This window comes from Mus musculus, chromosome 17 (genome assembly GCF_000001635.26).
Source record: "Mus musculus strain C57BL/6J chromosome 17, GRCm38.p6 C57BL/6J".
Classification (NCBI taxonomy): domain Eukaryota; kingdom Metazoa; phylum Chordata; class Mammalia; order Rodentia; family Muridae; genus Mus; species Mus musculus.
The window spans coordinates 50,359,632-50,415,394 of record NC_000083.6 but is presented as its reverse complement, the minus strand read 5'-3'; the positions used below and the strand labels follow the sequence as shown (position 1 = coordinate 50,415,394).

The 55,763-nt window shown below is 43.6% G+C and overlaps 1 long non-coding RNA gene across 1 annotated transcript; it reads left to right on the top strand.

The window, feature by feature from the left end:
• The first annotated feature begins 32,246 nt into the window (after window positions 1-32,246).
• Gm30958 lies at window positions 32,247-37,798 on the top strand. The gene is made up of 3 exons (XR_001782284.2): window positions 32,247-32,475; window positions 33,125-33,905; window positions 36,010-37,798. It is a non-coding gene; the product is annotated as a predicted gene, 30958 (long non-coding RNA).
• Window positions 37,799-55,763: the final 17,965 nt, after the last annotated feature.

The following is a 55,763-nucleotide window of genomic DNA, read 5'->3' as shown; positions in this document are numbered from 1 at the left end:
TTTTTGAATGTATGCTCATAACAGTTGGGGGACAGACTACTGTCAGCAGGTTATGAGTAGAGGCAAGGGATATGGCTTGTTGTGATTTTAAGAAACTGACAGACCAAAGAAAAGTTCTCACCAAGTTCAGCTTGCTGAACCAGTTAGGTTATCAGAGTTACTCACAGAAGTGTGCATGAACCAAAGGCAGTGACACCACTGGGAAGTCTCTGAGGGAACTTCTGGGTATCTATACCCCGAGAAAAGTCTTATTTTGGTCACATGTTTACCAATGAGGAGTGAGGATTGGAATTATAGGGAGGAGAGGCAACTCCTGAGGATCTCACTGGAGACCCATGAACCCACCCCTCTCTGATCACATGAGGGTCTCTGTGAATTATGATAGTGAATCACGATGGCTATGATCACATCTGACACAGAGGAAGCAGTTAGGCAGTACTGTTAATTAGACTATAATGCACAGCACAGTCCACACAAGAATTTCCAGGTCTCAAATGCCAATCACACCTAAGAGTGGGAGATCCTGACTTAATGCACCTGGGGCTCATGCCTCATAACCTCAGCTCAACACATGGCCTTAGAAACCAGGCAAATGTCAATGTTGGAGAACAAGCTCACACATGTGATAGTCCAGACCACCTCAGTTTCCCCTCTGGTACAATAAAGCAGGGATCATTGTGGGGGTTTGGGGTGTCATGGTGAGCCAATCCTTAGCTATATGTGAGGGAAAAATTGGCAAGGGAAAGGGGGACAAAGTTGGCTTAGGATAGCATGGAGCATGATTGGTAATGCCGGCAGTATCATGGAGGTCCCAGTGGCAGGGCACCTGTTATGAAGTTTCTCACACACTCATGGTTAACCACTGAAGTACAACTAAATGTGTACATTAGAAAGCTGGAGAAAAAGCTCAATAAATAAAGTCCTTGCTTTGAGGACCTGAGGTGTATCTCTGAGACCCAGGCTAGTATAGTGATGCACATGGAGGTGTGGAGACAGGTATATCTTTAGGTATATCTTTAGGCCAGACAGCCTACCTAACCTAATTATTTAGCTCTAGGCTAAAAGCAAGCCCTGTCTCAAAGAAAGCACATCCCGAGAATGACACTTGAGGTAGTCATCTGACCCTTGTACAGATACAACACGTGCCAAAACAAATAAGGTAAGTAAAATTATGGTGTGGTTTATGGTCTTGGTTAGCTGTGATAACATACCCTGACTAAAGCCACTAAAGGAAGGACGGTCTCATTTTGGCTAATACTTCCCGAACAAGTCAGTGGTAAGGTAAGGGAGGGGTAGGAGCTTACTGTCTTACTGTCACCTTTCATCCACACTCAGGAAGCAGAGAAGGACAAAGAGCAAGTTGAACAAGGCTATAAAATCTCAAGGCTCACCTTCAGTGCGCCATTTTCTTCTTAAGGAGCTACCCCCAAAGAGTCAACAACCTTCCCAAAGAGGCTACCAGCTGGGGACCAACTGCAGTTCACTTAGGGTGGATATTTCATATTCAAATGATAATTGCGCTATTTTTAAAGCAGTCTATCTGTATTGGTTAGTTTTCTGTTGCTGTTATAAAATACAGTGACCTAAATATTGCTCTTCATCCTCTGCATCCAGAGCATGGACACAATGTGACCAGCCAACCTCCTGCTCCTACCCCCAGAAACAGTTGTTAATTACAATGCTGTGATGGTTAATTTTGATTTTCAGTTTGACAGGACTTAGGATCGTCTAGGAATCAAACTTCTGAGTGTGTCTGTAAAGACATTTGCAGGGATGCTTAATGGGCGGGGCCTGCACTGTGGGTGTGGGCTGGCCATGACTTCCCCACCATGGCGGACTATATCCTCAGACTACAGGCAAAATGAAAGACCCTTCCTTCTGTACATTACCTTGGTCAGGTATTTTATCATCATCACAGCAAGAAACGTAACTCATACAGAAATATTGTTCCTGCACAGTGGGCTGGCTCTGTTAACCTGACCCTGTAGATGGTAGGCTTGTAAAGCTGGAAGCTGTGAAGGATGTGAAGAGCTTAATGGGTCATCTGTGGCGGGTTTGGAAGACAAGAATGCCTGAGAAACCTTGGCAATGGAGGTCCAGCTCGTGAAGTTTCAGAGAAGAATGTGAAACTGGGCTATGTGACCTTTGTGTCACATGTGTGCCAAGGACATAGCTGAAAGTTCTTAAGAACGTGAGTGAAGCTGGCTTCAAAAGTAAGAGACTAATTTGTTTGGCAGAGGCACTTTCAAGACAGGAGAGCAATCAGGCTGTGGCATAGCTACTGCTCACTGTCCTTATCCAGGCCCACAGAGAACAAAACAGGGAGCAGAATGAGAAGAAAGCGTGAGGTTTAGCTAAGTTTCCAACATGGTGAGGGTACACAGAGCAGCTGCTGTTGCAACAGACATTGGCATAAGAGAAACTCAGCTCTGCACTAAAGCAACTAAAATGCAAATGAATTTGAAAGGAGAGTGCCTGAACTGAGAATCCCACTGAAGGTAAAACAACTGCCCTCAGAATGTTTTCTCAGACACAGCACCAAGGGCGCATAGAAGCTGCTTCGGTTCTGGACCAATGGACCTCATCTCAAGCTGCCAATGGAATTTAGCAATGCAACACACATAGCGCTGGTTTTGCAAGCATGCAAGAGACAAATGTTTAAGGAAGTCAAGGAGGCTTGAGCTGAGGTTCTAGAAATCCACTGAGTCAAGCAGCATCTGTCAAGGCCAAGCTGCCAAGTTGCCATGGAGATGTCCGAGATTGACAATCCTGGAGTCATAAGACATTGGCAAAGGAAAGGTTGGGACCACCCTCAGAGATTGGTTCTGTGTGCTGCATGTGGAAGAGCTGGAGGAATACTGCTGCTGAGGATGGTGGAGGCTGGGTGATTCCATCATGAGGCTAGATATGAAGCTGCGGGGTTTGGCGTCTGCTTTGCTGGGCTTTGGTCTCAATTTGGTTCAATCTGTGGCCCATTCCTCCCTTTTAGAATGGGAGCATTTACTCTGTGCCGCTGTATATTAGAAGTGCATCACTTTTATTTGTAAACAGTAGCTCATAGCTAAGAAATTGTTTCCGGAGACACCATACACTTACATTTCTGAGCAAGAAATGGAAGTTGGAAATGATAAGGACTTACAGAAATGGGCTAAACAGGAATAGCAGGATGGCTTGCCTGAGATGGGCACTTGCCGCCACGCCTGACAATCATGGGTTTGATTCCTGAGGCCCACATCATTGAAGAAGAAAGCTAACTGCCACAAGTTATCCTCTGACCTCTGTGTGCATGCTTGGTGCCCACACACTGAATAAATATATGAACAACTTGGGAGGCAGAGGCAGGTGGATTTCTGAGGTCGAGGCCAGCCTGGTCTACAGAGTGAGTTCCAGGACAGCCAGGGCGAGACAGAGAAACCCTGTCTCAAAAAACACAACAACAACAAAAAACCAAACCAAAACATATGAACAAGCAAATTGTTAGAAATGAGAAGGGTGGCTAAATGCATTCTCCATTATGTGATGAAGCTTCATGGCTTCAGGGCCAAGAATAAAATGCTATGCTTTGAAGAGAAGTGTCTTAGTGTAATGGTGACAGGAAGCAGACTTGTGATGGCTATTCTAGATCGTCAGTTTCACAGAACGCAGAAGCACGTGAAGATATATGTGGCATGATCTTACTGATGAAAAAGCCTGCCCTGCGCATGGATGCCATCATTCTATGGGCTGGGGCATCAGGCTGAATAAAAAAGAGAGGGTGGAACTCTGGCATTCACCTCTCTCTGATTCGAGACTGTGGACACAATATGACCAGCTGCTTCATGTTCTGACTGCCATGACTTCCCCAAAGGTGGCCTGTCCTCTCAAACCCTGAAGCAGAATAAATGCTCCTGTCCTTAAGTTGCCTTTCTCAAGTGTTTCGTCACAGCGAGGAGCAAAGTAATGAATACACAGTTTCATAATTAGTTGAAAGGCAATTATGGATTATATAATTAGCTGTAAGACTCTTCTTCTTACTCGTCCAGAAATGCCCCCCATGCGTTTTGATCTGCTTCCAGATACATTCTAGAACCAGCCTCTAATTGTGTGAAAACTCCTGCTGATGTTTTCCTTGAAAGGGTCTCGTTATATAGGTCAACTTGGGAGACTTTATTACCCCACCTCCCTTGCACACACAAACACTGAGTACCTACACCATTCTGTATCCAGGTATGAGTGAAGACAGCAAGTAAAATACTCAACTTACACCCATTTTCAGCTTCCTGTCTTTCTCTCAGGTTTCTGCTTGTCGTCCTTGAGACTCTGAGTCAATTCCAGAGTCAGCTTTCTCCTCCTTTTTTTTTTAAAAAATGAGTCTTCATTTTATTGTATGTGGATGAATACTTTGCCTGCACATGTGTACCTGCACTACATGTATGCCTCGTGCCTGAAGAGCTCAGAAGAGGGCATTGCACCCCCTTGAACTAAAGTTACAGATGGTTGCATAGCAACATGTGAGTGCTGGCAATGGAACCCTGGTCCTCAGCAAGAGCAGCAAGTGCTTTTAACCACCGAGCCATCTCTCCAGGACCTCCAACTTTATTTTTTAATCTGCTTAAATATACTTACTAATTTTATTTATATCTTTATATATTCCTATAGCAAGTATATATTATTATTGCAATCAAATGAATATATTAGTTTCTTTAATCCTTTGGCATTAGCTTCAGGATCACTATTCCATGTGTCTACCTCCTTCTTTAGCAAGTACACATGCACTCAATAGACACTGGAATCAGTTACATGCCTGGCCTGAGGCACCCCATCCTCAGACTCTTTCTGAATGCAGCACTATGGCAGCCACTCCTAATTCATGGTAATAGAAAAGCCCTTGAAGGAGAGAGTGACAATTCAGTCTCCCTTCTGGATCTGTAGTCTATGAGTAATTCGGAGGCAGTCAGTCCAAGATGCTGGAGGGAACACTGCACGTGGAGCGGTACCCAGTGTGCAAGTCTGTTGCAGCCACTCTCTAACCCAGTATTATGCACATTACACACACACACACACACACACACACACACACACACACTGCACATACTATACACACTGTACATACATACACACTACACACACTGTATATACTACACACACATACACACAAACTACACACACACACACCACACATATACAAACATACCACATAAACCCACACAACACACATATCCATACTACAAACACACACACACACACACACACACACACACACACACACACACGCTCCCCCTTCCATACTCTCTTGCGATAAGTACTTCCCTCATCTTTAAGCTTCTTTCGTGAAATGAGGAAGCTGGCCAAAGTGTGGTCTGAAGTCCTTACATGTTGTAGCACTGATGTGATTCTAAATTCCACATTCCCTACACTAGCGTGGCTAATCTTAATTTCAATCTGTCTGGCTTGAGAAATGCCCGGCGAGTTAGTAATGAACAAGTAAGTCGGCCTTTGAGGGTATTTCCAGGAACGATGAGATACATCTGAGGGACTCTGACCTACTCAGCGGCTTGGCCCCTTGAGAGAACTTGGTAACTGTCTTTGGACACTGTGTCTTGCCTTAGCCTCTCCTGGATCCCTTTTTTCCTCCTTCCTGGTGACCATTGATTGAACTTCTAGTCATTGCCTCTCACTGTGGACAGACGTCTCTGAAACTATAAGCACCTAAACAAATTACTCTCTTTATTTCTGTCTGGTATTTGGTCACAGCAAAGAGAAACTGGATGTGGTGGTGCCTGCCTTTGATCCCAGCACTTGAGAGGAGGCAGAAGCAGGTAGATCTCTGTGAGTTCAAGGACAGTCTGGTTTACATAGAGAGTCCCACTTGTGTGCCAGGGCTACACAACTGAGAAAATACGATAACGCCATATCTCTAAGGCTTCCTACATAGCCAGCATGGCGATTGCTAGCATTTGGCTGGGCTTGATGTTCATATATCTGGTGGTGTTGAGGCAGAGACTTACTTGTCTGAGGATGTGTGGTTAAGCACACAGAGGGGAACCCCAATCCAAAGCTTACTACAGTGAAAGCTGTCTGTGTTCTGCTCACACCCCTGTTTGGTTCAGATACAGCTGAGTGTGTGTGTGCTGAAATTTGGTCCCCACTGTGGCAGAGGTGAGATGGGAGCTGGTGAGGTAGCTCTCTTACCCGCAGAAGGCCCTCATCTCATGGACATAGTCTTGCTAGAATGAATTCTTCTAGTGTAAGGCCAGTCCATGTGCTTGGCCGTCTCTTTAGGCCGTGATTTCCTTTTCTGTTTCTCTCTCACATTGTTATGTAGCAGTGGGGGTCGGGGTGAGAGGAACAACTTGTCACAGGCCAAACAGACTGGACCACCTGATCTTGGGATTCAGCCTCTAAGAGTGAACTAGACAAACCTCTTTACTGAGCACCCCGTGTTGGGTATCATTATAGTGATACAAAGCAGACTAACATACTACTCAGCATCCTCTGGCCTCAGTAAGCATCAGCCGTTCTCCCCTGGAGGGCTTTCTCTTGTCCTGGAAGATCCAAAACTAGAAGGAAGCCAGTGTCCCTGGCAGCGGCTCCCATCTGGTGACAGATGGGCATGAGCGTTGGAGGAGACAAGCTAGCTCCCTCACTCTTGCTTGGGGTGACTCGGAGGTGTGAGTTTCCCATTCCTGTCTTGTTTCTTCTCTTCCCCCATTGTCACTTCCAGAGACACCCCCACCACTGCCCACATCACTACAGGATTTCGTGTCCTCACATTCTCGCCTTGGGATTATTTCCCTGGATCTTAAACCACCACAGCACGGCTCCGGGCCGTGCTGTCATGAAATTGGACACTTACAAGTATGGTAGAAAACACTAAATGAAATTTTGTTTTAAGGTCCTTCTGATTTTTCTTCTACTTTGTTGTGTATAAGCCTGGTATCTTGTAGTCTATACTTAAGAGGCAAGAGTTAGGGGCTCTGGGGGTGTGCAGAGCTGTGGTGGCTTCAAAGAGACCTATGGACTCTCAGGCCACCTCTGTACACTGCCCGTTAGTGATGGATTGCTAAAGACTGTCTGTTAATACAAAGCTCTGAGATTCCGGCCCCAGGATTTCAGATCTTACAGTCCAGATAATCCAGGCACTCGTTGAGTGGAGTGTGTTACTTTGTAGTAGATAACTAACTGAGTGACAGACAGCAAGTGTATATGTGTGTGTGTGTGTGTGGTGGTGGGGTTACTAAAGGGTCTGCAGCTGGCCGGAAAATGTCCTTAACAGGGAAACTTTTATAAACCTGATTTAGTTTTAAAAATGTCTTTCTCTCTGTCTCTCTATCCCCATCTCTCTCTGTCTCTGTCTGTCTGACTCTGTCTCTCTGTCTCCTTTCCTCCCTTCTTCTCTCCCTCCTTCTCTTCATCCCTCCTCCCTCCCTCTTTCTTCTTTTCTTTTGTGTGTGGACTTAGGCAATTTTTTTAATCACTCTCCACCATTTTTTTTTCTAAAACTAGGGTCTCTCAATCAACCTGAAGTTCATTAGTTCAGCAAGACTGGCTGGCCAACAGGTTTCAGATGTCAGCCAGTCTCTGCCCCTCGCCGTTACTTCAGCAGCGCATGAGTGAGTGCTGGCACTCTGACCCCAGTCCTTGAAGGCTTGTACAATGGACACTCGGCCATCCCCCCAACTCAAATCACTTCTGTTTATAATCACTGTGTTTTAGCAGCAGGGACATTACAAAAGGCTACTTCCTCCAGCCTGTATTGGTGGTAGGAACCATGCTTTGTCATTCATTTGAGAAATCTGCACAAAGGGAAAGGTCCCTCAAGCTCTTAAGACAACGCAAAGGAAGACAGCATTTTGCTCTCCTCCACCGATGTCCTCTGTGACTGTTGCCTGCCGTCAGGCCTGGCTTCCATGTTAATTTTTTCCATCTGCTTTGGCTGCAGGTAATTTGGAGACACTGACGTCATCGGACCATCTGTTCTGTAAAGCCACAGCAATGCTTTTCTCCTGAGCTGTTTATGCCTTGACAGCTACTTTGGGCTATTTTAATGTACTCCGGGCAGGGACCACATTGTGTTTCAACTAGCTCTTTAGCCTTACATCAGAGTCAGAACGGAAGTTAATTCTTTTTGAAATCATTTAAAAAATTAAGTTATAAATAGAAGTGCTAACACTCATGGTTAATCCCCAAACAAGAAAAAGCAGTGGAATGCACATATGTTTGAGTATCAGTGGCCACAGGAACATACAATGTGGGTTTTTTCTCTCTTCCAGATGACATCTGACAGACTCAGTTTCCCCATTTGATCACTCTGGCTGCTCCTGGCACAAGGAAGGTGCTGAGTAAATTAGGTAACATTGGAGTGATCAGGTTTTCCTTTTCCTAAGGTTTTCCTTTTCCTGAGGAGACCTTACAGCCTGTGGTGCCTGTTCTTGGTCGTCAGCTTAACACTGGAAAAGAACTAAGCCACGAATGGCTGGACAGACCTGTGAGGGAGTGTTTCCTTAATTAAGTCATCCGAAGTGGGAGGACCCACGTCTCTTTAATCCAGATCTTTGAGTTCGGAAGATCTATCGTTAATCTGGGCCATATCTTCTGCTGGAAGCCTATGTAAGGACGTGAAAAGAGGAAACTTTTGTGCCTAACCTGCTGGCCAGCGCATTCCTTAATGGCATTAGAGCTGACTTCAGGATTCCAGTGTATGCTGAAGACCAGCTGATATATGCAGTTCCATGGACTGAGCAACAACTGGATTCTTGGACCTACTGTTGGTAGACAGCTATGTGGATGAGATGGACCACAGCCTGTAAGCCAGTCTACTAAATCCCCCTTCTGTGTAGGCATAGACTCATTCTGTAAGTTATATTCCTCTAGAGAACACTGTCTAATATGTATATATGTATACTTTCCAGTCTGTCACCTTCCTGGACTCCAAAACAATAGGGAGATATGTTTACTTCTTCCTTAAGAGAGATTCCAGGGGACTGCACAGAGATGGAGTTTTCACCCCTTAAAATCCCATGGATATAGCACCCATCACATTTTCTAGATGGCTAGAGATATCTCCAGAATGGAGCAGATATTTGTTGTGTGATAAAGTTTTGGTTTTTTTTCTTGGAAGATGCAACACAAATGTCTATTTACCCTACGTAGGAAACCCACAATAGACACCACCAAAGTCCAACTTGGCGAAACAATGAGTCTTATTGGGGTTACTTACAGGTATATAGGTAAAGGATTACTTAGAGGAATAGAAATGACCCAAAGACAGCTGCACCACCAAGGCCCACCCCAGCACGGGTGACAGTTCACAGAGCTGGGAACCTGGAGCACATGCACAGCCTACAGGGAGCTCAACAGCTTGGAGAGTGACCTTTCCAGGTGGCTCTGGTCTAACCTTCTTCCAGCTAGCTCAGCTGGTTTCTGCTTCTTCCAGGCAGCTGGTCTGGTCTTGAGTCTTATTTGCAGGTCCCCTTAGTTGGTCTGAGAGGGAATCTCAGCGTCTAGTGCTCACTCTGGGCAGGGAGGAGCCTGGTGAATCCTGTCAGTTTCAGGGATTTCCTATATCTATTTTGAGTTGTTAACTTTCCTGTTTAAGAAGTCTCCTGTAGGATAGAATGTTCCGATAGTAGAGGAAGCTGCTGTGTAACAATTCTTCTGAATTCCAACACATGACACTGATAGAATATATTAAACCAAGAGCCCACAGTGTTTGCTTTCTGAAACAGTTCTTAAGACAGAACAAGTACAGTGGACCTGAGTGACTATCGGGTCGCTGCTTCGGTTAAGTGCTGTGTGCTAAAGCCCCACCTCCCTCCCTCTGCCTAGATGCTACTCTCAGTTTCCATATTATAAAGAACAGAGGACTTGATTGGCTTGAGCTTGCACTGGGCTTGTTCAAGCTGCCATAACCACTGTGGATGCTTAAGTCCAGCTGCCCTTTTGTGTCCCGAGGATACAGCTTCTTGCATTCATTTGCTGCCTCTGGCTCTTAGAATCTTTCTATCCATCTTCCATAATAATCTCTAAGCCTTAGGAAGAAGAGTAGAGTACAGCTATCCCAGCTAAGCCTGCAGGTGCTGAAGGCTCTAATTCACTACACATTGGTTAGTTGTGGACATTGGAGAGGGAGAGTAAGCTTTCTTTAAGAGCATTAACCATTGTGATGGTTTGTGTATGATTGGCCCAGGGTTTGGTATCCTTAAGAGGTGTGGCCTTGTTGGAGTAGGTGAGGCCTTCTTGAAGTAGGTGTGTCACTGTGGGTATGGGCTTTAAGACCCTGTTCTAGATGCCTAGACACCAGTCTTCTCATTTACCCTCAAAACAAGATGAAGAACGCTCAGCTCCTCCTCCACCATGCCTGTCTGGACACTGCCATGCTCCCACCTTGATGATAATGGATTGAACCTCTGAACCTGTAAGGCAGCCCTAATTAGTGTTGTCTTTATAAAAGTTGCCTTAGTCATGGTGTCTGCTCACAGCAGTAAAACCCTAACCAAGACAACCACTGATAGGTCAACTAAACTCCAGTGGAAGGCCATACATCCATGAATATATGGGCGCCACAAATAGAACCTGATGAGAGAGAGAGAGAGAGGAAGAAAGAGAGAGAGAGAGAGAGAGAGAGAGAGAGAGAGAGAGAGAGAGAGAGACTGGGTAGGTGGAGTTGGAAGTTGAGAGGGAAGGAGGATGGAGCTGGGAAGATCTAAGAGAACGAAACTCATTGTTGGATATTCTCAAAGAATATCCTGAAAGCACCCCACACATTTAAAAAGTTAACATTTACAAGGAAAACCTCTTCCTCCACGCATAGTCTTCTGAGACAAACCTTCACCTTAGCCCTGAGTTTGGCCTCTGTGATGAGGTTCAGACCCCTTCCTTCCGTTTTACTTCATTTTCTCCAGTGTTAATTTAGATCAAGCTACACTCATGCTGAACTCTTGGAGGCCACTGGTCTTTCTTATCTATGCTTGATCTTCTAATTTGTTGTGTATATGTTATAACATATATTTGGTGATAATTTTACAATGTCTGAGACCTTTGGTGGCGCAGCACTGTTTTCAGAGTGAAGCTTCCAATCTTTAATATTCTATGCAGAGCATGGCACAGTTGTCCCCTGCCTGTCTACTTAGATCATCATGTGTCACATGCCTTTCTTGTCAGTGCTCAGACATCAGAGTTTTTTAAAAGTCCTTCTAACCAGCTCCCTCCTTTCTGCTATTTCGTATGATGTTTCTTCCTTCTGGTTGCTTTTCCTTGGTTCATGCCTACCCATTTCTCACATATCTACTATGTTTTAAGTTTCTTCTTAACCTACCATTTCTTGTTGTCATTTGCTTTTTTTCCTTTTAAATTAGATATTTTCTTTATTTACATTTCCAATGTTATCTCTGTTCCTCATTTTCCCTCTGAAAACTACCCTATCCCATCCCCCCTCCCCTCCTCATTAACCCACCAACTCCCTCTTCCCTGCCCTGGCATTCTCCTACACTAGGGAATCAAGCCTTCACAGGACCAAGGACCTCACCTCTCTCATTAGTGTCCCACAAGGCCATCCTCTGCTACATATGTGGCTGGAGCCATGGGTCCCTTCATGTGTATTCTTTGGTTGGTGGTTTAGTCCCTGGGAGCTCTGGAAGTACTGGTTAGTTCAAATTGTCATTCCTCCTATTGGGCTGCAAACCCCTTCAGCTCCTTGGGTCCTTTCTCTAGCTCCTCCATTGGAGACCCTGTGCTCAGGCCAATGGATGGTTGTGAGCAACCACTTCTGTATTTGTCAGGCACTGGCACAGCCTCTCAGGAGACAACTGTATCAGGCTCCGGTCAGCAAACACTTGTTGGCATTCACAATAGTGTCTGCATTTAGTAACTGTATATGGAATGAATCCCCAGGTGGGACAATCTTTGGATGGCCTTTCTTTTAGTTTCTGCTCCACATGTTATCTCTGTATCTCCTCCCATGGGTATTTTGATCCCCCTTCTAAGAAGGACTGAAGTATCCAGTGGAAAAAAGACAGCAGTTTCAACAAATGGTGCTGGTTCAACTGGCACACAGCATGTAGAAGAGTGCAATCCATCCATTCTTATCTCTTTGTCCAAAGCTCAAGTCCAAGTGGATCAAGGAACTCCACATAAAACCAGAGACACTGAAACTAATAGAAAAGAAAGTGGGGAAGAGTCTTGAGCACATGGGCACAGGGGAAAAACTCCTGAACAGAACACCAATGGCTTATGTGCTAAGATCAACAATCAATGAATGGGACCTCATAAAATTGCAAAGCTTCTATAAGGCAAAGGACACTGTCAATAGGACAAAACGGCAACCAAAAGATTGGGAAACGATCTTTACCAATCCTAAATCCAATAGGGGGCTAATATCCAATATATATAAAGAACTCAAGAAAACCAAATAACCCTATTTAAAATGGACTACAGAGCTAAACAAAGAATTCTCAACTGAGGAATACCGAAGGGCTGAGAAGCACCTAAAGAAATGTTCAATATCCTTACACATCAGGGAAATGCAAATCAAAGAACCCCGAGATTCCACCTCACACCAGTCAGAATGGCTAAGATCAAAAACTCAGTGACAGCAGATGCTGGTGAGGATATGGAGAAAGAGAAACACTCCTCCATTGTTGGTGGGATTGCAAGCTGGTACAACCACTATCAAAATCAGTTTGGTGGTTCCTCAGAAAATTGGACATATTACTACCTGAGGACCCAGCTATGCCACTCCTGGGCATATACCCAGAAGATGCTCCAAAATGTAATAGGGACACATGCTCCACTATGTTCATAGCTGCTTTATTTATAATAGCCAGAGCTGGAAAGAACCCAGATGTCCCTCAACAGAGGAATGGATACAGAAAATATGGTACACTTACACAATGGAGTACAACTCAGGTATTAAAAACAATGACTTCATGAAATTCTTAGGCAAATGGAAGGAACTAGAAAATATCGTCCTGAGTGAGGTATTTTCACAAAAGAACACACATGGTATGCACTCACTGAGAAAAGGATATTAGCCCAGAAGTTTGGAATACCCAAGATACAATTCACAGGTCATATGAAGCTCAAGAAGAAGGAAGACCAAAGTGTGGATGCTTCTGTTGCTTTTTTTTTTTTTTTTTTTTTTTTTACAGCAAGCCTGGTCCCTCTTTCTACATGCCATCCACATATGTAAAATCTGAACACTTTCATTTGTTTGGCAAATACCATGCCTGGTACCCAGTCACTCATTCTCATCTTATTTGGCAACAGAATCCCCAGTGTTTAACAAGACGCATGACTTATGCGTGTCTCGTAACTAAACACAAGTGTGTGGTTAAATGATGGCCAAAGATGTGAACATGAGAGTATGTTCATTCACAAAAGTGTCCTCCTTTATGCCTTTCTCCTTCCCCTGGATAGAATAACAGATGCTATGGCTAGAGACCTAGCTGTCATTCTGGATCATAAAGTGGAAGCTGCACCCTGGAGACAATTTGTAAGATAGAAGATGAGTCCTTTGTGCTCTAAGTACTATCATTGTAGATTATCTACATTGACATCAGAATTAATTTCTATAAGGCATAAGCCATCTTCATTTTAGTTTATTTTAACTTGCATGTGAAACTAATTCAAACTGATTCTGTGTAATTAGTAGGTCTTCTCCATCAGACCAGGAACTGTAATAAGGGCAGGAAGCATCTGTTTGGATGGTCTCTATTTGTGTGTGTTTGTTTGTTTTTTAGACCAGAACTCACTATGTAACCTTGGCTGTCTCAACCTCTAGTATATCCACCAGCCATTGCCTTCTGAGATTAAAGGTATACACCATCACATCAGCCTGAATGGTTTTTATATTCTAAGGACTCGACAGGATGCCAAATATCAGGTGAACAGTCATGAATATTTCTCGAAAGAAACAGGAAAGGGCAAATGAAGCAGACAGCCACAGGGAATATTGTAGTAATGTAGTAGTCTCTTAATGACGCAATTGGCAGCCTTGCTCCATAATCTGCATATACTGTACACACATACACCCTCTCTGAACCTAGCAACATGGGACTCCTCCCTGCATCTTGCTGTACATATACCCCTCTCTAAACAATAGTATGTTATTGTTCTTCTAACAATAACTAAATCTAGATAATTCCCATCAAAATATTCAGTGTAGCCAGTATGTAGGATATGAAGGCTTGTCTGGTCTGAATTGGTTTGAGAAATATGCCCAGCAAGTCAAACTGTCGTTCGTGGGAATTTTTTAGAAAGTATCCTCTGTTTACCATCTGTCTTAGTCAGGGTTTCTATTACTGTGATAAAAGACTATGGTTGAAAGCAACCTGGGGAGGAAAGGGTTTATTTTAACTCACATATCCAGATTATGGTCCATGATAAATTGAAGTAAGGGCAGGAACTGCAGCAGAAGTTATAGAAAGGTGTTGTTTACTGGTTTGTCCTTTCTGGCTTTTTCAGTCCACTTTTTTATTAAAACCCAGGATGACTGCCAGGGGATGGCACCTCCCATTGTGGGTAGGGCCCTTTTCCAGCAATCATTAGTCAGAAAACTGTCCTACAGACTTGTCTACAAGTATTTTGGGTGCATTTTCTCAATTAAGATGTCCTCTTCCCAGATATGTCTAGGTTTGTGTCAGGCAGATATAAAACTAACCAGTACACCATGATTAAAGTCAGATGCATTATGCAAAATCAATTATACTAATTTAGGACATTTTTATTAAGTCCTATAATGAATATAGGACTTAATCTGTCAATCAAAATAGAGAACTGCCTTCTCTATTTTATGTCTCTTAATAATTAAACTCTTCTTGAACCCTATAAAATGTAGCCCTCAGCAATAATGAAGCCCTCGAGTATAATTGCATTCACGTGACCACTGTCAGTCTTGGTCATATATCTCTCTTTTCAGTTTGTACTGCTATTTTACTCCAAAGAAATCTTCCTTGCTACATTTTCAAGTCTGTGGTAGCCCTAATTTTCAGTTCCTTGAGTGAGAGGCCAAAAGCCTGGACACACCTGATTCTACTCCTGACCATGAGTAACAGAAAGATAGAAAGAAAAGCATAGAGGACTCCTTTGTGGTTTAGAATTTAAGAAAATTTAAAGTAAATCCCTATTAAATGACATAGCTAGTCCTCAGCTCGTTGGATTGAACTGACAATACTGATCAGATCTTCCTCCATGTATAGCAACATAGAACACAAGTAGAGCATGAGAAAACAATCTATCTCTTCCCTCTAGATACCTCACTGCAGAACATTTCAGCCTATCCTGACAGATACATCCATCAACATCCACTCTGGCACTGCCTTGGGCATTGGCTCAAGATAAATCCACAAATGAGATAGAATAAAGCACGTTGAGATCAATAAAATTTAAAGCAGACTAACATTTAGAAATGCCCCTTTCATTTCCTAAGTTATTAATCAAAACCACTCTAACTTTTGATAAATCGTAGATGCCAGCATCTAGAGATATTGTAACTCCTGTTTGATGTTGAGTCCATTCATTATAAACAAGTGGTCATGAGATGGTGTTCTTGAAAGCCATAGATTCCTTTCTATTTCCCAGAGGGACTCTGAGAATTCCCAACAAACTGATTCAAGTGGACTTACCTAATGATCTTGACACACCAGTCTGTGTGTGAGCATACAGTAGTGCCACACCAGTCTGTGTGTGAGCATACAGTAGTGCCACACCAGTCTGTGTGTGAGCATACAGTAGTGCCACACCAGTCTGTGTGTGAGCATACAGTAGTGCCACACCAGTCTGTGTGTGAGCATACAGTAGTGCCACCGAGACCATGCCTTTCATGTGTTCATGGTCAGGAGAGGAAGAAGATGATTAGTCAAAAACAAAACCCCCACCTCATTTCTTTACTAAAAAATTGTATATGTATGTGTATATGCATGTGTGTGTCTCTCTTTGTGTGTATGTGTGTGTGTATGTGTGTGTGTGTATGGCTATGTATGTATGTCTCCATACATACATGTATATATATACAGATATATGTATAAAACATGTATATATATACAGGTTTTCAAAGTGTATATATATATATATATGTGTGTGTGTGTGTGTATATGTGTGTCTATATATGTGTCTATATCTATATCTATATCTATATCTATATCTATATCTATATCTACATAGATAGATAGATAGATAGATAGATAGATAGATAGATAGATAGATAGATAGACAGACACACATACAGGTATATATGTATATGTCTCTCTCTTTCTCTCTCTATAAATACATGTATATATGTATGTGGCTGTGTGTGTTTGTTTGTGGGTGTGATAGCCAGAAGTACAACAGGGATATAGGAATCAAAAGTCAAGTCCACGTATTAGTCATGTAGGAATAGCTGAGTAGAGTCTGTCTACATTGACGTTAGCCTGAGTCAACAATATATCAAATTTTGGAAAAAATAAGCTCCTATTTGCTTAAGTAAATACAGATACTCCTAAATCAAATAGAACACTTGAGATATTTTCAAAAACTGCTAAGTTTAATTTTGTAGTAGCAAGAACTAATTGGAGTTATCACAAGATCAATAACACATTGGTTAATTATGACTAAGTTTTCAGAAGACACAAAGTTCTGTTTAATTTGCTATAGAAAGAAAGCACAGTAATTAACTGATTAGCTAATTAGGAAGAACTGTAGGTTGAATGACTGGCTATGTGTTCAATAATCCAGTTTGGATGTTAGAAACTGTTGATTTCAGAGAACACTCTCAGAAGATAGTCTTAGTGTCCACAGCACTCATCTGCATTTGGAATATGTGTCTTAGTTGCTTTCTTGTTGCTGCAATAAAATATGTTGATAATAGAGACTGAAGAGGGAAAACACTCATTTTATTTTGCAGTTCCACATGGATATCGCCCATAACTGCAGGGAAGAGGCAGCGAGCAGCAGTCAGAAAACCATAGTGAAAGGAGCAGGAGGCTAGCGGGTCACATCACACCTATGTTCTGAGAACAAAAAATAAACAGTAAGGGCTGGACTCTAATACCTGAAGGCGCACCCCAGTGACCCACTTGCTTGGGAGAAGCCCTACCTCCTAAAGAGTTCACAACTTTCCCATAGAGCGTCACCAGCTGGGGACCAAGTGTTCAAACACATGAGTCTGTGGGGAATTGTCACATCAAGATCACAACATACATGTTTATTCTGACTGCAGCATATATGCACACATAAAATACCTAGGAGAGGCAGGGACACATATAAAAGAAAGACTCATGCAGACTTTAAGTTTTCTTCATACTTACCTTTAGAGCTTCATACTTTCCTTTATACCTGTGGTATAAGTATCTCATAGTCTATTCGACTACTCTCCTACAGCAGAGGACTACATACTGATTGATCCTGAATCCTCTTAAAGCCACAGTCCCTGACACCTAAAGATGTCACTCTATTTGCTTTTACTGAGGTGGTCAAGTTCGTTGAGGCCATACTAGCAAGATCCAATCCAGTATATCTTGTGTCATTACAAGGGGAAAAGACCATGTGAGGACAGGAAGGTGAAATCAACCCTGCTGACATCCTGGGTTCCAGTCGCTAGAACAACTTGAGGATAAATGACCACCCTTCAGGCTACCTCATTACCGCTGTTTTGTTATGGCGTCCTGACAGGCTGGTGTCACCAAGATGGAGGTAGTTGCCAATATTTCGTGATTATAATTAGTGCTGTAATGAGGAGTCTTGTAAAAACATTGTTTCTGGTTTTTTTTGTTTTGTTTTTGTTTTTTTGGGGGGTTTTTTTATTCTTTTTTGTTTGGGGCTGGGGAGGCTAAATGGCCAACGTGGGATTGCTGGGCCAAAGGCTAAGTGCACAGTACAGCAGCTGTAGTAGACATTGACAGATGGTCCTCCACGGGGATCATCTGCCCTCTGTGGTCCTACAGTTCTGTATTCCAGAGCCCAGTGGCTTCCCACTCTAATCAATGAGTCGAGGTAAAAGTCCTGCCTGTTTGCTAATCTCATGGTGGAGTCTGTTTCAGCTCAAGTCCGGCTATGTATCCTGTCAGACAAGGAAAGGTTAACAGGTTTTTCAAAGTGTGAGGGCCATCAGTCACACATTAGTTAGTTTCCAACTTTTCAGTGGCATTTCTACTCAATGCCCCCTCTTGCTGCTCAGTTTCATTTTGGTCTTTGGAGACAGGGTCTCCTCATGTAGCCCAGGCTGGCCTGGAATTCCTAACCGTCACCCCACCCCCTACACCGCAAGTGCCAAGAGGGCATGTGCAGGTCACCACACTACTCTTTATTTTGTAAAAGCACGCTATGCACATGTACTTATACGGAGCAAGGGATCTTATATCAAATACCAGGTCCTCCTCTTTCTGCCCAGTCTGTAGGTGTTTTTTGTTTTTGTTGCTTTATTGCAAGGGTTTGACTTCAAAAAGACTTTAAAATTGCAGATGTGGCCAGAATAGTATAAATATTTGCTTCACAGTCTCAACCCAAATTTACCAACTCAGTTACCAACCTCAATTTCTCTTTCCTTTCCTTCTCCCTTTCTCCTCCTCCCCCTGCTCCTCCTTCTCTGCCCCGTTTTTTTTTTTTTTTCCTTCTTTGTCCCACTTACTTCCTCCCTTGCTGGACATCTCTGATTTGAAAGTGTTGAGTACTCTCCTTTATTAGCATACTTCAATACCGAATCCTCAAATTCATCAAATAACAACAAAATCTAAATTACTATACTACTAAAATGCCATGCATTCTGATGAGTGCCCGCTTCCGGGTGTGTCTCTCTTGGGGTAGACTCAAGCCAGCACAGTAAGACGACCACCGAGTAACTGATATTGACCCTTTATTGGTAATGTTGACTTTAATCATCGGATTCAAGTTAACTATAAGTTTTTAAAGCTATTTTTACATTGTCGAATTTATTCATTATTTGTAGCGTTGCTATAATAAAATATCCTGTCAAAAGCAACTTAAAGGAGAACTGTGGCTCACAGTTCCAGGGCACAGTCCATTGAGTCAGGGAAGGCCCAGCGGCAGAAACTTGAGGCTGAAGGGACCTTCCCACTGAAGCGTGATCTCCTCTGGACCCCCGATTAGGCCCAGACCACACTCAAACACCAGCTTCCAGCACAAAGAAATCCTTTATTAAGCAAGGCAACTGAGACAAGGTGGCTGACTCTGAATCGGGTGGAAACAGCAGCAAATAGCTTTGCAGGAGCCGTTTTAAGATGAAAAAAGGAACGGGGAGAGGGGAAAGCGGGAGGTCTGCGTTAGAATGAGCTAGGATGAGTTGCTAAATTCCGATTGGGCATGCTAGTTACAGTAGGCAAATGGTGATCTTTGATTGTCGAACTTAGATGTTTTGATAGTTGGACCTTGAGGATCAGCCTCTGGAACGAGTCCGGCAAAGAAAATGGCCAAATTCGGGAATAGACCTGGGTGACCAGCTTTAGGAATATAACCTAACGGTTTACCAAGGGAGAGGGCAGAGGGGGAGGGTAAATCCTGCTGGTACCATGTTTGCCATGCTTGGGCCCGTTAGCGCCTTCCAGAGGCAGCTGGTTGCATCGCACCCCCAGAGGGATGTGAGTGAGCGTGTTCAGCTTGCTTTCTTCTTTTTATCCAGTCTATGACTCTAGCGTGCGGAATGTACCACACAATGGCCAAGTCTTCCCTGCGTAGTTAACTCCATGAAGAGAATCAATTCCCCAAGGTCATATCCACAGGATTGTCTCTTTTGTGATTTTAGATCATACTAATTAGATAATATTAACTGTCACAGTCAATATTAGCTATCACAGTAGTTCATTAGTAATTTATTGGTGATACTTTGAGACCTATGTTGTTCTGTATCACATTTTTACAAACAGATTTTGCATCCTTAAATGACCCTTGCTTGAATTAATAGCAGGATGTCGTAAAGTAGAGTTTTTCTAATTCCATCATTCTGTCTGTAGCTATTAACTGTTTTTCTGTTATAGTCTGTCTGTCTGTCTGTCTGTCTGTCTGTCTCTCTCTCTCTCCCTTCCTCTCTGTCACTACATCTATCAATCTCCCAGCTGTTTGTTTAAAGTCTACACAAACTCATAAGATTTTATTTTATCCATAAATTCTATTCCATTGTTTACTTTGATGTCTACTCAATATTTTTTATTTCAAAGAACTCATTTTCATTTCCAGTTGCTTTTTCTTTTGCAAATGTCCCCTCAGTGATTTTTTTAAAAAAATGTTATTTTAAAATGTTAACTTCTTTCCTTTTCCTTGTATGTCTTTCTTGAGAACAGGGCTTTTTGCAAATACCTGGGAGCTGTAGCTTGTTGAGTCATCAGAACACATGAAGGGGTGAGCAGACTCATGCCATTGGTTGGGTATTTCCTCTCAGGCTGTGGGTGCTTTTCCATTGGCTGGCCATTTGCTCTTCAGCAGTGGATGCTTTTCCATTGGCTGGCCATTTGCTCTTCAGTCCTATGGGTGCTTTTCCATTGTTTGGCTGTTTCCTCTTCAGCTGTGGGTACTTTTCCATTGGCTGACCATTTGCTCTTCAGCAGTGGATGCTTTTCCATTGGCTGGCCGTTTGCTCTTCAGTCCTGTGGGTGCTTTTCCATTGGTTGGCTGTTTGCTCTTCAGGCTGTGGGTGCTTTTCCATTGGCTGGCCGTTTGCTTTTCAGCTGTTGGTGTTTTGAGGCCTTTTCCTGAACATGCCTGCATATAGCTGTTGTCAAATATGAGACGGGTACACTAGAGGCTGCTCTGCTTCCGGGTGCATTGCAGAGCCTCTAGATTGACACATTCCCTCCAGGAGGGACTTGGGAGTTTCATGTGACTCCAGAAGGTCTTGAAAATTCAAGTGTCCTTAGACCCTCCATGAGGTTATATAAACTGTGAACAATTGCTGGAGATGCGAGACTCTTGGGTAGAGCTGTCTGAAAGGTGGAACCGGAAGTGCGGGAATGCAGCTTGCCTTAATCTGGGATGGGCTTTTCTATTATACATTACTCTGACTTACCCGTGCTCCTAAAAGCGACCCCAGTGTATTCCCTGCTTCACTGGGCCAGACCTGGATGGAACCATTTCTTTGGTCTGTCACTGCTCTACCTGGAGTAAGTAAGCATTTATTCATGTCTCTGTAGAAAATGTCATACAAAAGGGTGTGAGACTGGGAGCCAGGCGTCCTCCCCACCCTTCTGAAGAACAGGAGTGGAAATACCACGGGGCTTCATTTCTTAACTGTGGAATCTCTCACTCTTTCCCCAGTCAGCCATCATGACATGATATCGTGGGAAGCTCTCAGCTTTTGGCCTAGAGCTGACCTCATGGCCGCCAGCTCCAGCAGTAAGGGGGGAAGTTCTGTGCACCAGAGGTGATTGGGAGTCAGCACAGCTTTGCAGAAGGTAGAATTCCATGGAGCGCTTGCTCTGCTCTACAGTTCACCATCCCCAGACACTAGCTCCCTCTGCCTAGGGACTGCAGGAGCTCAGGCTGAATGGCAGCCTTAACACTAGCCATGGCCGGCTCCCCTGTCTGTTTACTTGTTACTGTGTTTCCCTTGGCTGTCTGCCATCCGGACATTTATGAATAATTCTCAGGATGATAAGTTATCCCCTCTCTCCACACTGCCAGGATTCCTTCCTCTGCAGTCTTGTGCATTTTCAACAGAGTTTGAAGGCAGAGATGAGTGTGTAGACCTTGACTTTCACATAGATGCTGTGACTAGGAGCTTGTCTGGGAACCAGGGCTTAAGTCTATGTCCTCAAGCCATCTACTTCTTCTGCTTCTTGCCTTCCATGGCTTCTTAAAGTCCAACGTGCCTGTGATCTCCAGGAGCTGCTTTCCCAATAGCTGACTCGGTGGGCCTCGTCCCTGGCATTTCCCACCGGCCATTCCAACGCATGGCAAATGAACTCTAGTGCCACCGGTTCCCTTCTTGCAATGCAAGGGCTTTCAAAGATTTTTTTTTTAAGCAGAAGAAGAGTCAGAAGCAAAGTTCAGGAAGAAGTGAAAGCTGTGCACTTTCAAAAAAAACGATCCCAAACCAGTTACTCCCCTTTCTACTTTCCATTCTCCTGCTAAATACAGATGCTAACCTCTCCTAAGAACCATTCTCTCAAGAGACACAATGATCAGGCTTGCAAAGTAGCAGAAGGAAAGCCACCTAGGACAGCCACAGTGGTGAGTGCCAATCCATCTAAAGGGCCCAAGGACACTTAAGGCATAGCTCTGCTTGGCCCACAGGGAATGACACTGTTATGTCCTTGTTGGAATCGATGTGGCCTTGTTGGAGGAAAGTGTGTCACTGTGGGGGTGGGCTTTGAGGGCTCCTAGTGCTCAAGTTCTGCCCAGTGTGGAAGAGACAGCTTCTCCTGGCTGCTTTCTAATCGAGATGTAGAACTCTTAGTCTCTCTGGCACCATGTCTGCCTGCATGCTACCATGCTTCCTGCCATGATAATGGACTGAAACTCTGAAACTGCAAGCCAGCGCCAATGAAATGTTTTCCTTGTACGGGTGGCCTCGGTCATGGTGTTTCTGCCCAGCAATGGAACCCTAACTAAGACAGTATGCCAGGCTGGCATTCTTCCTTCTCCGTGGACTGTTAGCTCAGTGCTGTGTGCATCATGGGCTTCTTGATATCTGCATCTTGCCCTCCAGTCCTTGTCAGATTTTTGCACAGTGACAGGCCGCGCATGCCTAGGGCCATCGTCCCCACAGAGAGGACTCTCACACATCATCACATTTATCTATAGTGGTGAGCAGCTGACTGCTTCTTTCCAATTTGAAACAGGCGTTTTTGTAACCGGAAGGGATGGCTGTGTATTTTAAAGCGCACTCATCCTAACTGAGGTGTTAACTGCTGAAATACACTGGGAGGTAGTACTTTTAGATGGGTAAAAATCTTAGCCTTGACTCCTGATTTCTGTTTAGACTTTGATGACTAAATTTCTCTAGAAGACAAGTTATTTTGGGCAGAGTGTGGAATAAGACTGGCTTCATTTCAAATGCAAGCTTGCCATTTCATACATTTCGCCTCCACATTCTTTCATTTCGACTTCCAGAGCCAGGGATCCTGAACTTTCCTCTGCTTTAAAGGCAAGTGATGTGGGCACGGGACATGGCAGCAGGCGCCAGGACACGGCAGTGGGCACGGGACACGGCAGCAGGCGCCAGGACACGGCAGTGGGCTTGGGACATGGCAGTGGGCACCAGGACACAGCAGTGGGCATCAGGACAAGGTAGTGGGCACGGGACATGGCAGCAGGCGCCAGGACACGGCAGTGGGCTTGGGACATGGCAGTGGGCACCAGGACACAGCAGTGGGCACCAGGAGGAGGCAGAGAGCACAACAGGTAAATTGTACTTTAAAGCCTGGGAAGAAAATTTTCTATTTTGTAGGGGATTTTTATTTTAAAACAAAAAGGATTTAAAATACTAAAATTTAAAAGATACAAACAGGAATCATTAAGCTAAAATCTTGAACAAATGCCAAACGAGTCCTATGGTTTGACAAATGTAAAGGCTCCGGCTCCTCAGCCCATCAAAGCCTCGTATTATAGGAAAACTGAAAATCACAGCTTTCAAAACAACTTAAAACTCTCCATCTCTCCGTTCTGGAAGCTTCAGGGCCATCGCAGGAAGTATTCTAAAGGTCAGCTTTTTTTTCTGCCTGGCCTTCCTGCTTTGTGTTGATTCTGACCACTGACGTTTAAACACTGAGATAGCAAAAACTGATCCCCCTGCCTCGGCTATTTTTAAGACGTTGTTGAGTTCAGGTGTGACCTTCACTCATATCCCAATACATGACTAGCACTTATAAAAGAGTTACTTTTTTTTTTCCTTTCAAAGCAAGGATGAAAAATTATTCATAAAATAAACCCTCTGCCAATTCAGAAACAGAAGTGCCTGAAAAAAATTTTTTTTTGACATGCCACTTTAGGGGTAAAAACCAGGTTACTGCTGCACACGTTTGTTTGAAGCAGCTTTTGGAGCACAGCAGTACCCCAGAGTCCTGTCGCCTCCACGAGGTTCCTTCTTACTCTGCGTCTGTAGGCTGGGTCAGCACAGACTGACAGGTAGGGCATTGGCCTTCAGCCATGGTAAGACTCTGGCTCTCCAAGAAAGGGCACACACTCTGGGAGGATGCTGTCCTTACTAAGGCAGGAGACTAAACCAGGACATTTGAGGAGCACCTTCAATGTGAAGTGAAACCTTCATTCAATGACAGTTAATGCACTGAGAAAACTAGGATCTATACCATTCTATGAAATTGTTCTATTTGAAAGCTCATTAGTTGATTCCAAATTCCCCACATCCTGTCGGTTTCTTTTTTTTTTTTTTTAAACCTTAAATGTTGATATTGAGGGTTGAATGACAGGCAACGAGCAGATGAAGGAGCAGTGGAGAATGGTCTGAAACCTCCTGTGTGAGGTAGTGAGCTTCTGGATCTATTGCCGTGGTGCACAGAGGCTGGGGAAGGCCGGAGGAGATGCTGGATCAGCTACGGGAGACTTGAAGATTATTTCTACGCAGATCATTTCATTTTTACTTAATCAAATAAATAGCGAGTATTTCCATGGGGGTAGGGACAACTTAATACGAAACTAGTTAGTCTGATGCTGGAAACGCAGGCATGAAGAAAAACCAAGCCCCTGATTCGTAGGACTTACAGGCTTGAAGGTGGGGCAAAGTAAAGTGAACCAGAATGCAAATAACTCACACTTTCAATTGTGGTAACTGCTACAAAGCAGAAGTATTAGCAATATTAGATATTAGCTATGATAGATATTGATGGTGGCACAGCATATCCTCAAGGGTTCCTAAATCCGAGCAGGAAGCTTATGTGCAAAGGTGGGATGGAGTCCTCCTCTCTAGAGAAAAGGAAAAGATTATAAAAGTTAGAAGCAACATGAATTACCAATGAGGGAGCAGGAGAGCAAGCAAGCTATGACTGGTCAGTCAAGGCTTCGCTGACTGAACTGTGTTCCTGTGTTATCCAACCAACCTAAGCAACAGAACTCTCAAATTCCAGATAGGGACATGGCTGCCTCCAGTAAAAACTACATTTCCCAGAATCCTATCTGATGTGGTTCTGCTGGATGAGATATAAACAGAAGTACTAGAAGCAACTTGGGGGGAAGTATCTTTAAAGCAGAGGGTGTATTCTTCCATTTTCCAATTGGTAGGAATGCTGACAAGATGGTAGGATTTTGCCCCTGAACTGTGTTGTAAGAGCCACATTCTAAAGAGAGCAGCACTAGATGCCTGACACCATGGCAGGGGACACAGGAGTTCCAGGTAGAGACCTGGACTTCTTGATGGGAGAAAATTACACTTAGATTTAAATTATACTTATTTGAGCCTTATGTCTGTCTCTTCTAAGCCAATTCTAAACCAATAGTAACTCATTTTAAAACTTTTTAAAAAAACAGTTAAAGAACTGTGTTTTGACTGTTGAATGACTATTAAACCTTAAGGTCCCTGACTAGATACTAAGCATAAGAAACAAACTCCGGGAATATTTGTTTACATTCTGTTTGTTTATTCACTAGCGTAATAATTTGGTATAGTGTTCCTTGCAAAGTACATTTGATAGTATAGAAGACAAAAGTCACCAACAACTAATGCCTTCTTTAAAAGGCATCACTAGCAAACCACAGGTCACTAATGAAGGCTAATAAAACTCACTAGTGACTCCGAGAAAGTGGATGTAGCTACCGTAAGGCAAAAGCTTGCTCGCCAACTCCTCTCTGGTTCAGGGGCAGTGGAAAGCACTCAGGCTCAAAGCAGAAACTTTACAGAAAGCTTTTGTTTGTTCAATTCAATAATTAATAGATCTCTGCTGACCAGACGGAGCAAAGTAAACAGGCAAAGATCACTCCCTTGTTTGAAATCAGGAATTAGCTAGGAACACTCAGCTAGGCCCTGGGCTTCAGACACTTACTGATGAAAGCTGCCTTTTCTATGCTGTTGCTGAAGCTGGTCTCCGGGACTGCTGAGATCTTACAAATGAACGCCACCTCCTTGCAGGAAAGAAACCCAGAACTGTGCCAGCAAAGGGAGGTCGCAAAACCTTAGCAAGCCAACTCTTTGACCATTTGCAAGCACGGAGAAAGCAGGCTGAGGAGGACCAAGACAAATGGATGTCAGAAAAATCTCTGAGTCCATCCCCAGGACTCACACAGGAATAAGAAAGAACTGACTTCTGCACACATCAGAGCCAATGTGTGCATGCGAGGGTAATCACAGGCTTGCGTGTGCATATGTGCACACACAAACACATTGCGCAATAAATAGTCTCAGGTGACAACTGTAACAGGAAAGAGGGGTGTTTTGAGAATCTCTGATCCAGAGGGTGTGTGCCAGTGAATACAAAAGGAGCAGAGGAGTGAATGTGTTGTGATGTGAATGAAGAAAAGCCACTCACATGCATAAGCAAGTGACATGCCTTTAGAGTCACTGAGGGGACTGAGAGCAGTCACGAGGCTCTGCCGGAAGTGAAACAGAGATACTTGGGCATGTCAGCACTGTTCAGATTGTCATATGAGGACATCTGGTTTGTATGACTTGAAATTTTCTTTTCCTGAAAAGCAGGAAACTGATACAAGTGGCTAGAAAAATTAGATAACAGATTAGAAAAACACCGAGGAACTTGCTCTTGAGAGTCTGTAGCAGGTGACTTTGAAACACCCATTTCTTCTGTGAAGATCTCCATTTCTGAACCCAACTACCGTAGGTAGGGTTTTACTGCTGTGAACAGACACCATGACCAAGGCAACTCTTATAAGGACAATATTTAATTGGGGCTGGCTCAATTCAGAGATTCAGTCCATTATCATCAAGGCAGGAACATAGCAGCATCCAAGCAGACATGTGGCTGGAGGAGCTGAGAGTTCTACATCTTCATCTGAAGGATGCTAGAAGAAGGCTCACTTCCAGGCAGCTAGAATGAGGGTCTGAAAGCACACCCCCACAGTGGCTCACCTACTCCAACAAGGCCACACTTCCTAATTGTGCCACTCCCTGAGCCAAGCATATACAAACCATAACACCAGCACACCTTTGGAAGTCAAAAAGAATAAAACTGGAATAAAAGCAATTCTTGTGTTCAACTAATATTAGAGGTTCTAATCAGTACATGGGAAAGAAATAAAAGGGTAGGACTACTAGAACAAAATAGTCACTCATTTAAAATTGACGTGAAGTCTATGTGGTCAGATCTAAGAGTCAGAGAGTTCACCCAAAAATGTGAGCTAAAGAGCTGAGGAAGTTCACTACATTAAAAAGAAGGAGGGGGGAGAGGGAAGAAGGAGGACAAAGCAGGGTGGCACAAGTCTTTAATCCCAGAACTTGGGAGGCAGATGCAGGCAGAGTTTCAAGGGTAGCCTGGTCTATACAGCAAGTCCAGGCCAGCAAGAGATTCATACTGAGACCCCATCTCAAAAACAAACAAAAAGACAAGACCCAAAGAAATATGAGAAAAGTTAAATGCATCTCTGCACACTTGCACAAGTGGAACACACAATTCTAAAGAGGCAGCCATTTTTTTCCAATTTTTTATTAGGTATTTGCTTCATTTACATTTCAAATGCTATCCCGAAAGTCCCCTATACCCTCCCGCCCCCTGCTCCCCTACCCACCCACTCCCACTTCTTGGCCCTGGTGTTTCCCCTGTACTGGGGCATATAAAGTTTGCAAGACCTAGGGGCCTCTCTTCCTAATGATGGCCAACTAGGCCATCTTCTACTACATATGCAGCTAGAGACTCGAGCTCTGGAGGTACTGGTTAGTTCATATTGTTGTTGCAGACCCCTTCAGCTCCTTGGGTACTTTCTCTAGCTCCTCCATTGGGTGTCCTGTTCCATCCAATAGCTGGCTGTAAGCATCCACTTCTGCATTTGCCAGGCACTGGCATAGCCTCACAAGAGATATCTATATCAGGGTCCTTTCAGTAAGGTCTTGCTGGCATATGCAGTAGTGTCTGCTTTTGGTGGCTAATTATGGGATGGACCTCCAGGTGGAGCAGTCTCTGGATGGTCCATCCTTTCCTCTCAGCTCCAAACTTTGTCTCTGTAACTCCTTCCATGGGTGTTTTGTTCCCAATTCTAAGAAGGGGCGAAGTGTCCACACTTTGGACTTCGTTTTTTTTTTTTTTTGTTTTTTTTTTTTAGTTTCATTTGTTTTGCAAATTGTATCTTGGGTATTCTAGGTTTCTGGGCTAATATCCACTTATTAGTGAGTGCATATCAAGTGACTTCTTTTGTGATTGGGTTACCTAACTCAGGATGATATGCAGATCCATCCATTTGCCTAAGAATTTCATAAATTCATTGCTTTTAATAGCTGAGTAGTACTCCATTGTGTAAATGTACCACATTTTCTGTATCCATTCCTTTGTTGAGAGACATCTGGGTTCTTTCCAACTTCTGGCTATTTTAAATAAGGCTGCTATGGCCGGCCATGGTGGCTCACACCTTTAATCCCAGCACTTGGGAGGCAGAGGCAGGCGGATTTTTGAGTTCAAGGCCAGCCTGGTCTACAGAAGTGAATTCCAGAACAGCCAGGGTTACACAGAGAAACCCTGTCTCGAAAAAAAACAACAACAAACAAACAAACAAAAACAAAAAAAAGGCTGCTATGAACATAGTGGAGCATGTGTTCTTATTACCAGTTGGAACATCTTCTGGGTATATGCCCAGGAGAGGTATTGCTGGATCCTCTGGTAGTACTATTTCCAATTTTCTGAGGAACCGCCAGACTGATTTCCAGAGTCATTGTACAAGCTTGCAATCCCACCTACAATGGAGGAGTGTTCCTCTTTCTCCACATCCTCACCAGCATCTGCTGTCACCTGAATTTTTGATCTTAGCCATTCTGACTGGTGTGAGGTGGAATCTCAGGGTTGTTTTGATTTGCATTTCCCTGATGATTAAGGATGTTGAACATTTTTTCAGGTACTTCTCAGCCATTCAATATTCCTCAGTTGAGAATTTTTTGTTTAGCTCTGTGCCTGATCTTTTAATGGGGTTATTTGGTTTTCTGGAGTCCATCTTCTTGAATTCTTTATATATATTGGATATTAGTCCCCTATCTGATTTAGGATTGATAAAGATTCTTTCCCAATCTGTTGGTGGCCTTTTTGTCTTATTGACAGTGTCTTTTGCCTTACAGAAGCTTTGTAATTTTATGAGGTCCTGTTTGTCAATTCTCGATCTTACAGCACAAGCCAGGAATTTTCCCCCTATGCCCATATCTCCAAGGCTTTTTCCCACTTTCTCTTCTATAAGTTTCACTGTCTCTGGTTTTATGTGGAGTTCCTTGATCCACTTAGAGTTGACCTTAGTACAAGGAGATAAGAATGGATCAATTTGCATTCTTCTACATGATAACTGCCAGTTGTGCCAGCACCATTTGTTGAAAATTCTGTCTTTTTTTCCACTGGATCATTTTAGCTCCCTTGTCAAAGATCAAGTGACCATAGGTGTGTGGGTTCATTTCTGGGTCTTCAATTCTATTCCATTGATCTATCTGTCTGTCACTGTACCAGTACCATGCAGTTTTTATCACAATTGCTCTGTAGTAAAGCTTTAGATCAGGCATGATGATTTCACCAGAGATTCTTTTATCATTGAGAAGAGTTTTTGTTATCTTAGGTTTTTTTGTTATTCCAGATGAATTTGCAAATTGCCCTTTCTAATTTGTTGAAGAATTGAGTTGGAATTTTGATGGGGATTGCATTGAATCTGTAGATTGCTTTCGGCAAGATAGTTATTTTCACTATATTGATCCTGCCAATCCATGAGCATGGGAGATCTTTCGATCTTCTGAGATCTCCTTTGATTTCTTTCTTCAGAGACTTGAAGTTCTTATCATACAGATATTTCACTTCCTTAGTTAGAGTCACACCAAGATATTTTATATTATTTGTGACTATTGTGAAGGGTGTTATTTCCCTCAGCCTGTTTATCCTTTGTGTAGAGAAAGGCCATTGACTTGTTGGAGTTAATTTTATATCCAGCTACTGCACTGAAGCTGTTTATCAGGTTTAGGAGTTCTCTGGTGGAATTTTTAGGGTCACTTATATATACTATCATATCATCTGCAAATAGTGATATTTTGACTTCTTCCTTTCCAATTTGTATTCCCTTGACCTCCTTTCGATGTCTAATTGCTCTGGCTAGGACTTCAAGTACTATATTGAATAGGGAGGGAGAAAGTGGGCAGCCTTGTCTAGTCCCTGATTTTAGTGGGATTGCTTCCAGCTTCTCTCCATTTACTTTGATGTTGGCTACTGGTTTGCTGTAGAATGCTTTTATTATGTTTAGGTATGGGCCTTGAATTCCTGATCTTTCCAAGACTTTTATCATGAATGGGTGTTGGATTTTGTCAAATGCTTTCTCAGCATCTAACGAGATGATCATGTGGTTTTTTTTTCTTTGAGTTTGTTTATATAGTGGATTACATTGATGGATTTCCATATATTAAACCATCCCTGCATCTCTGGGATGAAGCCTACTTGATCATGATGGATGATCGTCTTGATGTGTTCTTGGATTTGGTTTGCAAGGATTTTATTGAGTATTTTTGCATTGATATTCATAAGGGAAACTGGTCTGAAGTTCTCTATCTTTGTTGGGTCTTTATGTGGTTTAGGTATTAGAGTAATTGTGGCTTCGTAGAATGAATTGGGTAGAGTACCATCTGTTTCTATTTTGTGGGATAGTTTGAGAAGAACTGAAATTAGATCTTCTTTGAAGGTCTGAAAGAACTCTACACTAAACCCATCTGGTCCTGGGATTTTTTTTTTTTTTTTTTTTTTTTTTTGGTTGGGAGACTATCAATGACTGTTTCTATTTCTTTAGGGGATATAGGACTGTTTGGGTCATTAATCTGATCCTGATTTAACTTTGGTACCTGGTATCTGTCTAGAAATTTGTCTGTTTCATCCAGGTTTTCCAGTTTTGTTAGTATAGCCTTTTGTAGAAGGATCTAATGGTGTTTTGTATTTCCTCAGGATCGGTTGTTATGTCTCCCTTTTCATTTCTGATTTTGTTAATTAGGATGCTGTCCCTGTGCCCTCTAGTGAGTCTGGCTAAGGATTTATCTATCTTGTTGATTTTCTCAAAGAACCAGCTCCTAACTTGGCTGATTCTTTGAATAGTTCTTTTTGTTTCCACTTGTTGATTTCGCCCTGAGTTTGATTATTTCCTGCCCTCTACTCCTCTTGGGTGAATTTGCTTCCTTTTGTTCTAGAGCTTTTAGGTGTGCTGTCAAGCTGCTAGTGTATGCTCTCTCTGGTTGGGATTTGAGTGTGGAACACACACTCTCAACAGCAGCGAGCTGTAGTGTGGTAAAATGTCTCTAGGAGACAAATTGTGGCATGAGTCTTACTTATTCATAGTGTCTGCTGGGTATTTCTACTTCTAGAGTATATTTTCATCCTCTCTCCTTGAGCCAGAGCTGCACTTGTGGCTCACTTTGGGAACAGAATAAAAAGGTGATGGATTGGGACCCTTGAGGCATGACCTTAAATGAAGTAGCTGGCAGTTTCCATTTTCCCACTCCTGGAAGCCATCTATCAAACCATAACAAATCCCAGACCAAGCATGTGGGGGGGGGGTGATAATTGGCTACAGAGAGGTAGGGTGGGGCAGGGAAGGGTTATCTTGGATGGTCCTGTTTCCCTGTCAAACTCCAAACCACATCCAGCTGCATGCCGGGACCACACAGGACAAAATGCCAAGCCTCTCCTCTGAGCTCAGCTCACAGAATACTGAGAAACAATCATTATCCTAGTTGGCTTAAGGTATGAGATCTAGGATGGTTTGCAAAAGGAAACCCACATAAACATGCTTTGGAATATCATGCTTTGGAAAAACAGATTGACTGCTTCTAAATGCTTTGTGGAGATCCACTTACTTCTTTGGCTACTTAGCACCCATCCTTCAATGTATTCCATAACAGAACCCAGAATTGCCTCCACACACCCCCCCTTGACTTACAGTGTGGCCTCTGTGGGGCTCCCCTTCACCATCCATAGACAGACGACTCGGGTCCACACCTGATCCCCCTGGGACTGGTCCAGTCTGGGCCATGGCTTAGCAGTGTAGTCATAGCGGCTGTGGATCCCAGGCAAGCACAGTTGCCTCTGGAAGCCCTTATTTCCCTCCAGCCTGCTATGCATAGATGGAACAGAACTTAAGAGGCTGGGAATTAAACAAATGTCCCAGGATGAGGGATGAGAGATGGAGAGAAGCAACCCCAGGTCCTGGATCGACCCTGGACTGTCTGAATGATAAGTCAAGGCAGGATTTGTGTTTTTAGTTTTCTGCTTAAGTCAGTTGAGTTGGGCTTATATTTCATTCCCTTTAACCAAGATTCCTAACAAATGCAAGGTCTCTTTCCATCAGGGAAAGCCTGTTTGAGGAAGAGCGAACATAAAACAATCCCAGAGAAGAGAGGAAATAAAGGGATCGGAGAAGCTGATGAGAAAGTCAACAATCACAACATCTCCACAGTTGGTGTGTTAAACCCACCTGTCTTTTCTCTGCTTGTTTATGTCAGGACTCCTCGGTTCCCTTTATACAAAGTTCATTATAGCAGCATCAATGCCCAGGTTTCCTATTACCATTATCCTTATTTCTATACACGTCCTGACACAGCTCAGGATCCACATATCAGTCAGCCTTTTATTAAGGTAGCAATCAATATACACAATGCCGGCTACTTTCTGTGAGCAAGAAGAGCTTCCATTCACAGTTTGCTATTGTTAAAGGCCACATGCAAGTTCTGACTGAGCATAAAGAGCACATGCATGTGCCACAATGCCTGTCTCCAACTTTTTCATCCTATTGCCTTATCCTTCAGTTGCCATGTTTAAGAAATTATAGACAAATGTTGTCAAGGAGACTTGTGCCCACATATTCTTCTAAGTTTTATCTCCATTTTGAGTTGGTATTGTATGTGTTTGTATATGATATGAGGAAAAGGTCCGATTTCACTCTTTTGCATATGGGAAATTCAGCCTTCTGAGCCCCATTTGTTGAATGGTGTTAGACACCTGTGGAAAGGATAATTTTGTGGCTGTAGATTATTCTATAGCATGTTATTATTTACTCCTCGTTCTCCTGTAGTGCTGTAGAAATGCATTTCATTTGCTTCCTTGCCCAGAACCCGTCCACCTCACAGCTCCAGGAAAGGCAATCCCATGACTTATGACTATCACTCTTGGATGTGGTTGACTGACTACTTCATGGAGACATTATGTGGTGGGAAGGACTGACTGAGACTTATTTGCTGAGCCATGCAACACTTGAAGGAGGCTTTGTGTAGTGAGAAGTCACATGTACCATTGGGTTAATTATCTTAACATCACAACATGTATTAGCTCATTAATCTGCAATTTGTATGCCAGCTTCATCAGGTCAGTGGAGAAGGTCTAAGCCTAGAGGTCAGGAGCTGCCTGGGCTCCTCTCCGGTCAGCAGCTGACACTGGCTGACTGCCATTAGCACAGACCTTAGCTGGAGCTATCTGATAAGACAGCCATGTATGACCACTCCACGAGGCCACTTAGATTCCTTACAGCATTGCGCTAGGTCAAAGGTGTCTCGGGAGAGTCGGGGAGATGCTATACCTTCTAATATCACCTAGCCTTGAAAGTCACCTAATGTCCTCCTGAAAGTCACTTAAAGTTGAGAGGAGCCATGACTCACAACCATGGGTTGAAGGAAGACACACTGGCTGAGACCCTTGGGAGCCTTTGACCAACCCTCCAGCTCCTTCTCCACTTAGCTGTCACACAGTCACATTTTGAGAGTGTAGAAGAACAAGGCAGAAGTGGACTACATCCATCCTTGAGTTATCAGAAGATGGCATGGAAAGCCGAGAACATCACCTTCCTGGGAAAAAGGAATCGCTCCTTCAGCAAAAGGCACACGAGGACAACGCAAGGTGGGCAACAGCAGTGGGTGTGGCCTAGTGCTCTGTCACTAACACTTTTCCTAATGTTCCACTTATTTCTTAAGCACATAAGTACTTTGGCTACATTTTTACTACTTTGAACTATGTTCATGAAAGAATGGATACGTGCTCCTCAAGATATGGGGTTGCTCATACACGAATGTTATCACATATCTTATTTTTTATTAGATATTTTCTTCATTTACATTTCAAATGCTATCCTGATAGTCCCCTATACCCTCCCTCCGCCCTGCTTCCCAACCCACCCACTCCCTCTTCCTGGCCCTGGCATTCCCTTGTACTGGGGCATATAATCTTTGCAAGACCAAGCGTCTCTCTTCCCAATGATGGCCGACCAGGCCATCTTCTGATCATATATCTTAAATACAAAGTAAGAAAAGAAATATGCAATGGGTTACATTGGTCATAATCGATATTCTTAGTTAAAAAAAATAAGGTCTAGATATAAACTGGGAACTAAGAAACCCAATATTGATTCTCTGTTGTTAAATGAAAATTAATTAATCAAAGAAATGGTTATAAAATCTTCTGAGATACAACTTTGGTAAAACCTTTCCTCATAATAAAGAGAGAAAAGTGGTGTGTGTGTGAGTGAGTGAGTGTGTGTGTGTGTGTGAGTGAGTGTGAATGTGTGTGAGTGTGTGTGAGTGTGTGTGTGAGTGTGTGTGTATGTGTGTGTGAGTGAGTATGTGAGTGTGTGTGTTTGTGAGTGTGTGGGTGTGTGTGTTTGTGAGTGAGTGTGAGTGTGTGTGTGTTTGTGAGTGTGTGAGTGTGTGTGGGTGGGTGTGTGTTTGTGAGTGAGTGTGAGTGTGTCTGTGTGTGTGAGTGAGTGTGTGTGTGTTTGTATGTGTGTGTGTGTGTGTGTGCACATGTGACAGTTGGTTATAAAACAGCATTGGCTGTTGTTGTTATTCAGGAGCCATCTACCAAGTGTTTTCTCATTTGCTTGGAATCTGACTTAGCTAGCCTGGAAGCTAGGGGGATGTGGGATGGTAAAACAATGCCAGGAAGTTTGGTGGGTAGACTGGGTTGAGACTCAGAGACTTGGTGGGGACACACCTGAGATTTAGGTGACTCTCTGCTCCCTGTCAGATTCCTGGTCTGGAACACATGCCACCCTCCCCACATAAGAAAACATGACTTGTGGTCATGTAGGCTCAGAGTTCTCCATGCTAATGAGGTACCTAGAGACCCTGAGGGCTTTGCTAATAAGCATCCCTTCCCTGACATTCCTCCCTGCAAAAGGTATTCAATCTTGGGTCCACTCTGATTAAATAGGTAGGGTATGCATCCATTTTCTGCCATGAACAGTCAATAAGCAATTTAGACATGGACTGTCTTTTTCTTTCTTTTCTTTTTCTTTTTATATTTTCTTTTTTGGATATTTTATTCATTTACATTTCAAATATTATCCTCTTTCCCTTGATCTACCTTCCTTTTGGGCTTTCTTTCTTTCTTTCTTTTCTTTTTCTTTTTCTTTTTTTTTTTTTTTGAGACAGGGTTTCTCTGTATAGCCCTGGCTGTTCTGGAACTCACTTTGTAGACCAGGCTGGCCTCGAACTCAGAAATCCACCTGCCTCTGCCTCTACCTCCCGAGTGCTGGGATTAAAAGTGTGCGTCACCATGCCTGGCTTGATCTACCTTCCTGTTTCTGTTCCAATACCATGCAGTTTTTTAAAATCACTATTGCTTTGTAATACAGCTTGAGGTCAAGGATGGTGATTCCCCTGAGACGTTCTTTTATTGTTGAGAATAGTTTTCATTATCGTAGGTTTTTGGTTATTCCAAATGAATTTGCAAATTGTTCTTTCTAACTCTATGAAGAATTGAGTTGGAATTTTGATGGGGATAGCAGTGAGTCTGTAGATTGCTTTTGGCAAGATAGCCATTTTTACTATATTAATCCTGCCAATCCATGAACATGGGAGATCTTTCCATTTTCTGAGATCTGTCTTCAGGGACTTCAAGTTCTTGTCATACAGATCTTTCACTTGCTTGGTTAGAGTCACACCAAGGTATTTGCTATTGTTTGTGACTAATGTGGAGAATGTCATTTCCTTAATTTCTTTCACAGTCTGTCTCTTTCATCAAGATTCGCCAGGGGCTTGTGAAAAAGGCCTTTGCCTACAGAGCTTCAGCTAAATCTCCTGCAGAAGGGCCATCTGTGCTCCCAGACAACCACCTCCAAGCTAAGGACAATCACTGCAGAGCTAAGCTGTAGCTCCTCACCCAGCCCCCTACCCCCAGCCCCAGGCTAGATGCTGTCCTTAGCCTGCATGACCCTTGACTGCATGACAGCTAAGCTACTCTCAGCTGTTCTGAGACTCCCAGCAGCTCCTAGATGTCCTCATCGCAGGCCCGGGGACACCTGAACCAACTCTCCCTTTCTCACATCTCAGACTGTCCTTTCCCACCCCCGCAGTCCTGCCTTGGTGCTTCTCTGAAGCCCAGCAGGATAAGGGCAGTCAAACTCCCCAATCTCCCGAGTAGAGTGGCCAGCCATGCCCCGAGGCCAGCAGAATGCAGAACCAACAGCGGGATGCAGTTACCTTTTTGCCTCCTTTCCCTATCCTGGTGTTAAAAGCATGTGCCACCTCATCTGGCTTTATTATATGAATTTAAGGAATCAAAATCAGGTTGTCTTCAGGCTGGTAGGGCAAGCAGCTTACCATCTGAACTGTCTCCCTCACTCAAGAGAAACAACTATCTTCTTTTTAAAGCATATTACTTGAATATGTTTTGAAAAACCGCAAGGAAATATTTGCTAGAAATAATACATCATTGCCAAGGTATTTATAAACCTATGAGTAGTTTAGAGGAAGTTTAAAGATGCCTAGAAAATATCTCTAGCACTTGAACATGATAATAAAGTAAGAATGGATTTGGAAAAGGAAGGTTTGTGACTCAGCCGTGCTAGGTGGCTGAGTGGGCCGAGTCTATTCAAGTTTTCCTCCCTAGATGGAATGAGAGATGGGGAAGCTGGGGCATGGGTTTTGTGTTAACATAAAAGATCCAGAGGAGACAGGTAACCTTTATATTGCCCAACTTCTACCAGGCAAAATCTAATAACACAGAGGTAGGAACAAAATGTCATTTTGGGAGACATAATAATAGACCCAAGTCATGTGGTCTCAGCTGTAGAAATTGTGAAATGTTCTGTTTGTTCTACAGGAGCATAAACATTACAGACTGTGTTTCAAGATGAAAAATCTCAAAGCAAAAATAAAAATTTGGTTGCCAATCATCTATCTTGGTGGCTTTTCCTTTTGCTATGATAAAAATACCTGACAAAAGCAACTTAAGGGTACAGAGTTCAAGGTTATGTTCATCGTTAGGGAAGGCTCAGCAGCAGGGGCTTACAGCAGCTGGCCACAGCACAGCTGCAGTCAAGAAGCAGAGAGTGAGGATATGCAAAATCAGCTTTTAGCACTGGTTCATGTGTTCCAGGATCTGTGCCTAGACCTCATGCCATTCACGTTGATGGGTGCTCCCACCTCAATTAGCCACTCACAGAGTCCTCCACAGGCACAGCCAGCCCATGCCCAGTGACCTAGATGATTCCACATTCGAGTTGACAACTGAGACTAACCATCGCACCCCCTCATGGAGAAGCCTGCAGTAGTCATTTCCACTTAGCACTCACCTCAGAGATAGTAAACGTGGAACTAGCAATTCTACTGATATATGCCAAGAAGAACTGGACACAGGACCTTAATGGTGGATAGCCCATCAGGTAAGGGCATTTACTGCTAAGCATGATGGCCTGAGTTTGATTCCCGATACCCACAACTAATGGGAGCTAACTCCCATTAGTTGTCCTCTGACATACACACATACACACATGCTCACACACATCACAGACACACACAGTAAATAAGTAAAAATGTAATTAAAGAATATTTGCATACTAATACTCATATAAAAATAGATGGGAAGGAGTCAAATAGTTATCATCCAACAAATGGGTAAACAAAAAAATGTACTGTATCAATTCAATGGAATATTAATAATAATCAGCTCTTTAAAAAGAGTCTCTAGCTGCATATGTATCAAAAGATGGCCTAGTCAGCCATCACTGGAAAGAGAGGCCCTTTGGACTTGCAAACTTTATATGCCCCTTACAGGGGAACGCCAGGGCCAAAAAGGGGGAGTGGGTGGGTAGGGGATTGGGGGGGGTGGGTATGGGGGACTTTTGGGATAGCATTGGAAATGTAAACGAGGAAAATACCTAATAAAAAAAGAGAAAAAAAATAAAATGGAAAAAAAGAATGGATTTTCTATATGAAACCATAACATGGGTGAACCTTAAAAATAAGCAAAATAAGTTAGATACAGAACACATATTTTATGATTCCACACGCATGACTAGAACAGGCGAAGACATTAAAGGTAAGCAAGTGGCGACCAGGAGCTGTGGAGAAGTGCCGAGTTACTCTTTAACTAATGCAACATTTGTGTTGGGAGTGGTGCACTTTTAGGAATGATAGTGGTGGTGGTTTCACAGTGGCGTAATAGTCTTCAGTCACTTAATGCCACTGTATCCCTAAAATAGTTAACGTTGTGACATTTGTGTTTCCTGGGTTTCACCACAGCATCAGGTTTAATGGTCCACCTCTCTGACCTCCTTCTTCTCCATCCACTACTCACAAAGTGGATGGAGGTTTGCTCCTCTCAAGTAGGAAATACCCGTTTCTTTCTTACCCACCACTGTGGTCCTGAAGCAGGCTCTGCCCATCGCAGTCATCAATGAACAAACTAAATGTAAGAATACATAAATCCAAAATGATATGTATATAGAGGAAGGGATTAGAAATATTCATGGTATTTTCCTATCTCCACGCTTAACAATCTTCATCTAAGAATCAGGTTTAAGGAATTCAGGATCAGATCTTGCCCTGTAGACTCAGACAATATCTCTTCTCCTCTGAGCCAAATTTCCCCACAAAACAGAACTATAAGAACAGTGCCATGCTCAGCCACTAGATCCCAGGAGTACAGGAACCTTCTAACTGGGCAGACCTCATGCTGTGATGAGCAGGATGAGGAGGCAGGTGGCTTGTGAATGACAGCCTGGAGATCACCCGGCTCTCCCTGCTTTGGCGACTATAAATTTTCCTTTTCTAGTCCTATCTTGAGTAGAAGAGAGACACTGAGTCGGATCCCTGAATTTGTTTGTATGGCTAGATCTTTACTATTTAATGATCCCTGCTATGCCTTTACTGGGCTTCTGTATCATTTTTAAAAAATAGTATTCTACCACCTACCAGCAACAGCACCCACAAATGAAACCCCAAAATGTAGTTGCTTAGTTGGTGGAGAAGTCCACACTGGCCCAAGGGACTTAGTTTCTGCAGTTGAAGAAGGAATCTTTATTAGCAGGTTGACATTTCCGTTCAAGTATTTTTCACTCTTAACCAGTTGTCTTTGCAATGAAGGTACTCTGCAAATACACTCAGTTATGAAGAGCTTGTAGGCGTGAGAATTCTGCAACTGATGCTTTTTATTTGCTCTTGAAGCCCAACTAGAGAGATACTGGTTTTGTTTGTGTAGTTTGGTTTTTTTTTTTTTTTTACCCTGGATATATAGATCTGTAATATAACAGTGGAGGGGGGGTTAAACTTTTCAGTCTTGAAAAATATAAGCTGGAAATATACTTGTTGGAGGGATAGAAGACTGCCCATGTACTGTAGGATCTTTAAAGGTGTCCTGGTGTCTACTTACCACCTAGCCTCCAAGCTAGCTGTGACAAAATAGCTCTAGTTATTGTTCAATGACTCTGGAGGAAGATTACCTCAGTAGAGAGAGACACTGCCGTTTCACAATCATATAAACTGCAAGATGGACAGTGAGTGTGCTTGCTGACTCTTCTCTACAGTGGAGGTTGCAACCTGCGATGATACCCTAAGGTAGTAGAGAAAAACAAACAAACAAACAAACAAAACAAAACAGGAAGTCAGCAATTATCACTCCTTCCCAAACTTCGATTTAGCTCCACTCTTGCCTTGGGCTGCTCCATCTTTGCATCCATGGTTGCACTACAGACATAGTCACAGGAAGCAACTGGTATCTCCATTGATACATTATGCAAGCATTAGAAAGAGCTAGGATTAGCCCTAGACTATAGCTGGATGGTTAAGTTGCTGTGGGATCCCCTGCTATTCTTCTTATATCTGAATGAATCCTAACTGTTTCAATTAGGTGGTTTAAATGGATTTATTTTTTGGATACTGAGACTCCTATTACACAATTTGGTCTAGTAAGGTGATTCTCCAGCCACCTGACTACTTATCCTGCTCATCACAGAGTGAGGTCTGCCCCAGTTAGGAGGCTCATGCACTCCTGGGATCGAGTGGTCGAGTGACTCGCTTCCTAACACCAACAGCTAGCCTGATTTGCTTAGAGCCTTTCAGAATGGAGACCTGGAAGGTGACCTCTGCCTGCCAGCTTCTGAGGGTACAACGCTGTGGCACTGATTTTGACTCCTGTCATGTTTCTTCCTGTATTCTATTTATTAATAATGTCCTTTGACACCGCCTGGATGATTTTCACCATTTATTTTACTCTTGCCTTGTCTGCTGTCTTGTAAAACATCTTAAGCTTCTTCACAATTGTTTCAACACTGCATTTTCCTTTGGAACAGGCCCTGGAGCTCTTAGACCAGAATGGGCCTAAGGTTGGTCCAATATGAAGACTTACACTGACCCTGTCTCTTAGCTTAATTTCAACTGCATCCTTTGATGGGGGTTCCACAAGCTAACAGATCAACAGACATGCTAATGTGGGTGTGGGAAACCTTACAAGGCACCAACCTTAGGCAAAGAACTACAGGCAGCTAAGGAACACCGAGAGTGGGAGATATAGTCTTCCTCATTGAGGAGAACCAAAATTGGTCATCCCTGAAAACATCCATACAAGTAACAGAAAACAATTCAGCAGCTTGTATTTATATATTTATGTGTGTTATATGTATCATATATGAATATGTGATATATATGTATATATATGTATATGTATATATATATAGCTATTAAAGAGAAATAGGATATGAATTTGAGAGGGACCAAGTTGGGCATTTGAGGAGTTGGAGGAAGGAAAGGGGAGGGGAGAAGAGATATAATTATATTTTCAATTAAAACTTACATAAAAAATAAGAAAAGCTGGAGGCTAAGTCTTAACCAGCATCAGCCCTGACCCCAGATTTTCCCTCTACATCCATTAGCTATGACAGATGAAAATAACTAAGAGACTATATATCCCATTGCTTTCTGTTCCTCTTCATTTCCTATGCAGGCAATGAGACAGCTTCTTGGCAGTATAGTCTATCATTTTAAAATTGCCCTGGAAAGGTCTGCTTCTAGTAACTGATCACAGAAACTGTACCTCCAAATCACCAGTAACTCTGCATCCACCCAGAAATCAAAGTTTCCCAAACCTGCCTGTTCGTGTTTCTTCTTCCCACGGGTGTCCTGGAACAGGCCAGGCTTGGGCTCATAAACCCTGCTTCTGCTGCCAGTGGTCATCGTCCAAAGCCAACTACAGGATTAAAAAGAGCAAGGCCCTGTGAGGCACCCTAGCTTCTGATATCTCCTACAACTCAGACTCTTCCCCCAGTCCACCACCCATGATCATAATGTGCTATACTTACACTTTATTATAATCATTGTATCACAGACTTATCATGGAGAAAGGGTGTAGATTCTAACCAGTGGTCATCTCTGGTTTGACTCCTATAACAGAGCTTCTGGCCCACATAGTTTCTGGCAAGGTCTCTGTGTCTGGCTGTGCTCTCCGTGGGCCTTTCCTCTGTGTGTGTGTGTGTGTGTGTGTGTGTGTGTGTGTGTGTGTGTGTGTGTGAGAGAGAGAGAGAGAGAGAGAGAGAGAGAGAGAGAGAGACTGAGAGAGAGAGACGGAGACAGAGAGAGACAGAGAGAGAGACAGAGAGAGACACAGAGAGAGAGTTTTATGGAGTGTATATGTGTAGAATATATATTGATTATGTGTAGAGTGTATATGTGGTGTGTGTAAATGTATAGAATATATGTGGTGAGAGTAAGTGGGTCCTGTATGGTATGTATAAATGTGTGGAGTATGTATGGTGAATGTAAATATACAATGTTTAGTATGTATGTGTAAATATGTAGTTGTGTGTGTGGTGTATTGTGCAATGTACAGAGTGTGTGTTCAGTATGGTTTGTGTATGCAGTATGTGCACAATCAATCTCTATTGTATTTTAACTGTTTTTATTCAATATACTTTGATCATGTTTTCCCTCCCTAACTCTTCCTAGATCCTTTCCACCTTGCTACTCACCCTATATTGTGTTCTCTCTCTCTCTCTCTCTCTCTCTCTCTCTCAAAAACAAAAAGAAAAGCTCAAAAAGATGAAAATAAAAACAAATAAACAATCAAACAAACAAAACCAAGACCAAAAAAATGCTGAAATAAAATAGAGTTTGTTTTTGTGCTGGCCAACTACTCCCGAACCTGCCTTCAAGTGTGGTTGATATACCCAGTGACACTCCATTGGAGAAACCTGAATTTCCCTTTGCCAGTGCATATCAATTGCAAATAGCTTCTTAGTTAAGTATAGGACTGGACAGATGGTTCAGCTGTGAAAGACTAGGTTCACAAAGAAATACATATTTTGATTTTTTGATCTCTTTTTAAAATCAGACCATTAGTCCCACCATGAGATCTCAGAACCCCACCTTCTTCACCCCTTCAACTTGCCTTCAAATAATATCGCATCAAGGATTAAAACCTAACCATGTGAATGCTGGAAAAGACACAGGATGCAGATACCTGGTCTTTCATGAAAGCTTCCTTCTGGGGCAGCCACACCCACCTCAGAGGGTGCATCCTGGGCTGGCTTCCCAGTACCCTATCTTGGGGCATCAGCTCAAAGAGCAGCTCAGGAAGGAGTTGGAGTGGGTCCCACATTGCTGCTGACCTCCAAGTGATGGGGAGGAGGTTAGGGAGAGTAGAGGAGCTGGACCACAAGCTCTATACTTACCATAGGAGGACCAGAGATGAAGATGAGCCCAGTGTGTGAGCCAGTGTATGGACAGCTAGACAGACAGGGACAGGCTGCAGCCTGCTCTGTGTCTTCAGGGCAGAGTGGGGAGGACACGACAATCTGTGTTCTTATAGAGTTGATCACAAGGAGATCAACTGTTCAAACATCACACAGACATGCCCATACACACATGCACACATATATACATATGCACACATATGTAGACACACATGCACACACTCACATACACAAGCACACTTATATACATATGCACACATATGTAGATACACATGCACACATTCACACACACATGTGCACATATGCACACATATGTATTCACACACACACACACACACATACCAGTCCATAATAATTCCTAAATATTACTAAAAGATTTTCCATATTTGTAATCCACAGGAAGTTTGTACCAGCCATATGATCTGACAGATTATATTCATTTAATACAAAAAAATTAAGGGATTTGTCTAGGGTCACATAATCAGACCAGTGCCCCACCTGCCTATGGACTAGCTTGCACAGTCTGCCGATTTCCAGCCTTTTCATAATTCTCTCAGTCACCTACAATGGCATTTGAGAAACAGCAACACTAGGACTGTGAGCCATGTGCTGTGAATGCTGTTGTCTGGCAGCACCTGAGACCCTCATCTTCATTTCAAAAGTAAACTACATTAAAGTCAGTTGATAAGCAGGTAGATATTGGAACTAATGTGACATCATACCAGAACAGCAAAAATGCAGTGTCAAGGCTGATGTCATTGTTCTTCTCTGACATTGTGGCAACTGATATCTCAGTCCATCCAGTGACTCACTCAGGCCAGCTTCCCATGACCATAGATGCTCTCATACCCACCACATCACTGTCTTTAAGAGACTACCTACCTCCAAAACAGGACTGGAGTCTGTGTCATTTGTCTATCTTCAGGTCACTGGCCCCTGTAACAGCATCCTACTTCACCAGGCTGGTCCCAAACTCAGAGATCTGCCTGCCTTTGCCTCAAAAGTGCTAAGATTAAGGGCATGAGCCACCATGACCAGCTGCCCACCTGTAGTTTTCAATAAAACCTGGATATGCAGTTAAATGTGAATTTGCAAACTTGACTGGGAACCCTGTTTGTTAGTTAGTTTTGTAATTCCTGCATCATTGTGTCTTGTCTGCCTCCAGTCTCCACAGGTTGTATAGTAAGCATCAACACTGGGCTTCTTGCTCTTGTGGGGGGAATCATTTTGCTAAACATCAAAATCTGCAAAGAACAGAGTTGCTTGGGAATCAAGTGTCTCATGTACCTGGAGTCTAGGTCAGTTGTCTCTTGTAATCTTTCTCTGTGCCCAGGCTTGCCTGGACATCAAGGGCAGATGCCCCTAGTCTTCATCCCACAGGCTCTAAGCAGAGGTTCTGCTCTGGTAGAACAGAACACTTGGAACTCTTGTTTCACCCTTAGTAGAGAGGAGCCATCCCTTATCCCCCCTGGATTTGGAAGAGAGCCCTTCCTGAACAAGTTGCTGGTCTACAACTGTCTACTGACCCATGGTCCAAGCTTCAAAGCTCCAAGAACCATCCCTATGGTACATTCTTGTCAGTCATGAAAGCTATATGGTTCTTCCCATCTTTTTAATTCCTGTGCCAATCTCTCAGCTATTTTTAAACTGAGGGAGCTGCTGGAGGTACAAGATAAGGGGAATGTTAATTATTAATCTTCTAAACCTGAGTAGCATTCACTACATTTGACATTTATGTATTTTATTTGTGTTTGCTTAGCTGTCTGATTAATGTGCAGGGGTCATGGCCAATCTATTCACTGTTTCATTCCCTGTGTTTACCACATTGCTTGGCATAGATTTCAATGCCAGAATGATTGAATGAATGACTGAAAGAAATAAATGGACAGATAATGAATAATACATTGTATTTTTATATTGATGCCGCTCATATTCTCAATATATAAATTTAAATCTTCTACTAAAACAATATAAGACCTGAACATAGATAAATATTGTTTCTTGCCTGTCACAGTGTCACAAACACATGAGTTGGAACCCTCTGGGCTAGTGACTGCATTCTAGTGCAGCAACTGCCCTGAGAAGTACATTGAAGCTGGGCCCAAGCTCATGTGAACAATGCCCAGTGGTCAACAACTAATGTTTCCCAGTCATACAGTGAGGACTGTAGGACTGCTTAAACAGATGTGTCCCTCTTGGCTTAGAGACATCTAGGGCTCACTTAGGGCTACAATGTCTACATGGGAAGAGAACTGCCCTACTGGATGTCTGGTAACCATCCATACTCCTGCTGCAGGGAAGCTAAGCCTCCAAGTACAGTGGCTCGTAGATCCCTTCCCCTCTCACTGGCTCCAGTAGTTACAGGATTTGAGAGACATGATGTCACAGCCCATAAAGTTTGTTACAGTGGAAGGAAACAGGGCACACAATGGCACCAACTGAGCCAAATTCAAAACAAGATCTTTCGGGAGAGAGAGTACCGTTTAGCTATCATTCACAGATTCTTGGAGCTGATCCTCCAGCTGCATCCTTGGAGAGACCCAACCCTGATGTGGTGGGGTTCTCCCACTTCCTGGGTTCTGCTTGCATCAACTCAAAGCAAGAATCTTGCTTTGGTTTTGAGCTTCCCATATGTTTCTGGTATATGGTTTGGTGTGGGAGGAAGAACACATTATGTGTAGCTCCAGTCGCCATGGTCACCTTGTCCTCAGTTCCCTTTCTGAGTCCTCTCAGACTCACAGTGCTTCCCTTGTCCTGTCTCTACACAGCCTTAGCTGAGCTGGTGTCAGTCCCCCTTCTTTGTCTCCCTGCACACACTTCAGGGCCTGGCCTTTGACTTCCTAACCCAGGTTGTCACGGGCCCCAGACAAGGGTTCCTCCCAGCCCAGTGGCTAGTGGTTTTCCACCTTGGGAAATTTTGCAAACTCTAGTGTCAGGCAGCATCCAGATGGGTCACATGAGGACATATGAAAACTCACCAGCTGGTTCCAGATAGGCGAAGAGAACAGTCCCAGCTGCAGCCCCACGTGACATGTTTTAAGTCACTGCACAGGGACCGGAACTACACCACTCTGTCCATAGCAAACTCCAGTGCCGATCTCCAGGATATCATGAAGGGATCTGAATGGGCTGGGCTAGGGATTGGAAAGGCATCCAGCTAGAAAGGTGGACCTCTGAGGCTGTGCTGCAAGGCCCTTGGGTCTAGACAGCAATCACCCCTCAGAAAGGAGGTTTACACTGCAAGTTAACAGGAAGCTCTGAGGACAGCAAGGATGTGGGACAGATAGCCTCAATCCACTTAACTTGACCCTGGGTTTCCCAAACTTGCCTAAGGACACCTCTTAATCCCCCCAGGGAATCTTTTTGTAAAATTTAGTCCTATCTTCCTATTTGACCAAGTGCTAGAGGTTAATCAGCTTAAGTTTCCAATATTTATACAATATTTATACAATACTACCCTGTGTGAGTATCGGCATTAGTAATAGTTGGATTCTGGAGTTTCTTAAAGTGTCAAGTATCTTTACAGCGCTAATGCCTTTCTTCCTATAAGACATAATTAAGACTCAAACTTCCTAAAGTGACAATACCAGGCACCACTGTGGATTGAATACTAACCAGACAGTTAAATAAAGTACTTTAAATATTAAAAAAATTCAATTTAAGAAATGATGACTGACTGCCCCCTGGAGTCATGTCCTCTCGCATGTTTCTCAGGAGCTTCCAGGAATAACAAAGGCAGAACTTGGTGCCTGAGAAGCACCTGCCAGGGCCCAGCCCTTGGTCTTTACTATCATCCAGTGGCTGGCTCGTCTTTACAAAAGTCTTTGTGTGTTGATGCTGTTGTCAGTCCCGTTTCACCTGTAAGCTGAGCCACAGAGAGGTAATATTGCCCAAGGTCTTAACTAGCCAGAGATGGGGAAGGCTCTCAGGGAACTAACTTCTTACTGCCTCTCTGTACTATGGACTACATAGCATAGGGTCTGGTCAAGTAGTGAGCCCCCCTCCGTGTGTTTAATGAGCTGAGGCTGGCGTGGGGTTCCTTGAGCCTTCTGCTTTGGTGAGCACGAGGGCTGTTATTGGTTGTCAACTTGACTACATCCAGGGTGAAGCATAATCCAGAAATGGAGGGTACACCTATGAGAGATTTTTTGCTTGGTTCAAAGTGGGTGAATCCACTTCTAGTCTGGACCTTTGAGGTAGGAAGACTTACGTCTTTAATCTGGATCTTGAGGTGGGAAGACATTTAACCTATGCCATACCTTCTGCTGGAAGTCGATATTAGGACATTGTAGGAGGAGGTGTCTGCTCTTTGCCTGCTTGCCCTCACCTTGCTAGCACATCCATTCCTTCCCTGGCATTGGAACCTACTTCTTCAGGATTCCAGGGTACACTGAAGAGCAGATATGAGAAGACAGCCAGCCTTGTGGACCGAGCAACAACTGCATTCTTGGACATGCCATGCACAGTCAGCCATTGTTGGATTAGCTGGACTGTAGCCTGTAAGTAATTCTGATAAATCATATATATGTAATATATCCACATATATTACATATATCTACATGTATTACATATATAATATACAGATGTACATAATATATACATATATGTATAAGTATATATAATGCATATGTATAATAATATGCATATAAAGTATGTATAATATATGCATAGATAGTTGCATATGTATATAATAACACATATACATATGATATATGTATGTATGTATATATATGCGTGTGTATACATATATAAATGCATATATGTGGTAGAGAGATAGATAATAGAGAATCATTCCATGATTCTGTTACTTTAGAGAACCCTAATTAATACAGTGAGCCTGTGTCCTACTGCTTGCACACTGTAGCCCCCCAGCACAAGCCAGTTTGCCTGCCCAGACAGGGATCTGTTGCCATGTAGTATCGAAATGACAGTGTGGGTTTCTAAAGAAGTTCGAGCCTCTAGCATGCTGGCCCCAACAGCCCAGAAGAAAAATTACAAAGCAGCTTTAGTCACCCTCGCTGTTTTTCTGAACTGCCATTGAATTCCCATTTAAGATGTCCGTGGCGGTCTAGGGTATAGCTCAGTTGATAGGATGTTTGCCTAAACTGCCCTAAAACCTAGGAACTCTAAAATCAGCTGTGGCTGAAATCCCAGGGGAAGAGGCAGAGGGATCAGAAACTCAAGGTTACCCATGAGATCTGCCAGGGTTATATGTGACCCTGTTGTTTCAAAACAAATCCCTAAAAGTCAGGTTACTGGGTGGTAAATATATAAATCTAGCCATTACTCTTGCATGGACTTAGGCTGTTAGCAGAATCCTTCTTCTTTGCTAACAAAACTCCAGGTATTTTTGTTCATTTTGTTTGTGTTTGTTTGTGTTTTCAGGGTAGTGTTTATTCATCCACCCAGCAGCTGTGGTAAGGGCACTGGGAGTAGGTGATAGTAACTGGGTGAAGCCACTGGAGCGATGGGCAGCTGGTCTCAGTCTCTACCTTCCCACACTAACATCTGTGAAGCCAACTCCTGAGGCTGGGCCTCTTGGTGATATCCAGGAACTTCCTGGACACACAAACAATTCACAGTTTCCGTGCTATATGAGACAAGAACACTGATCTTGGGCCTAAATCTCCTGCCTCTGTGCCCAGCTCAGTTGCATCGACCGCTAGCAACATTAGATTTTTACATTTAAGTCCATTCAAAGTTTCAAAAATACACCCCCAAAATCAAATGTCCTTTTCTTGGCCACAGAGCCACAGAGCCAGGAGAGCCACAGAGCCACAGAGCCACAGAGCCAGCAGAAGTCAAAGCAGGGGTGTGGACTGTTCCTTGGTACTACAGGTACCAAGAGCCATGTGCTGCTTCTTGGATCTGTCCCACGAGCCTTGTGAAACCTCTGTCCTCATGCACTGTGAAATCACTCCTTCTCAGGCCCTCACAGACCTCTCAGAGCTTGCCTCAGGCCAAGCTCTCATTTGTTGTGAGAACCCAACTTGGAAGTGCCGTGTCTATGATACTCCTCTGGGCCTTGGCTCGGTGGCACAGAACATGAGTGTGGCTCAGGGTCCTGCTGGGAAGGGGTCCTCCTACCTTCCCACTCGTTAACCTGGGCAAACTGAGCAGGGGATTCTGTTCGTTTGTGTTGTGTGTGTCCCCCTCCCACACCCCCAGCTTTGTCTTAGCCTTTCCAGGCAGGACTGAAGAGGGAGCCTTCTTGCCCTGGACTGTCTCATCTCTGAGTCAGAAAGACCATTAACAGCTGCAATGTTTCTCATCTCAAAATCACACAAAGAACATACACCCGTGAGCTCAAGGAGATCTGAGGCAGGGGCATAGTGGACCTGACACAGGTCAGAGAGGACTCCAAGAAGCCGACCTGCTTTACCCTTAGTGAAATCCTAGAATCCCCTCACTTCTCCACCATTCCTTACCCTTGAGCTGTGGGCTCCCACGGGCTCTCAGAGCCCATTCTTCAGGGCTGTGACCCATAGAATAGCCCGAGTCCTTCAGAAATATACTTTGAACCCCTGGCTCGCATCCGTTCAGACCCACCCATGACCCCCTTTCTTCCATGCGGGGAACTACTTTGCATAGCTTCTGGCCTCCAGGGCAAGTAGTAGCCCCTTCCCCACCGCCTCTCAGACCTCAGCTCCTCCACGCTACTGCTCGTTACTTGGCTCAGCCTGCTTTATAGCCTGCCTAATGTTCTTCCAGGAACTGTGAAGAACAGCCTGTGCCAGAACTTAGGGCTTTCACACTGCCTGCTGGGTTTTGCCTCATTAAACCCTTGATTTCTCTCTTCTTTCCAGTTGCCGTCAAATGCTGCTTAGCTGAGACATTTTCCCTGCCCACCTGCCCCAAGTACCAATCCTACCTCCACCGTTCTGCAGCGACTCCCTTTCCTTACTCCATGCCTACACCAAGGCTACCCCTCCTTTGCTGCTTCTTCCTAGCACATAGACCTGACTCACACTGCACATTTACATAGTACTGTGGCGCTTGCTCTCACTAGAATATCGATGCATAAAGAAGGAACCTTTTCTACCTACTCAAACATACCGGAAAATCAGTGCCATATATAGGGACCTTTGAGCTGGGAAACGAAAGGAAAGTATCATTGTCAGGAGGAGGGATGGAAGTTGTGCTCTTGTTTCTGGAAGAAAAAGATGCATATGCAAAGGCCCTGTGGTCATAAGTGAATTCTGTGCTGGTAGCGGCAGGGCACAGAGATGGGGAAGTTTTAAGAGGTCATGGGAGGCAGCAAGTAGGTCTTCCAGGCTTTGTGGGCAGTGGTCGGGAGCAATGGACAAGGGCGGAATATTAAGGTGGGTGGGTAAGTCAACCAAAAGTCCTTATTGAGAGCTCATTCTGAATGTTCTGAGAAGTGGAGAGGGAGGGGGAGCATTAGAAATGCCAAGGAACAATTCTGAAATAGCCAAGGGAGACAAGGTTGTAAATGGGAACTTGGGATTCCCACGGCTAACAGGTTCTGTTTCGTGAGCAATCTCATAGTAAAACCCAGAAAAAATTACCTGTGTAAGTATCAACTATTGTAGCTAGCTATCCTTAAAGTACTACACTTACATTTTATGACTAAAGGGGTATTTAATGGACTCATAACTCAGGTAAGGAAGGTATGATTCATATGAATGCATACTTATTCACAAAATGGCTGCACCTTGGGTCACTTCTATCTGGGAATGAATTTCTTGATTTGAATCTTTGATCTTCAAATTTCTATTCATTATGACTTCTAAAACCTACTTGAAGATAACACATGCCTTATTCATGGCGCAGACCTGGAGTGTCTACATAATTGAGGCTCACAGGACAGCTGGGAATTCACTGACTCTTCAGCCATCGCCTGTGCTTTTTCACAGGCTTTTTTTTTTTGTGCTATGGATAAAAATCATTAACTTTAGAGGGATATTCATTTTTCAAAGGCAAATGTTCTACCTTTTTGTTTATGAGGAGATTCTAAAACATTTTTTTTCAAAATTAATTTTTCAGTTGGTATGAATCTTAAGACTAACTTACGTATGCCACTTGTTTATTTAAATAAGTATTTAAATAAATTTTATTTATTTACCTTTCCAATTGTGTCCCCATTCCTGGTCCCCCATCAATGAACTCCTCACCCGAATACCCTCCCCTTTGCCTCTAAAAGTGTGGTCAACTTCCTACCTACCCACTCTTTCCTCAGCACTCTAGAATTCCCCAATGCTAGGGCATCAAGCCTCTCAGGACCAAGGGACTTCCCTTCAATTGATATCAGATAAGGCAGTTCTATGCTAAATATGTAGCTGGAGCCATGGATCCATCCATGCATATTCTTCGGTTGGTCAATTACAGAGGGTAGAGTGTAGCTCAGGGGTGCTGAGGCTGACCTGGTCAGGCACTGAGGCTCCATCCCTGGATCTGCCTTTCCTGCTTTACTAACCTCAGTCCATCAGAGCATCTCCAGGCACACCCAGAGCCTGACCCAGAAGGGCACAAATGCATACAAATCCCTACTGATTGACTCCTGGCCTCTTTCCCTGACAGAAAGCTAGTCATTTCTCTGTCCACCAACTCAGACACTTCCATGTTTCCTCCTCAGGGACTGCTGGTCCCCAGTGTACCGCCTGCAGCCACTCTCTCTTGTCATTGCCTTGGGATGCTGTCCTGAGATCTTCAGCTGCTCCACTGTGCACCAAAAGACGTCTGGTAAACTAGTAAAAGATGGGATTCTGGAGTCAGGCTTCCACATGGGTAATGCGGTCATGTGACCCAGATAAGTTATCCATCCTCCCTTGCTTTATTTCTTCTACTGGCAGAATCTGGATAGCATTGAAACCTGTGGTACCAGCTTCCTGGGAGACATGTATAGAACAGGACATGCAAGGCACCCAGGAAAGGGATGTGTACGTGTGCGTGTGCATGTGTGTGTGTGTGTGTGTGTGTGTGTGTGTGTGTGTGTAAACAAACGTCAGAATAGCTAACACTACTGCTGTTGGAGCTGAATCTTAACTCTATGGGTCGTCCAAGGCCTTCTGCCCTCTGTGCGTTGTCCTGGAGTTTTCCTCTTGCTAGCTTTCCTCCTCCTGCTGCTTCAACCTCTTGCAGAAGATGTGAGAGTTCTCGTTCTTTGCATCCTTCAGAGTCACACCGCTTTCATGAGCCCAGTCCCTAGTACTCTCACCTGCAGCTCGCAGGAGCCTGGTCCTACAGTCTCCAGTTAAGTAAGACACAACTCATTTTCCTCATAGTCTTTGTAGTTTTGGGTTGCTTTTAAAACTTGAGCATACCGTTGAACTCAGGTGAGAGTACCCCATCATGGACAGCCCGTGGAGGAGCCTTCATGTGCCCTTAGTCTATCTCGTTTTTTATCTCTTTTACTTGGATAGTCTTCCTCCCCCCCCTCCCGCCCCCATTTTCAATCTCTTGTTACCTTCCACCTGAACTTGTATTCTTAAGATCTACCCATATTGATAGCTGGACACATGAATGTAATTTCTTATGATAATTGAAAAAAGCATTTTATTCATTTTATTTCTCCAGGGTCTCATGTAAAGGGCATTAATATTGCTGCAAATGCTTTGTTGTAGTGAAAAATTCTGGGATGAAGCTGTTTGCTTAGTTCTGAGCCTGCTCTTTCCTTCATTCAACATAGATTTACCAGGCACTTATCTATGCTAAATATGAGGATGGGAATAGGGTATAACCAAAAATAAATACAGCCTCCCATTGTTTTAGTAAGAGAAGAAAGGAGGCTATAAATATATAATGCTCTATATAAAGAAAAGAAAAAAGAAGTCAAGATAGGAAGGCAGAGCCTAGGGGGGGGTCTATTTTGATGACGGGCTCAGGAGAAGTCTCTCTGAGAATGGAGTGACATTTGAACAGAGATGAGATTGAGGGAGAGTAGCCAAGTGGATATCTGGAAAGGGAATATTCCAGGTATGAATAAGCCGAGTCCTGAGATGGGAAACACAAGACGGTTCCAGAAATGGCAGTGAGGAGCTGAGAGAAGGAGGAGGGAAGGAGCAGGAAACAGGAAACAGAAAGGAGCTGGAGCCAATCAGATGGGCTTTCCTCTACCATGCAGACGCTTTGGGTTCTATTTTGAGTGGGAAGGATTCTGAAGAGAACAAGATCTGATTCAGAGCTTTTGTTATTTCTGTTTGAACAATCCCTCTAGCAGGTGAGTAGGGAGAAGCTTCCAGGAGAACAAGGAGAAGAGGGAATGGCCAGACAGGATGCCAAGACAGTGGCCCTGTGGCAAAAAGCAGAAGGAATATGTGTCCGCGGAGAACTGCTAGTGGGGCAGGGGCCTTAGGCAAAACAAGCATGGTATCTGGAAAGGTCGGTCAAGGAGCAGAACGAAGAGTGGGAGCCACGTGGGAAGACTCAAGCAAGAGACACAGAAGCTTTCCCAGGGCTCTGAGAAGGATGACGTCAGTTGATGCTGATGGGTCCGACACAGAGGCAGAATATAAATAACTCGTTGGAGATAGATTGCTGTAAATGAGCCTGTTAGAAAGAGAAGCACAAAGAAGGGCTTTTCTTCCCTTTATCTATTCTTCCTCCTTTCCCTTCCCCGCTTCCTTTTTTTTTTTTTTTTTTTTTTTTGAGGCAGATCACAACACATGTTGATGGGAGTGATTCTGCTGGGTAGGAGAGATGGACAACACAGAGACAACCTAGAATATGGCTCTCAAATGACTAGACATGGAAGCCTTATAGGGGTGTGGAGGGCACAGCTCACATACTGAAGACTGCCTCACAGATGGGGGCACATGCACATATTTTGTTTGCTTTTCACATTCTCTTTTTACATTCACATTCAGTAAGGAGGGGTCACCAACTGAGAATGAGGCAGGAAAAGAATGAATTAGAGGAGAAAGGCTCAAAAGGAGAAGGGAGGGGAGTGGGGAGGGCCAGGGTAGGAAAGCCACCAGAGGCTTGGAAGAACAGGCTGTCTGGTGCAATGGTGGGGACTGCTGACCCTGGAGGCTGTGCTTAGATGTCAAGGCACTGTATTGTGTGACATATTCATTGAACTACAACATTAATTTCTCTACGTTCTCCCAGTGCCTTAGAAAGCCCACAGTTCTTGTCTGTGGATCCTGCTCAGTCGGTACCGTAGTTGCCTGGTTCAATCCCTATAGGATACCGCATGAACCCGGTATTGTGGAGTATGACTGCATAGTAGTCATGGCTATGAAGTAGACGTTTCTGGTTCTGTCATGTGATGCAGACTCACATGATGTTTTGCTGAGGCAAGACTCATAGGAGGGCAGGTGATGCTTAGAGAGAGTGTAAATAAGACTCAACGGACAGTGGCAGGGTGCTCGCAGTGCTAGCTTTGCAATGCTTCGTCGGTCTCAAGTCTTAACTGATCTTCACCTCATTGAGAGAGGCACGGCAGGGAACGTCTCCTGGCATCCCAGCTGGTTTTGGTGACCCTCATAGTGGAAGACTGGCTGTTTCTACCGGATTGTACCAGCACTGCTGATTTGTGTTTGATATCCTGTCACTTCTGAACACGACGACTGGTATCTTGACAACAAAGACTGGAATTGCCCTCAAAGACCTACTTCTAAATGAGTTCACATCCTCTTGTCCTGTTTACCATCTTTTCTCCCCTACCTTTGGACAGTGGACTAGAATGGGGGGGGGGGGGGTCGAAGCGTTTGAGGACTCTTGTTAAAGAAGGTTTTGAAAAATCTAAGCCTACACAGCTCACCGCAGGGACAGAGCTGATGTGATCTATTAGAGTGGCTTACAGTCTGTAGTGCAAGTAGCCCAACAATGGCTGTGTAGTGCTGGAGTCCCAGACTTTTGGGGGTTTAACTGATTCTAGCCATAGTCAAGTTAATAGGCAAGAATGACCATCAGAGCCTTAAGCCAGCACTTGGGAGCTGGAAGCAAGAGGATCCCAAATTTGAGGTCAGAGCCAGTCTAAGGCGAACCTGAGCTACCTGGAACCTTATCACAAAACAAAATTACATCAAAATATATTTTTTTTTTTTTGCCAAATGTTGAGGCAAAATGGTACTTCCCTCTATAGCTTTAATTTATCTGAGCACTGAAGTTGCTCCTCGCTCCTAGGCCTGTTGGTCTTTCCTATTTCCCCGTCTGTGAAATGTGTATTTATAATCTGTCCTGCTGTGGTTCCCTGAGAATTCTCAGATACAGACTTGTCTATAGGTCATTTATTCAGAAGCACAAGCAAGGGAGTGAAGACATCAAGAAAAGGGGAGCGAAATGCTAAAAGGGAGGTAGGTTCTTTAATACAGCCAGCACTTCTAGTTTGCATGCCACTTAAATAGAACACGCCTACACTGCCAAGCATCTGTTAAGGACCCTAACCTCAGACCCATGCCTCCCTGCCCTGCCCGGCCCCACCTTGCCCCCACAATGAGGCTTAGAGGGAAATGGCAAAACCATCCTTGAAAGTGGGGGTGGGGGGAGACTCTGGGTGTTGATAATATATACAGAAAACGCTCACCATAGTTCTCCCCTGGATATTTATAGCCTAAAGGCTTCCCCTGCAGAGACTGCTCTTTCTGAAATCAACTAAGCCAGGGGCAAATTTTCTAAAGAAAGACGGCTCTCTCTCTCTCTCTCTCTCTCTCTCTCTCTCTCTCTCTCAGCAGCTACCATTTGCCAACAGTTCCTCCGTTAAGGGTGAGACTTCATGTCCACCTCCCCACTCCATAATGGATTTGATTTGCCTTGAGCATGCACGGGGCTTGTGCATCTGTTGGAACCACTTTGAGTTCATCTGAGAATGTGGGGCAAATAGACCATGC